This window comes from Lissotriton helveticus, chromosome 2_2 (assembly GCF_964261635.1).
Source record: "Lissotriton helveticus chromosome 2_2, aLisHel1.1, whole genome shotgun sequence".
NCBI classification, from domain to species: Eukaryota; Metazoa; Chordata; class Amphibia; order Caudata; family Salamandridae; genus Lissotriton; species Lissotriton helveticus.
In genome coordinates, this window is record NC_136060.1 from 69,389,780 (window position 1) to 69,461,868 (window position 72,089).

Genomic DNA, 72,089 nt, shown 5'->3' on the forward strand with positions numbered 1-72,089 from the left:
CTAATAGACTCTTTGGAATGGAGGTATTTATAAATAGTAGAAGCTTTAGAGGTGGTGTGTAAAAGAGAATGGAGTCGTGAGGCAGAAGTGGGGGGGGCAAGAGGGGCCTGTGTTCGTGAAAGTCGAGTATAAGTCGCCATCACCGTTTCCTTAAGTAGAAGGTATTTGTGAGCAAAGGATGCAGGTAAATCAAAGGAGGAAGAAAGAGTTGAGAAAGGTAAGAAGGTAGAGTGTGAGAACAATTGTGAGATCCAGAGTAAACTCTTTTGCCTCCAGGATTTCCAATAAAAGGGTTTGTTGTGAATTAAGAGATGCACATTATGCCAAATGATGGAGGTTAGAAAGTCAGCAATAGTAGCAGGAGGAAAAGAATTGGAGGATAGAAGGAGTTTGGTAGTAAATTTATGGATGGGAGTGGGAATGGAAGAAGGTTTACGTGAAAAGAAAATGTATTCAGAAAAAGAGAAGGGAGAAAGGAAAGAGCGCTCGACTTTGGCCCATAGAGGGCAAGGAGAGGTAGGGTCTTGCAGCCAGAAGGAGGCTTGTCGCAGTAGAAAAGCTTTTTGATAGGCCGGGAAGTCTGGGAAATTGACTCCGCCTTCTGATGCGGGTCGAATTAGTCTAGCAAGGGACATCCTAGATCGTTTGTTATTCCATAAAAAGGATGACAAAACCGAATTGATTTTCTTGAAAAATTTACAAGGGATGGGCACTGGGAGATTGGAAATTGTGTACAGAATGACAGGGGATAACATCATCTTGATGGTGTCAAGGCGACCCCACCAAGAAAGGTAGAGAGGATGCCATCTAGTTGTTAATTCTGAGATTTTTTTAATACATTTATTAAGGCAGAGGGAAACAGTGTCTGAGATAGAGGGGGTAATGTGCAAGCGTAAGTACTTGATGTGCGAGGAACTCCACGTAAAATTGGAGGCACTGAAATCAGGCTTGAAACTGAACTTCGTAAGGGTAGAATCTCACATTTATCATTATTAATTTTATATCCAGACATAAGGGAGTAGTTCTGCACTTCCTCCAGGAAGGCGGGAATTGAGTCCGCGGGATCAGAGATGAAAAGTAAAATATCATCCGCATAAATAGCGAGTTTAATATGGGAGTCCGTAGTTTGAAAGCCATGGATATTGGAGTTCTGACGAAGCTTGGATAGGAAAGGCTCCAGAGCTAAGTTGAAAAGAAAAGGGGAGAGGGGATAACCTTGGCGAACGCCTCTACCAAGATCAAAAAAGGAGGAGACCAGGCTGTTGGCACACTCCGCCGCACGTGGGTTAGAATATAATAGGGAAATCAAGGCAATAAATTTGGGACCGAAACCAAACCATTTAAGAGTGTGGAAAAGGTAGGACCATTCAACCCTATCAAATGCCTTTTCGGCATCTAAGGCAATCGCTGCAAGAGGGTGTTGTAAGCGTGGGGACTTTGATAAGATGTTAAACAAAAGTCTAGTATTATCAGTAATAAATCGGCCCTTTACAAATCCGGACTGCTCCTCACCTAAGAGGTCGGGAAGCAAAAGGTCTAGTCGTGTCGCCAGCGACTTAGCAAATATTTTGTAGTCAATATTCACTAGGGAAATAGGTCTGTAATTCTTACAGTGTTTGAGATCCTTCCCTTCTTTGGGTATCAGGTAGATGTGAGCATCTGAAAAGGAGCCTGAGGAATTGCCAAGGGCAACAAACGTGTCTATAAGAGAGTGAAGTTTTGGAATAAGTAATTTGGAGAAGTGAAGGTAAAATTCAACCGTGAAACCTTCTGGGCCAGGGGCCTTGTTTGTTTTGAGACACTGAAGTGCCGTGAACAGTTCCCTCTGGAAAATGGTCAGGTTTTCGAATGGTAGAGAAATAGTGTGTAAGAGAATGAGGGGAAGGTTGAGTTTCAGAGGAATAGAGAGTTTTATAAAAAAGGTAGAATTCAGTAAGGATATCATCATCCTTATGCTTAAGGACAGAGTTTGTGTCATATATGGACTCAATATTCAACTTGTTGTGCTTGACCTTTAAGTAGTTGGCTAGAATTTTCCCAGCTTTGTTCCTGTCACCATAAAACTTAGCACTAGATTTCAGCAAATACAATGAGGCATCCTCTGTAGATTTTTCATTAAATTTCATTTTGGCAGTGACAAGAGCAGTCAGACTCTCTTGCAAATTTGAGGTAAAGTAGGCACGTTCCAATCTATTAATGTCACGGAGAAGATCCCTGGTTAATTTTCTAGCAATCCTGCGCTTTTTTCGCCACATAGCCAAGAATAAAATCTCGTGCTGCAGCTTTAAAAGCATCCCAAATAGTATGTTTTGGAATAGATGGGGTATCATTGAGCAGAAAAAACTCATCAAAAAAAGTGGTGAAGGAGGCAGTGAACATGGGATCCAAGAGAAGGGTATTATTGAAGCGCCATCTCTTGGGTCCAACAGCTTTAGGAAGTATGTCAATGTTAATTAAGACAGGGGCGTGATCTGATAATAAATTGGACCAATTTCGGTATTGGTAAGGGTTTGAGCAATGTTGTGAGAAACAAAAATGTAATCAAGTCGTGACTGGGAACGGTGGGAGGGAGAGTAAAAAGTAAACTCCTTGGTCATCGGATTGCAAAGTCGCCAAGCGTCAATAAGCTTGTGTTGGGAGATAGTTTGGGTAAAGAGTTTGTGAGATTTATTGGGGATATAAGGGGCATCAGAATTTCTATCAATGAAAGGATCAAGGGGTTGGTTACAATCACCAGCTAGGATGAAGTTGTCATCAATGAAACTGGTAATGTGATGGGATATCTCAGTCCAAAAAAGGGGATTACCACCAGTAGGGGCATAGACATTAAGGAGAGAGATTGGAACACCTCTAAGAGAGAGTCTGACATGTGTCCATCTGCCTTCAGTAGCCGACTCTTGAGAAATTAGAGAACGGGAGAAGGATTTGCGACATAAAATCGCTACTCCGTTGCGTTTACCGTCGCCTTGTGAATAGTAAAACTCACCTACCCAACCTCTCATAAGTTTTGCAGATTCCGTATCAGAGAGGTGTGTTTCCTGTAGGAATGCCAGATCAACATTGAGTTTAGCTAAGTGAGACAAAAATCTCTGTCGTTTGATTGGAGAATTAATAAACTTAACATTCCATGAAATGACTTTTAATGACATACTATACAAAACATATTATAAGAAACAATTTGAGCAAAATCAGAGAAAAACCCATGAGAAAAATTGAATGTAAGAGAAGTAAATGTATATAGAAAGTAAAGAAGAGGAATAGAAAATAAAGCTGAATTGAAGGAGAGGAAGATTAAGCAGGTCGTCGATGAAACAAAAGAGAGAAAGCACCAGAAAGAAAAGTACAAAGACAAAAGAATGAATGAAATCTGAGCAGATAAGATCGACACCTGTAAACACATACAAAAGAGGAATTGGGAGAGGGAGAAAAAGACAGGACAAGAAGAGGACCACAAGGAGGGTACAAGAAGATAACATACTTACAAAAGGAGAAAATGAGGAGAGGTGGAGGGGGGATGGGACCACACAGGTGAGGCAACAACAGAACCAAGATCAGCTGGACGGGGAACCAGGGAGACATCATCAAACGAGGAAAGGTTCCTGTGGAGGTGAAGGAAAATAACAAAAAGATTAAAGAAGAATCGGAACTATAAACAACAATGAACGATAGTTCAGCTCCAGTAAAGTGAGAGTCTAGGTGTTAAGACTCCCTATAGGAGTGAAGGAAGCAAAATGCAGTAACATTGTAAAAACAAACAGCAATACAACTCAGCCAGGAGAAGAAGAGGAGGGACCTGAGGTGTCCATAGCAGAAGTCTTATGCGCATTAATAAAACTTTGCAGGCGCACCGGATCTTCATAGGTGGTTGTTCTATTATTGTAAGTAACTTTAAACAAGCAAGGGTGATAGAGGCCATATCTAGCTCCCATCAAGCGGAGATCATCCCTCATGCTTAGAAAGGCCTTTCGACGGTTGGCGGTAGCTTTGGCGTAGTCCTGAGCGAAGAACAGAGAGGAGCTAGACCATGTTAGTTTTGGAGAAGATTTATCAGCTGCCAAGACCTTCAGAAGATCAGTGTATTCCAGGAAGTAAAGAATGACGCCTCTTGGTCTTTCTGAAGGGGAAGCAGGAGAAGATGGGCGACCCAGTCGATGAGCACGCTGAATATTGAGATTCGTCCCATCTGGCAGGTGAAGCAGTTTTGGAAGAAACGATTTGAAGAAGGCAAGTGAGTCCGAACCCTCAAGTCCCTCTGCTAGGCCATAAATGCGTAGATTATTCCGCCTATTCCGATTTTCCAACTCCTCCACCTGTTTCTGAAAAGCAGATACTTGAGAATTCAGATGAGAAACTGCGGAGCAAGTTTCCTGAAGAGATGTAACAGAATGTTCAACAGAAGATACCCTTGTTTCAAGTTGTGACCAGTTGTCGGTGAGAACCTGAAGCTTGACGTTGGTTTCCTCCATAAAAGGGCGAAGGGCGATGATTTCCTCCAACAGTAGCTCCATAGAGACGAGTGGCGGTTGCTTAAGTGGTGAGGGAGGATCTTTCTTCTGTCTCTTGGTGTTGATTTTCCCCCCGTAGAGTCAGAGGAATCCATTACTGTGTCCGAACTCGACGAGGTGAGAGAATCTTCTAGTTTGGAAAAGGCAGAAAATACTTTAGAGTTTTTCATAAGAGCACTGTTGTTCGTGTGGGGTGAGTATGATAAAGACTTAAGTCTGCCCATGAAATGTACGTTGCAAAACTGCTGTTGCAGTATATACCTGAAAGAAAAAATAATCCTGCAGAAGGAAGAGTGACAGATGTCAAACGTTCATTAAAACTGATATGAGGCAAGAGGCAGCGTTGAAAAAGTCCAGGTAGTGGGAGTGTAGAATCTGCTAAGTGAACAAGACAGGATGAGATACTAGGTGCACTCACTCATATGAGTGTATGAAGACAGAAGGGGAGTGCAGCGACCTTGCTTAATACCATAGTGGATGGACCCGGTGCATGCTTAATGTTAGTCAGTGTGAGGGCACAAGAAGTCCAAAGGATACTTCATTCGGTAAAGAACATCAATCGAGATATACCAAAAAAGGAGGAGAAAGTCACAATAACATCAAAGATAGGTGACTGTGATCGCAAAATGACCGCTCTTCAAATGACGATAAGGCAGAGGAGCAAAGATGTGCTGAGAGACCAAGTTGTAAATCACCTGGTCAACAGCATGGTCAAGAGTCTCAAATCTTATAGGATAGATGCAGGAAAACAGCTCCTTTGCTTGAAAGATTACACGGGCCACCAAAGGGGTAGAAACAGGGAGATATGTGAAGCATCCCAAAATGGCTGTCACATTGATGAGGAGATCATTATAATGTATTGCCGCAGGTTAAGTCAGTAATGAAGAAACGGCTATTTATGGGATTTGCAACAAAGAAAAAGCAGCAGTTGTAGCAGGAAAGCACGTGGCAGGCAGGCTTCTTCATGCAGGAGAGTTCATAAGCCGCCGCGGGGGAGTAAGTGAAAGTACCCGCAAAGCGTTGCAAAATGGAGGCTGCATTGACGGCAGAGCCGCGAAAACTTACTGCGGCAAAAATACTGCAGCGGGGGAGCGAGGGAAGTGCTCCTAGTCCTCACGGAGTCATCTTGGAGCGTTCCGATGCATGAATATGCCCTCCAAACAGGAAAAGATGGACATTCGGTGGCAGGTCTCGCGGAACCGTCACGGAGCCTCAGTCAGTCGCCGCCATTACCCTTAGGCGCCAAGCCACGCCCCCCGAAAAAAATGATTCTGTTTCAAGTGGCATCAAAAGTTATGTGGAAACCCACTGTTATTGGTCGGTCCCAATCAACAATTTATATGTATGACTCTTCAATCTTCATGAGTATTTCCCTGTAACCTGTTGTTGCAATGGATCAGCAGTGCAGGGAGAGAGGGTTAATGGGAAGCCTTGTACAACATGGCATTCCATACCCCATCTTTTTCTCCAGAATGTCTATTGCATGCTTTAAATACATGTTCTGGTACACTACCTCCTTCCTTTTAAAAAAATCTTCGATGCTTGCCCTTCTGCCAGAATTGATTAAAAAAGGAAACCTGGGGGAGTGACCTTGTGGTCCAACATGGTGGACACACCTAAGGGAAGGTCCTGTGTAGCACTAAGCGTTATCTGCCACAATCCTGCCGAACTACGCAAAGTTCACCCTTCAGCTGCCTTCTGTCACACTTAACACTGGCAGAGACCCCCCCCACCTGGGCAGAGAGCACCGATGGCAAGCGAAGACACTGTGATTCACCCTGATGGCCTGTAGTAGGCTCGGCCACCTGAAGAGAAATTTAACGCTGCCAACGAGGGTGACCTGTCCGGAGGCCTGTGCCCAATTACGTAGGTGTGAGTGGGCCTTGGGAAGACCCACACAGAATTGGCAAACGGTGAAGTAACCCCAGGCCATGAGATCGCAGGTCGTCCCAAAGCCCTCCGGCGGGCGGGGTAGGGGGCTGGGGATGACTCTGAAGGCGGGCCGTGTAGGCCCTACAGCAAAGTGAGGTGGTCCTGCCCGGCTTAATGCAGATGCTACTTTTCAGTTCAGTTAATTTTTAGACCAAAGGTCCAAGGAACCTGGAGCTGCGCCATGAGCAAATGCACATGTGCACTGAAATAATGTACACTTGTACTTTAAAAACTCAACTGTCTGAATGGCATCACTGTGCGTTAATCCTTTTCACAGGACAGAAGCAAGCAGCGTGTCATGAAGCAGGCCTCCTCCGTTGCTGATTAATTTAAGCTAAGAAGGCTCTCCCGGAGTCAGGGTAAGTAATCAATGCCTTTGACCAGCGTTATATTTGTCTACAATTCAAGATTTGAAATGTACGATCATAACGTTTAATAATGTGGGGCCCATGGCTGCACCTCTTCATGTCCCGAAAAACAAATTGTCCCTTGATTCACTCAAACAGCAAGAACACCCTATCAATAGTGGATTTCTTAATTCATATACAGTGTATGTATTAAAGCCCCTCTACCTTGGACTTCATATGCAGATTTTTTGGACACAGAAATAGAAATATAGGGTTCCGGATTGAACCGTTCAAGAATATACAGCAGTTGGGAAACGGCGATTATTCAAGTTGGTTCAAGTTGGTTCAAGAAGTTAGGACAAAAAATACATAGCAGGAGAGGCACTGCAGTGTGTTTAGTTAGATTATATGGCAGACATTCTCAGGTACAGCAATAGTAATATACAAAATACTCTCTATTTGCTAGGGGTTCCAGTCATAGACCATTCTTCGAGTTTGCAAAAGAAGTACAAGAATAGGTGCAAATATCAACTCTCTTTTATTCAGGTGAGATTAAAGGGAACTCCCTTTTTTTCTAGATAGGTATCTCTCAATTGAGTTTGATGACGAAGATATGCCAACGCGATACAAAAGGGGATGATGGACGGAGCGGTTGAGCAAATCAAACACTCACCCCCAGTCAACTGATCTGGGTTTAATCCATCATAATTCTTTAGCTCACTCGGCCACCCCAGTTCAGACATGGCAATATGCAAATCAGTCTGACCCTGTGCCTCATGGGAACAGTCCAGCCCGAACTGCCATGCCATGTCTTCCCTGGACCAGAAACAAGCATCCTGGGACCGGTTTCGGATTCATAATCCTCATCAGCCAGGCTATCTTTAATCCAGTGGCCAAGTGAGCAAGGGACTCACGTCTGAGCATACCCTGCCACACTTAGGGCGAACAAAGCGATACAAAAGGGGATGATGGACGGAGCGTTTGAGCAAATCAAACACTCAACCCCAGTCAACTGATCTGGGTTAAATCCATCATCATTCTTTAGCTCACTCGGCCACCCCAGTTCAGACATGGCAATATGCAAACCAGTCTGACCCTGTGCCTCATGGGAACAGTCCAGCCCAAACTGCCATGCCATGTCTTCCCTGGACCGGAAACAAGCATCCTGGGACCGGTTTCGGATTTATAATCCTCATCAGGGTATAACAATCAAATGTACCACAAAGAAAAGTGAACGTAATGACTGTCTTGATAAAGATGGAATAATCAGATACCCATTGAAACGTGTCAACGTATTTCTGTAAATTATCCCGAGGACAAGTTGGACCTATAGATACAAAATAGAATATATGTATCCAGGCTAATCTTGCTAAAGTTGTTCCTAGGGAACTGTCGAGCTAAAAGACAAAGTAAACTGTCTATCATTGTTCTTTTCCCTATTTTTTTTAGGGTTCTCTGTGGTAAAAGTGTTATTAGATGTAATGTTATGTCCTGACTTGATGAATTTTATTGTTTTTAATTATGTTGAACTGATGCATTGTGTTTAATTATAGGTGTTTTATTATATACTGTGGGTCCGATTCACAGAACTAACTTAAGACAAAATCCTAAACTTACTACTTTCGGTATTCACAGAAGGCATTTAGTAGTAGTAAAGTTAGGATTTTTTCTTAAGTCTGTCCTAAGTCTGTCTTAAGTCTGTCTTAAGTCTGTCTTAAGTCTGCCCTAAGTCTGTCGTAAGTCTGTCCTAAATTTGTCTTAAGTTTGTCTTGAGTTTGTCTTAAGACTGTCCTAAGACCGTCTTAATCTGTCCTAAATCTGTCTTAAGTCTGTCTTAAGTCAAACCTAAGACAAATTCCTAACTTTACTATTACTAAATGCCTTCTGTGAATACCAAAAGTAGTAAGTTTAGGATTTTGTCTTAAGTTAGTTCTGTGAATTGGGCCCATTGTGTTTTAATAATATTCACATGTACTAAAGAAAAACTTGACCTTTTTGCACTATATGTTTTAGTGGGATCATTGTTTGAGTGTTTCAAGGATTTTGAGTGATTTTCTTTTTTTTTTTAAAGTTTATCTATGTACTGTATATCAATTAAGAAATTCACTATTGATAGGGTGTACTTGCTGATTGAATGAATCAAGGGACAATTTGTTTTTTGGTACTGATAGTACTGCACTCCCTTGGTTGCTGTCAAGGTGTCTCTCTCTGTTTAAACACAATGTATGCAGCTTTTAACTTTTGCAGCGAAATCTTTTTTTTTAAGTGAAAAGCCAGCAGCAGTGGCAGAAGAACTGCAGCTGTTGGCCCCACAAGATAAAAAAGGGTTTTGCATAATGAGCAATTTGAATGCTTTGCAGACAAATATAACACTGAACCCTAGAACACCGCTGATGGCAGAAAATCAAGACTATCTGAATGTGCTACTAGACGAAAAATTGCCTCGAGTTGAACGTTCAGGTAATATTGTTTTTCTGTAATCAGCTGTGTGCCATTGTTCAGTGTTCTATACAAAGCATTCAAATGAGTGGACTGGAGAAGTTAGCTCAGTTGATTAATGCAACCACTGATGCTGGCTAAGTTCAACAAGAAGATCACAGGGTTGAATTCCAACAGATGCACTCAGCCGTTTATCCTTCCTTCTGTTATTTAAGCTTCGAAACTGGACTACTCATAAGTGCGGAATCGAAAGGCGGTAATAACTAGAGCCACCTCGATATCGAGCACGAATCACTAGAAACCCAGAGTGGGTGTGGTCATGTAATACTTTATCTAAAGGAGCCTCAGATATCTAGACGCGCACCTAATATGCTTCTTGTGTCTAGGTGACGATTGGAGGAGCAAGAAGTACAAATCGCTCGACTAAGGGTAATGATTGAAAGACCCCAGTGACGAGACAGAAGTACTAATAACCCTACATCATGTTCCATTAAGCTACCGCACTTATGACTCCATCGGTATGTATTTTGTATGCAACCCTATTGAAAAAACTAGAGGGATTTAATGAGCTTCTAAGGTATAGATGGAAAATAACAACATGATGCCTTAAATTTCACAGGCACTACTTAAGCCCGTACTGAAATGAGACTCTGCGCAGATTGAAAGTCGCAGGCAAAAATTAGACACAAGGAACTCCAGTCTCCCCGTTTTTAAGTAAGTGTGATTGAAGATAATTCTTACTCTTCTAGCTGTAATTACCAAGAGGCAGTATGACTAAAGAATCTATCCTCTTCTTTATAGAAGCCGTGGTACACACATATTATGAGTGACCACGAAGAGGATTAAGAATATACTTTTCCTGAATGGTCCAGTATCCCAAGAGATAAGACCGATGGCAAAATAATCTAAGTAAGATTGTCTTTTGATATAAAATAATCTGAGCAATTAATATTAGTGACACGATCCTAAACATGCACATAACTAGATAGAATGTACTTTACTCTCAATCAGACCAATGACACTAATTGTATGTATTTGTTTATAGAATGAAGAAATATTGTTTTTAAATAAAGCTCTGTCCTGAATAAGGTGTGATAACAGAACAAAGCACCAAAACGCCTCGACAAAGGACTTTTTACTACTGTTTTATATTGATGCTATGATGCCATATTAATTTGTATTTGTGATTTATGTTGACAATTATTTACTGTGTATGTACGGCAGGAATTGTAAAAGGATTTGTTATATGAAGTGGAGAACCTGTACCAGAGCATATAATTGCTAAAAATGTTATGTAACATGTGTTCAAAAAAGTGTTTTTAAACAAAATGTTATATAAAAAATAAAACTTGAGAGACGAAAGTAATTTTAGTGTTGTGCTGAAACAATCATTGGTGTCACTATTTTACACTAAAAAAGTGATATTAGTGTGTAGGCCTATTGGTCACCAACATAAAGTCATTAACACAGAAAGGAATTCTTTTTGATATTGTCTACTCATAAAGTTTGCCATTTAAATATATAATTTGTTGTTGCTGCTGTCCTTTCGAAGTGAGCTTGTCAAGGTGAAACTTCTCCTGGCTGAGATAAAACATTGATTTATTATGGCGGCACAGGAAGAATAAATAGTGCTATTTGTGTACTGCTCATCGAAGGAGCACGCAGAAAACCAGGCTCTTTATGAGGAAGGGGTGGGTGATTCCTCTCAGCCTCCTCAGTGAGTTCAGGCCTTGAAAGCACAGTTGTTACATCGAGCCACCATGTCAGCCTTCACCAGGTCAGCCTTCAGTGGTTGCTTCCGTTCCTTGTCACAGCAAAGATGCACCTGATCACCCTGCCAGAAGACACTGTGATATTGTGTGTGACTAATCCCTGATTCCCAAGCCATTCTTATAGCACCAGCACACATTACAGATATGACAATATCTGGAAATTATGGGTTCGTTGGTGCTTGGAAAGGAACCATGATCCCTTGGAGGCCCCTATTGTTGACATAGACAACTTCCTTGATGTATATTTCGATAGAGGGCTCAGTTACAGATCTATCAATTGTTATAGATCTGCTACTTCCCCCCGGTCATGCCCACATCAACGGAAAGACTATTGGTTAAAATGTCATTATCTGTAGAGTCATGGAAAGTATTCGCTTAAGGAGACCTCCTAAAGCCAGATATGAAACACTGTGGGACGTTAAACTGATTCTCGATCTCTTCAATAATTGGCCTTCCAATTCTCTTCTCAATAGAAAAAAACCTTTCTATTAAATTAGCTACACTCTTATGCCTAATCTCTTGTAGGAGAGCTTCAGATATTAGAGCTCTGGAAATTACTAACCGTTCTTATAATATGTTTGGTGTCAAATTTGACATTCATAAGAGAACTAAAACGATGTCTAACCCTATTTTTTATCCTCGTTTTGAGCTTTTTCCCAACCTCTGTGTGGTGGACTGCATGAAAGAATACGATTGCAGAATGCTTCAGCTTTGTTTACATGGTGTTAATCAGTTACTTATTTCCTTTGTAAAACCCCACAAAGGTATAAGCTCTCCTTCTATTGCTAGATGGGTCAAATCTGCTATGAGTCTAGCTGGTATTGACTTCATCATCATCAAGCCACTTTATTCGGTTAAATTAAAACCATAAAAGTACAGCACAAACATACAAACATATAAATGCAAGAATACAAAATACAGTACCTAAAATACAATATGATGTAATGTAATCCGGCCACAACAGTCTATGTGCAAAAGGTGTAAAACAGTACTGATCAAACGCAGTGCATTTTTAGAGGAAAAGTGACAGTGCATCCAGAGAATTCAATATACACAGCATTAACATTTCGACCATAATTAAAAAGAGTTTAAAAAGGATAAAAAGCAAGTAATCTGAAGCCCTGTTAGTTGTGGACTTTTCTCACGACTATTCCTCAGTCTAACAGCTGCCACAAGAAAACTGGCTATATAAAAAATCTCATTCGGATCATTTAATAACTGTAAGTACAACAAGGCTGGCTTTACTTGAATAAAACCCTTTCTTTTTAGTATTGGGAATAGGAACCTCTTTCTGATCTCACTATAAAAGTCACAAAACATTATGAGGTGCATTGTATCCTGAACTGAGAAAATATCGCAACCACAGGGCCCTAGTTCTTTCAGACTGCACCACCCCTTAGAGCTTCCTAAAGAAAGGTAAATTAAGTTAAAACGGAAACGTGTTAAAAGCATACGGTGAAAAGGCCTAGTAACGATTTTTAAGTAGGGTTCCTGCGTGGGTGAAGTCTTTAAAAGATAATGTGCTTTTACCGTTACTTTTATCAACTCTAATTCTTCTCGTTGTACGCCCCATAAATGTAAAAGCTGTTTTTTTACCCAACTAAAATCTTTCCTTGTAATTTTCTCAGGGTTTTCAAAAAGGTCCTGTCGGCCTACTGTTGCCAAAGTTTCCTTACGTAAACAAGCCACCTAATCTTATGTACATAATCAAGAATGAGACAATCCCTAATTAGTCTATGATTAAGATCTAATTCAGGATTAAGCCATAATTTAAGCCAAAAAATGACTGGAGCCAGCCTAAGTTTATCTGTTATATAGCCCATCCCCAATTCCTGATGAACAGCATAGGTAGGCGTTGACTGGGGGACCGATAATACTCCCCGTAGAAATGTATTCTCCTCAATCTGTAAACCCTCCATGGGTCTATACCCCCAAATTGAGGAACCATATGTTGCGATTGCAATACATTTTGATTCATAAATGTTCAACATTGCCTCTACAGGTTTGGCCCCCAGCCGTTTCGAGAACCCATTTACGGCCGCAATTGTCCTAGCCATACCATTAACCTTAATTTTATGTTGAGCAACCCATGTACCGTTCTCATCAAAAAGAACCCCCAGGTACATAAAAGAGGTTACCCATGTAACTTCGGAGCCTTCACAATAAAAAGGCCTGCAAATTCTTTTACTCTGGCGACCTATACTCATCACATGTGATTTAACTATGTTTACCCTTAAATCCAATGAGTTCATGACATTTCCAAATCCCTCTAGCAGCTTCTGTAGGCCGACTGATGTGCGAGATATCAAAACCGCATCGTCGGCATACAGAAGCACTGGGCAACGCTCCTGACCAATTTTAGGGACATCTGAATTAGCTACATCTAAAAACTTGCCTAAATTATTAATATAAAGGGTAAAAATTAATGGTGCTAAAATGCAACCTTGTCGGACTCCACGGCCAGAGCTAAAGTGCTTATTGCAGTAATAAACAAGACTCTTTTCCATCCCCATCTCTAGGAGAACCTGCCAAAGCTTTGACCTGTTTACCAGGTCAAAAGCTGACGATAAATCCATAAATGCCAGCTGGAGTTTTCCCCCTTTGGCTGAGGTATATTTACCAATTAACAGGGATGAGTTAAGACACTGGTCTTGGGTCCCCCTACCGCTTCTAAAGACCACCCTCCCCAAAACCTTTACAGCAGAATCGATTAGGGAGATCGGTCTGTAACATCGGGCATCTCCTCTACTTCCTTTTTAAAAAATGGGAACTATAATAGATGTAGCCCAAGAAGGTGGGTGGTTTCCCTTTGCTGCCGTATTGAAAATTTTAGTCAGAACTTTTGCCCCAAAAACGGGATACGTTTTGTACAAATCGGCTGGAACACCATCTGGGCCCGGCACCTTATTACTGGACATAGCCTTAATGGCCAGTACTACATCCTCCTCATTAAAGCTCAAAGGCGGAGTTAAATCTCTTGAGACATCACAGGATGCAGAATCTGTAGATGAGGGAATCTCGTATATACCCTCAAAATGGGCTAACCACTGTGCTTCGGTGATCTTACATTCAGCCACGGTGTTACGACTGTCCGAAATAAAGGGCTTATTGACAATTTCCCCAAAACTGCCACTATTTTTAAGAACGTCAACCGACATCAAAGCCTCCCAAGCTTCCTTTCTGATATCATTCTCCCTGGCTCTTACAGCTAACTTGTAGTCCTTTCTAAGTATGGCCAATTTAGTCCTATTTTGTGGGATCTGTTTTATAGCACTCATTAGCTTACTATGTGCCTGTGAGCATGTGGTATCAAACCATTTCTCGGCCATTTGTTGCCCCATTTTACCTGGGGCCATTAGATTCAAGGATATTTGTTTACAGATAGCTGTAAAGGCCTCAATAACCGGTATGCCCTCAGATGTTCATATATTCAGCATATCATTTACCAACAAGAAAAGATTATCCACAAAAATCTCGGGAATAATCTTTATCCATTTCAAACTTCTGCCTTGATCAGTCGGTTTAATACTGACCTCCACCCTTGCATGACTAGTGGGTCGTCCCAAACCACATTCTTTGTTCAGTTCTAAAATGACCGGATTGTGATCACTAAAATGCAAATATTTCGCGCTATAAAAATAAACACAGGGCAACAGGAGGGGGGACAGGAAAATGTAATCAATCACAGTATTACATCCTCTGGCTGTGAAAGTTGGGATCCTATTAGTTGATTCGATTGTACTAGCTTCATAGAGATCCACTGCTGCTAGGACCTCTTCTAAGCATTCCCCCCGTCTATTATGCTCAAAATGAGGTACGGCATACATTGTAGAGTCACCACTCTTCAATCTCCCCTGACAATCCTGTCTGCACTGATGTATATTAAAATCACCCAAAATAATAATGGGATGATAAGTGGTTTGATTTTCCCTGTACTCCTCAAAAAAGGATTTTAAAATTAACAGATTTTCATTTCCAATTGAGCAGTCTGCCGAGTTGTAAAAATTTACTACCAAACGTTTAGTGGAGTTATGATCCCTCAGTTCTACTGCTAGACAATGGGTTGTCCCTACTTTGACCCTTTTATATATCCACGGCAGTTTAACAGAAAATAGCAGAAGAAGCCCCCTTTGGCTCTACCAGAGGAAGAAGATTCTGCTGGCTGTGAAAAAGATGTAAAGCCATCCAGCCACCATTCCCCCTCCGTGTCCCAGGTCTCCTGAAGTCCCACCAGATCATACGAATTAATCAGCTGTAGCCACTTAGGATCATCTTTCTTGGAATTTAAGCCAGCAATTATCCAGCTCAGGATACCAAATTTGGACATATTTTGATTGCTTAATCCACAGGGCTTAGAATTTCTCAAAGTAAATACTCTGGTCAGAGGTAACTGTATTCAGTCAATTATTTTCATCCAGGGTGGTTGGGGGTGATGATCTAATTACACTTTGATTATTTTGTCCCTCTGTACTTGACATCAAACGATTGGGACCTCCCCCCTGTACATTTACCAGACTCCTTGCCAATTGAGCACCAGATGGTAATCTCCCATTGTTTGAGTGGTTTACATATTGACTACATCTTGTAGAGGTACCCCCGAAACCTGTCGTATCCCTAGGGGTCCCAATTTTTTGAGATTTACCTTTATTTGGTGGGTAAAAAAAGGCCAGGGGGATAGGACCTAGGGAACTGCTAGAAAAGGTGGGGTGCGCAGAAACGTGTCATTTTGGGGAATATATTTTGAGTTCACGAATAGATGCAACTGTATGTAAGAAGTCTGCAATAATATTGTCGTGCGAAATGTTAACGTATATGTTGTTACACTGCTAACTAATAAGAATTGTTTTAAAAAAAAAAGGCCAGGGGGAAAACCTTAATACCCCCTGAACCCCAAGGTGAGCAGTCCTGCATATCTTCCCTGCTAGATCATCTCTATCAAAATTTACGACCACACTGTCGCCTTCGATTTCCTTAGGATTAGGTCCTACCCAAGCTATGCGTCTAGCCATGATAATATGGGGCGATACTTTGGAGCTATTTTCCCACTGGTTACAATCTAGCCAATATTTCGCTTTTCTGAACAAATCCGCAGTAGGTTCATGGGTATTACCTTCCAGCAGTGGTACACCAGTGAGAACAACCACTAATCTATTTGCTTTTGGTGGCAAAAAAAGTCGACCTACAGTAAGGGCAGATGTGTTATTACTCAATCCTGGTTTAGGGACGCCAGCTGTTTCTCCAGATTTTACATTTGAGTACCCAACAGTTTCTTTAGACACAACTTGTGGAGGCCCCTTTCTTCCTTCCGCCACATTGCTGTATAATACACCAGCCTTTCTTTGCACACAACTGTTCCCCCCGTTAATCATAGTGCTTTGAACTGCCTCCTCACACCGTACTAGCGGTATATCAGGCTTCGGTTTAGTGGCCAGACAGCAATTAGGGCATATACCACTGCCCGATATACCTTTATTAACTGTGGTAGTAAGGACTTCAATCTTAAGTTGCATGCCCTCAATTAACTTACACAATTTATTGACTACACTAGTCAAGGCAGCACTATCACCCCCAGTGTAGGCGAATCGGCGGACCCCCTCTGTTCCAAGTCACTAGTTCCTGATGCAAAATCTTGAGAACGTGGCTGGTTTATCTGCCCCATTCTCTCAGTATCAAGGCTTTCATTGTTTGCTTACGCAGAAAACCTATTTTTGCAGTGTACAATGGGCTCAATTACTGGTGGACAAATTACTCCTAATTCTATATCAGTGCTACCATTCTCATTACGTCTGAGAGTGTCATTCCATTCACCAAGAGCGCGGTTACATTGCTTTGTCGCTACTAACATATCAGGGACCACTATGCTGCACTGTTTACCAGCCCTCCTTTGCTCTTCTGCCACTCCCACCACGTTTTCAACAGCTTCCCAATTTGGCGGGTCATCTAGCATGAGTAAAGCTCCACAGTCCTCCACCAGTCCTTCAATACGGCTCATGATACAGTTTTCCGCCGCGTGCTTTGGGGCTTTCTTGGACTTCCTTGGCTTTTTTCCCTTTTGTCGACACATTTGGCCCCCCTTCCATACTTTTCCTTTTCCCCATTGTTTGTAGTAGAAAAAGTCAACAGTACCTTAACGAGTCTTAGGGGAATTTAGGGGGGGTGGCCCAGCCCGGCCCTCTCTGGCCCTGGGCGGCCACAGATGGCCCGCCCTTTGCCCGGGCTTCGCCCGGCTCGCCCCACGCCGGGGAAGGTCGCGCTGGATTCTGAGCACCTCCTGGCGCTGCTGAGAGCGTCTTGTGTGCTGCACGCAGGCTGTGTTGAGTGACTCCCGGCGGTGGAATCGGCACGGTGAGCCCCCCCCCGCAGTCTGGGTCCAAGTGTCCAAACTCCCCCTATTGACTTAATACTATGGAATACTATGAATTGTCACACTTGTAAGAGTGTGATGGTTAGTAGATGTGTTTCTACTGGCATTGGCAGATGGTAGGGGCAACGAGTGGTGAAAGCTGCAGTGGCCTCCCAACTGGAGCCCCAGCACTTATTTCTTTACACATTAAGCACTGGTGTCCAGTGTGGAAGACACTCCAGAATAACGTGGACACGCCCACCAGAACAATCTACAATTCCTGGGGTTTCCAGAAGTCTGTGAGGGTGATAATGTTGGGAAGTTCCTTGCAAATTGGATAGTGGGATGGATGCCAGCTGAGTCCATCTCACCCTGTTTCATCATTGAGCGAGCCCACCAAGCTCTTGTAAAGAAACCCCCACCTGGTGACCAGCAGCAGCTTGTTATCCATAGAGTTCTTAATTTTCACGACCGTGACAATATTCTTTGACAGGCCAGACTGCAGGAAGCTCTCTCCTTTGACTCCCAGCATATTATGATCTTCCCCAACTACACCAAGTTGGTGCAACAGAAACGCCCATCCTCCACTGAGGCTAAGGCTCGCCTCTGAGGCCTTAAAATTCCCTATGCGCTACTCTTTCAGGCCCACCTGCCGGTGATATATAAGGTCTGCATGCTCATCTTTGCCTCCCCTGGGGAGGTCTTCGCTTAGACAGACAAGGAAATACACATCAATCCCCACACCCTGCCTCGACTGAACTCTTACCCTTCTTCCAGTGATCCACTCTGTCAACAGTCCAATCCCAAAGACAAACCTGTTCACAGATCGAGGTCGTCTCGGAGATCCTGGGGCCTTGTGACGACAAGTCACAAACTCTTTAGACTCAATATACTAGTCCAATTTTTGAGTAAAAAAATGCTGATTGCATAATGGAGGCAAACCATCAAGATGTCAATGTTTACCTGTAAGGAGGTGTATTAGAAGGGCAAAACACCTGAAGAGACACCCTCCGAACTGTAGGTAAAACTATGGTTATTAGACTGGTTGTTTGGGATCCATTGGATGGTGCTGGTCTCTGGCCCCTGTTGGGGTTGCAAGGATGCGCCATCAATTACAGATAGATCAATGGTTGTGAGGTATTGGTTTGGGAGTAGGAGGGAGAAGGGGGTGTGGGAAAGAGATGGGACTGTTTGGTTGTCAGGTTTGTTTTAAATCCACTGTGCGTCTTCAGGAGGACTTCCCCAGTAGTACCCAAACACAGGACATGCCCCATTCATACTAGGCACCCATCTAGATGAAAAATGCACACACTGATCACCCACAGGGTAGGCTTCTAATCACCAGCTGGAATGTCCGTGGTTTGCTAGACAAAGTGAAACAGGGGCGGTAATCAGACAGGCAAAGACTTATCAGGACTGATGTACTGTTGCTGCAAGAAACATACCCCATAGGGACGAAAACCCCTTCCTGTCCAGTTTTGAATATGACCAAGTATTCCATTCTGGGTTCCAGGATGTAGCAATCCTGATTTACCACAAAGATCCCTTTCAGTTCTCCCACTCATGGGTGAATTCACAGGACAGGTATGTCATTGTGACAGGTTCACTTCACAGAGAACCATTGGTCCTAGAAAGTGTATATGCCCCACCTCTCACCCAAATACTAGTGGAGCAAATGGCGACTGTCTGGATAGACATTCCTGAAGGGGGAACTCCTGGAGGAGGTGAGGATAGCATGGCTGGCCTCCAGCAGCCGCATCTATCAATGGGGAGACAAATCAGGCAAATGTTTACACAAGCTGTGCCAGCACGCATTGAAGTCGATTAACCTTCTTAGTGTCTGTGGTTTCAGGAGAAATGCGCTTACCAAACCAGCGGTGATCGCCAATAGTTTTACCGAAAACTATGCAACACTATATACTAATAGCAACGTACTACCTGAGACCCAAATACAAACCTTTCTAGATGACCTGCCCCAATGGCCTTACCAGCTTGAGAAACCCCTTACGCCCTATGCATTAGCAACTGCCCTAGCAGACATGCATCCGTGCAAGCCTCCCGGCTGCAAATGCGTGCCTGTGTGAATTCTTTAAAGCATACATGCCGCAACTGAAGGCCCATTAGCTGGAGGCCTTAGAGGCTGCTCTGAAGGAGAAATGATTTTCCCCGGACTGGAGACACGCAGAAGCAGTGTTTTTTCTCAAACCGAGCCGACCCCCTCTCAACTACTCCTTGTTTTGACTGTTCACTTTATTAAATATAGAAGCCAAGCTCCTCGCTGAGTCAGTTGCCAATCAACTTATGCCGTACATGGCTAATATATTCCACCCAGACCAGGCAAGTTTTATGCTCCATCGCGCAACGCTCCTTAATATCCATAGAGCACACAACGCCATAGCCGCTGTAGATCGCCTGGGCAGCCCGGCTGCTCTGCTGCTAGCAGATATGGATATGGCATTTAATTTGGTCAGCTGGACCTAACTGTTTGCAATCTTGCGCCAACTTACCTTGGGCCCCCGATTTCTATCCCATATATCTTTGTCATACACATAGCTTATGGCCTCAGTACAAGTGGCTGGTTCGGTCACTCATCGGTTCCCCATCAGACGAGGTACCAGACATGGATGTCCCTTGTCCCCACTCCTATTTGCACTGATCATAACGCCACTGGCTGCATGGGTCAGGATGGATGCTCAGGTCCAAGGTTTTGAGTGGTCATGAGAAATCTCAGACTGCAATGCGCTGTATGCCAACGATGTCTGTGTTTTTCTCACAGACCCACAGATAACAGGCCCACAACTTCTGCAGTTGTTCAGTGAGATATCCGGTCTCTATATGAACCCACACTAATCTATCCTTTGGCCGTTACGAGGGATGCGTGACTACGGCTCATGGTCGACAGACCTGACCATAACCACAGATGGAATGCGATACTTAGTGTTTTCCTCTCTGCCACCCGATTTATCTCCTTGGAATGCACTATGGCTCCCTTGACTGAACACGTAAAGTCGGAGGTCACATCGTGGTAACATTTGGCCCATCGCTATTTGGAGGATCTGCACATTTTCAGATGATCTCCCTTCCCCGCTTCTTATTTCATTTCCACTACTATCCTTATCCGATCCCTTCGACCTGGTTCAGACAGGTGAATGCTGAACGGAGTCTATTATTATGGTGGTAAGTGCAGCCCGAGTGGCTTTAGAAACCTGCTTTCAATCCATCTCCTGTGGTAGCATCGCAGCGGCAGTCATCCAGTCCTATTAGGCAGCATCACACCTACAAGCACTGAACGACTGGTGGTATTGCACCGGGGATGACCCAGCTGATGCAGGGGAACGCAGGGTAATGGGTGTTGACTCCCTTTACATGTACCTTTCTAGCGGGTCAATGCCTAGGACCCTGCTGCCGGCAGGGTAGGTATTGATTACGGTGTTGAGACAATCATTTGGTATCGCTTTGTTCGCCCTAAGTTGACAGGGTATGCCCAGACGTGGGTCCCTTGCTCACTCTGCCACTGGATTCAAGATAGCATGTCTGATGAGGGTTATGAACCCGAACCCGGTCCCAGGATGCTTGTGTCCGGTTCAGGGAAGGCATGGCTTGGCAGTTCAGGCTGGACTGTTCCCATGAGGCACAGGGTCAGACTGATTTGCATATGGCCATGTCTGAACTCGGGTGGTGGAGTGAGCTAAATAATGATGAAGGATTAAACCCAGATCAGTTGACTGGGGGTGAATGTTTGATTTGCTCAAACGCGCCGTCCATCATCCCCTTTGGTATCGCTTTTAGACAATAATTCCAATCATGGGATGGTGGGGCCATCTCACACGGGACACCCCACTTTGGCATATTGGTTTCCTCCCACAATTTAATACCCGGTCTGGGTTCCAAGCCTGGAATAATATTGGCATACACTTACTACCAGACGTCACGCAGATCTGTGACTGGGGGTGTGAAAAGTTTCAGTGCTCCGTCCATCATCTCCTTGTGTTTGCTTTGTTCACCCTAAGTTGGCAGGGTATGCCCAGATGTGGGTCCCTTGCTCACTTTGACACTGGATTCAAGCTAGCCTGGCTGATGAAGGGTATCACCAGAAACCAGTCCCAGGATGTTTGTTTCTGGTTCAGGGAAGACCCGGCTTGGCAATTCAGGCTGGACTGTTCCCATTATTTGCACAGAGCTGGGCCTGACCTGAGGTGGCAAAGTGCGGTAAAGAATGATGATGGATTGAACCCAGATCCTTGACTGGCGGTGAGTGTCTGAAAAGTTTCAGCACTCCGTCCATCATCTCCTTGCGTTTGCAATTGATAAGCAACCTATGACACTGGGTGTATGAAAAGAGTGTTGATACAGATGCAGTTCTAACATCATCCATTTTGGGATCAAGACACCGTTCCACTGTAGGGACCTAGAGCTGGCTGCACCTGGTCGCAGGGAGTACCTCCATCTCCACTCTCAGATGCAGTTCTAGCATCGTCCACTGTGGGATCAAGACACCGTTCCATTGTTGGGATCTAAAGTTGGTTGCACCTGAACGGAGGGGGTACATCGAAACCATCACATATTAACTTCTGACATCTTCAATCATAGAATCAAGACCCCGTTTCATTGTTCGGACCGTAATGCGCTGTAGTCCAGTGACTACAATCAACAAAGCCCAATAATCCTGTACAGCAGTTAGCTACGGAAGCACAGACTGTGATGCACCTCAACAGAGGGAGTCCTATCAAAACCAAGCTGCAGATAATATCGGACATCACCCATTGTGCGATCAAGACACCGTTCCACTGTTGGGACCTAGAGTTGGTTGCACCTGGTCTAAGGGAGTACCTTCATCTCCACTCTCAGATGCAGTTCTAACATCGTCCATTGTGGGATCAAGACACTGTTCCACTGTTGGGACCTACAACTGGTTGCACCTGATTGGAGGGGGTACACACAAATCATCACAGACTTTAACTTCTGATATCCTCATTCATATAATTAAGACATTGTTTCACTGTATGGACTTGCTGTACCGATGTGTAGTCCAGCGACTGCAGTCAAACCAAGCCCAATAATCATATGCAACAGTTAATTACAGAATCACAGAGTCTGATGCACCTCAACCTAAGGTGCTCGGTGAAAAGCAAGCACCAGCTAATATCAGACATTGTCCATTCTGGGATCAAGACACCGTTCCACTGTTGGGACGTAGAGTTGGTTGCACCTGTTCGAAGGGAGTAGATGTATCTCCACTTTCAGATACAGTTCGAAAATCACCCACTATGGTATCAAAACACTGTTCCATTGTTGGTACCTGTCGGACTACTGTGTTAGTAGTATACAGAGCACTCCACCGTGCTGGGCCTCAGGCTGGGCGCTGTGTGCCTGTGTCATGGTAGCCAGCATTAATCTCAGAAGCCTTCTGAGCTCGCAGACCTTGGCCCAGGAGCTTCAACTGGCACGAGGTGGGCCCTCTTCCACATACAGCTGTGTCAAGGGTGAAGTGTGGGGCATATATGCATCGCAAAGGCCATGATGGTTTCAGGCTACCAGCTCGCTGAAAGCATCATTCACACAGCCACCTTTGCTCACAGTGTCAGCCTTATGGCGGTGTAAGCTAGGCAGACCTGGCAGCACACCCAAAGAAACGTGCCTCCTCTTCACACCCCTACGCTAGGCTTGCGTACGCCGAGCAAGCCCACTACTTTAAATATTTGGGGGTTGGAGGAACGTATGCACTACCATTCCATAATCTTCCCTACTAACTGTACTATCATGGATGCGTCGACTGTCCACTTCACTCAATAAACCATCATTGTATGTTGACACGTACATGTCTGTGCTCAGGATTCTCAACTCTGTGCGGCACATCCCCTCAAGACTTTCCATTATATACTTTAATAATCAATAATTACTTGCCACCTTAGCACATACTTTGCTCCCATCTCTCCCCGCATTCTGCATTGTGAGGCAGAGGTGCCATGCCATGTTTAGTTTGTGTACATGGCTAGCCACGTTTCCCACAGTATGAAGTGTTGTTGTGTCTGCTAGGTGTACATGTTGTTTGTCATGTTGAATGTGATTATATAAGGTAACGCGTTTCTTCACAAGCAGTGGTTTCTCCCATTTACATATCGCTGTCTTAAAGAGCATACAGAAGTTTTTCTCACAGGTGAATAGTGCAACCACAACGGCAGTCATTCATTACTATCCAAGAATGTCCAACTACACAGCGCTTCTAAGCTTATAGCCCCCAATCTTGCGTCCTTTCTTAAAAGAACTCCACCTGCCACAATCATACAAACATTCACACAGCTTTGTAACGGCAGTTATCTGCTTCTCAATAACATTCACTCCTACGGAATGTCAGCTGGCACACTGCATGACCTTACTGTTTCAAACAGAGCAACTTCCTGTGGCAATGTCTATTCCCACCCACGCAAAGTAACTCCCAAACTTCAACTTGGCCTTCAATTCCTAGTTTGAAAACAGATTTCAAGAAACAAACCAAACTAAAAGCGTTTTTGTTCATAACAGAAGTCTCCCTCACTTCTCCAAAATACCACAAACATCAAGTAAAATACACTCCCTTTTAAATACGAACCGCCAATTACACTTTGTGAATTGTTACACAATTTTCAACACATGTCACACTCGAGGTCTTGCACACTTTTTTAACACGGTCTTCTACAGCCTTCTAACACGCTTTCAAACTGTTTTTCTTTTAATACCAGAGTACATTCGTTCGATCATCTCTGGAATAACAGGAACAGTGCCCAAAATTCTCGCTCTCTTTGCGGCCATCCTACTACTAATTCTACTTCTAAAAATGGCTACGCTCTCTGTGGTAACAACTATGTCCGACAGAATACACCTCTACGCCAAGCTACATCAATACTATAAAAAAACGGGAACACTTTTGGACTACCTGCCTCTATCTATTATCGGAGCCAGCTACAACATAACATTTATCGAGACTTATGCAATATGTGTACAACCATCGTTTGATTGCAAAACTTGCCCATTTGACTGACGAATGGATCTATGCCATGCCGACATCCCAACAATCGCTCCCGATATACAGCAGGTAATGCATTATCCTGAAAACCATGAAGGTGATTGTTCTGGCAGTGGAGCAATGGCGAATGCAATGCAAACAGGAATATTAGCGGAATTGGATTACTGCGCAGCCGCGCAAAATCTCCTGCAACGTGCAAACTTTCACAACATCGCAGATTGCCTCCCTATTCAAATTGCCGCTCCAACTTTTGCGGAACATTACTGTCCCTTCGAGGATATGAATTGGATTGCTTCGCTTTTCTCAGACGATGGCAACAATAGCCTCGTGGAACATTACGCATCTCAAGCTGCTGAAGAACTACTGGACTGCAATCTCCAAGACTTGTAAGAAACCCACGTAATTCTTGAATGGATTTTTTTCCATCTTGTTTTACTTTTTCCTTTAAATTTTTTATAATACACTTCAATCCTACTACTTTGATATAATAACTTTCTAAGTATACTCAGACATTTGAACTCTGTCTTCATTATTGCCCCTTACGTCTCCACTCCAACCAGGGATCGGTGATGTATGGCCTATGCAAATACGCTATTTACTTCCTAAATTAGCCTAAACCCGACACCCATTTAGAAACCACGTCTATTCTTTGTGCACACGCCTCTCTGCCTGCCTAATATTCATGCAGCCCTTTCACACAAATGTACTCAAACTCAGCCTCTGCTCACAACCTGACGATAAAAATGAAAAAGAAGACTTTGTTTAGGAACTGGTTTGCAAAGTGTGGAAATCATAAACTATCTTTATTTTCATTGTACAATTTATTCATTCATGTCTAATAGCTATTGTGTATGTCACATAGAACTGTAACATATAATGTGCAATTCACTAATGCAGGAGCTTCGATTTGACTACAGCAGAAGCGGTTGGATTTTGTCTCAGCTCGATGCCTTAGCTCTCTACACAAGAATGTTTTTTTTAAACAGCTGAAGACAATAATGTATGGTTTGACTACCAAGGTACCGAATGTGCTTCTCAGAAGCTCAATGTTTGTATTCAAAGTTCTAATGTGGGTAGAACTAGTACCAATTCTGACACGCACCACATTGAATCTACTGTACAATAGATTGCTAACTATTCTACTGTTGATAATTTTGTGTTACAAAAAAGCACTGCCAAGGTACCTAAAATGTTTGATGATTACATTTTGCAAATTCATTTTAATTTTTTTCTTTTCTTAAAGGATACATGTGGTAATCGTATCCTACCTTTATTTTCCTTCTAGAATGTTGAGTCATTCAAGTGTACTAGCTATTGTTTTATGTCACATGCACCTGTAACATGTAATATGCAATTCACTGATGCAGGAGCTTATGTTTGATTACAGCAGAAGTGGTTCATCTTTGCATCAGCTGGATGCCCTAGATCTTGCACCAGTGGGTCCAATTATGGCACTTAAATAAAGACACTTTCTATATATTTTTCAAACTCCATCCCTTTATTAAACACAGCCACTTTCTTGGACACACCTCATTTCACCATTTGTCTTCTGTGGCATTGCAACATTCTTCACAATTATTTCTTTATTCTGGCTCCCTAAAACACTTCATTCGAGTCTTCAGAACGTTAGGGGTGAGTAGTTCGCTTCTCACTCCTTGTATAGTAAAAAACGCACACTAACACTACTTACACAGGTATGCTACAGTGGCCAGTATCCTACAGCGCCCACAACACATCACTTTACAGCAATAAACTCATGACTTACACTCACAGTATTCATCCCTGAGTCTTCAGACCGGTACCAGTGAGTGGTTTGTTTCCCACTCCCGCTATACTCTAACGCATACTAACACTACCTGCACACATATGCTACAGCAACCAGTATGCTACACCGCCCAGAGCACATCAGTGTACAGCACTCAGCTCACAGTTTAGGCGCACAGTTTCATCCCTGAGTTTACCGGTACCTCACCTCTGCACCATCTCACTCTAGACAAAAGAGCACTTTCACACCGGTAAGGGTAACTAGTTCGCTTCTGCTAGTATGCTACAGAGCACTCAACTCACATTTTAGGCACACGCTTTCATCCCCGAGTGTACTGGCACCTCACCTCACCACCATCTCACAGTGAGCAAAACAGCACTTTCACACTGGAAGGGGTAAATATTCACTTCGGTCAGTATGCTACAGGGCCCACAGCACATCAGGTTACAGCACTCAGCTCACAGTTTAAGCACACGCTTTCATCCCCGACTTTACCGGAACCTCACCTCAACACCATCTCAATCTAGGCAAAACAGCACTTTCACACCGGGAAGGGTAAATACTTTGCTTCTGCCAGTATGCTACAGAGCACTCAACTCACATTTTAGGCACACGCTTTCATCCCCGAGTGTACTGGCACCTTACCTCCGCACCATCTCATAGTGGGCAAAACAGCAGTTTCACACTGGTGGGGGTAAATACTTCGCTTCGGCCAGTATGCTACAGAGCACATCAGTTTACAGCACTCAGCTCACGGTTTGCACGCACGATTTCATCCTCTAGTGTACCAGCACCTCACCTCAGCACCATCTCACAGTAGGCAAAGCAGCACATTAACAATGGTAGGGGTGAATACTTCGCTTCACACACCCTCTATAGCATACCCTAACTACCCTACAGAGCTCACAGCGCTCCTACCCTCCTCTTCCCCACTTTTTTGCTCCCTTTTCCCCCCTTACTTTGCTTCAACGGAATCACAAAATGGCGGCCAACACTTCCTAGTTGCAACCACTCGCACCGCTCGCAGCCAATCAGCAGCAAGATCATGCTCATAACGCCTCAGACAATCAGATGGCAGAGTTCCCAAATATCGATATCCTTACATTTTGATATTTCTCAAAAACTACTGAACGGATTTACACCAAATAAACATATGTGTGCTTTCTAGACCAAGACCCTTCTCCCTGCCAAATTTGGGGTAGTTCCATTCAACCGTTCGGCCTGTAGCCTTGTCTAAAGTTGGAAGCACAAAAAATTAATTCAAAAAACGCATCCTAGAGCACATTAGGGCGACTACAAACAAAGATCGGAGCAACGCAGTCGCTAAACACATGGAGTTGGCTCATAACAGCGATTGGAAACTCCTAAAGACATATGCACTGGAATGCATCTTGCCACATGAGAGGGGTGGAGATCAGGAAAAACAATTGAGATGCAGGGAATCGAGACAAATCCAGAATTTCCGAACAATGACCCCATGGGGCTTAAATCAGAGTGAAGTCTTTTTGTTTTTGGGGGTTCTATGATTATGTGAATTGTCTTTTGAATGAGGAATGAGAGAACATTGAGAAATTTTTGAGAAGGAACGCAATTAATTTGTAGATAAATGCAAAATGTTATTATGATGTCAGGAACAACAGAGATACCTAGGTTGGTATAAAAACGGTCTCAGTTCGAAATTATGATATAACACTTATTGTGATATGCTATTTTTTGATGAATAGTGGTCTCAACAGGAAATACGCAATTACTTGATTATACGATTTATGATTGAAATATAATAATGGGACTATGATTTGGCAACTTCAGATTAATCATAAACAGCCCACCAGAGGGCATGATATGTTTCTGTTCATTGGTGCCTAATATATGACACACGACCTATGGGGTTTACATATTTAAAGGTGTCCACAGAGGTTCTGTTGGCAATCTACTAAGGGTTTTGGCCATAGCCCACCGGAGGCCAGTTTGGAAATATTTTTGAGTGTTAATTTGATATAAGGGAACACACTCCTGAACATCAATGGAGATTAATGAATGAGCCTGTCATTGGAACGGTTGTGGTTAAAAATCGCCGTTTGTTTGTTTGTTTATTATTAATTTTGAAGATCTGTAAAAACGAGTCGTACAACATAAATGTTAATGAATTGAACCACCTTTTTGCATACACGTATGAATGACGATAAGTTTTTGGCCGTAAATGAATTGTATTCAATCTATGTAAATGAATTAGAAAATTACAAACAAAAAAATTGAAAAAAAAACTACATTTCCCATCACACTTCCTGTGAGGTGCACAGGAAGTGAGATCAGCATCAGGAAGGGTGTGGCGGGTCTTTCGAAAATATAGGAGGTACCTGCACATTGTTTTAAACTTACCGTGAACAAGCGACTGGTTAGTTGCGAAACGCGTTGGTTTTTGTACTTAATTATGCTGAATCTTTGACAAATAAAAAGAAAACTGGGAAGAATCGCTTTTGTGAGTGCGGACTTTCTCCCTTAACTCAAGGGATTTGGATAATATATATATATATATATATATATATATATATATATATATATATATATATATATATATATATTTATATCTACAAGGATGTAGAAAGACTTGCTCTTGTTGTTATTGAAGTAGTGCGCAGCATAATAAAAGAGAGTAGAGAGCGCGCTATTAGAGTTCCTTCAGGTTAGAGTTAGCAAGCCGTTGAGTTTACTGGACACAAGAAAAAATTATGCTGCCTAAAACTTGAACAACTGAAGTAAGTCTCTTATGGGAAGAAATCGCTGTAGAATATTGTGATGAGTATAGAGCCTTATACACTCTCAGCTGGTAGTCCTATCAATTGTAACAACACAGTTTAAGTATAAATTCAGTAACAGGAGTGGGCCGGAGAGACTTCCAAAATACTAGGAAACACTCCCACAGCCAGCTTGGAAATAACTGGGTACGGCAACGATGAAATATTACAGACCTGCAGACTCCTGGCTATAAACAAATTTACAAACTGTAAGCAAGCAAAGAGTATTTCCTTGTTGAAAACCTTTCCTTATCTTCCAGAACTGAAGCGCTTCAAATAGCGCTGTTCTTCCTTAAAAAACAAGGGTTGAAGTGCACTGCACCGTAGGTGCAAGCGCGCGATATACTTAACGGTGCACTGACAGATCAAAACACTATAACGCTAACCTGAATTCTGAGTGCAGCCACCATCTTGGAATTCCGCCGAATTAACTCAGCAAAATCTAGTAAACCCTTTTTGACTGAAACCATCTGGCAAACAATTGGCTCTAATTAGGCTCCGATTTCCTCCATAGTGTCCTCTGCCTAAAGCTGGAACTGGTGAGAGAACAGCTCAACATTGGATTGAATCGCCCGTCCTGACATCAGGTTCCTATTTCCTACTCACTCCCTTGTAATATATACATAGGAATTTTTGATGATGATGAATTTCTTTCATAGTATTGGACTAATTTTAATGTGTCTTTAGATAATTTACCTATAAGAGGAGGCAATAGAGATTTAATATAATACATTTTTGAGAATTATTGCATAAAACAAGTATGATACTAATACTGATCAAGATTAAGCTGATGCTTTCTGCCACTAGAGTGAACCTTCTACTTGAGCTGCAGTCTCCTCAACTCGAATGGCAGATTTCGCAACGCAAGTAGTAGCGACCTGCTGCAACAAGAAATCTCCCCAGGAGGAGCTCTAGCACGTTATTTCTTCTCACAAGCACTCAAGAAAAAAACCTTGCTCTGCGTCACTTTGCGGAATTTTTCAGAACTCTGCAATTTGCACGGAGTAGGCAAAAGTCTGCGAACTCTGCCGGGGAGCGAAATTCTTCGCCCACCCCTAATCAAGATTATGCACAGATTTTGGGCAGTGAGGAGCTTAATATTAGTAAAGAATGCATTGAGAAAGGAGTATGGATTGAGAGAAACTGGGTAGAACCGAAGCTTGCTCTAGAGTGGATAAAAAAGAAGAGGAATTCAGGTTGTCAAGTTGTCATTACAGATTGGACTCAGCAGTGGAACAGGGCGCAAGCAGCAGGGCAGGCCTCCGGGTGTTCAAGGCAGGCTTCAGGCAGCAAAGCAGTCCTTCCAGTTGCAGCAAAGCAGTCTTCTGAAGTATTCAGCAGGCACCAGGAGCAGCAGGCAGTCCTTTGAGAGTCCTTCTGCAGGTCTAGAAAGTAAACTGAAGAGTGGATCTGAGGGTCTTATTACTATAACTACTGCCTTCTTTGACGTAGGAGATGTTTCTAAAGAATCCCCTATGATGTTCTTGGAGTTTTCTGCCTCCCCTGCCCTGGTTCGGAGCTGGCTGCATGAACAATGCAGTTGTGACATGTCATTTGTGTAAAGGCATAGCACAGCCTATTCAATTGTAAGTGGGGTTGTATCCATCTCCAATCGCCCATTCTGCCAGGCAATGGCCCATTGAGGCACAGCATTGTGTGGCTGACTGGAGCAATAAACAAAGTCCAACTGCCAATTACACTAATTTCTGTGACTCATGAACAGGCTCAAGGCACCAAATAGTTAAGGCGGGAAATTATTCATCTAACCCAGGGACAGGCTGAAGGCACCAAATAGTTAGGGCAGGAAATTGCCAACTTTCCGAAAATACCATTTTCAATATTGTAACTTAACATCTGACATAACTATTGATTAGGAGTTTAAATTGTGGAGAAGTGTGGCTCACTGGTTAGAGGAGGCAGACCCTGAAGCAGAGGTTAGACCTGGGACCAGGGTTCAATTCCCGACGCGGCAGGGTCTTGAGCCCAAATATCCACGGACTCGATAATTCTCGTTTCGGTGTCTACTCGAATCACGGGTTCACACTCTGCAGCTCTGGGCATTAGCCTGCTTAATCTCCACTACGGCCCCCCCGCGGCAGGATTCCTGGCTTCCACCTTGGGGATGCCCATTACGGGTATCGCACAGGGAAAAAGCCAGGACGGGTTCCCAAGGCAAGCGCCGAGATGCCTGCAGGTAATCGAGCGCTATATAAGAACGCATAATAATAATAATAATAATAATAATAAATTACAATTTCTCAGACACCAGACGTGAAATGCTTACCTGTTCCCAATTAAAAGTTAGCACTTATAAAATGTAATATGGCAACCCGATCTTATTCTATGGGAGAGATAGGCCTCATAGTACTTAAAAATAATTTAGAAGTTTTACTTTATAAGGACATGTAAAACTTAAAAGAACATGTCCAACCTTTAAATACAATTCACCAGTGCTTAATTCATGCTGGTGGTTTCTAGTGCTTAGCCCCGGTGCCTATTTCACAGGGCTTGGTCTATTGAATTTTTCTGTCCTCTTTGATGGGGCCAGTAGCTATTAAAAATAAATGTACATGTCCTGTTCTCCTTCGGTTCAGATATCTGAGGGTATGTTTCCAGAGGATAGCAAACCAAGGTACAGGCATGATGACTGCATCACGTTAGTGATGTCAGCAGTGCGCGTGTGCCTTTCCCCATGGAGCATCGTCAATCCCGTTGGATAGTTGTGGCTGAGGGGAAGCTGATGGGTGAGCTGAAGGTGAGGCAGGTTGGGAAAAACTTAATGCAACATCATGCAATAAATCAAAATGTGTAGCATACTTTTTTAACAGCTCACATGCACTGAACTGAAAGTGAAACCATCTGACATAGGTCAGACATAATTTTTTCTACCTCTTGCATGCTTGTGGCCTGGGCCCACTACAAACTGCAGTTCCTGTCAGATCTTTGTATTCTCATGCTACTCTGCACTGGCAGCACTGTAAAAAAACTGCCAGCCCTGGAACCCTAATTGGTGTGCTGCATGATCCTGGGAATAGGCATTACAGGGAGCACCTGGGCATCAGGGCATGGCAGGCCAAGCCTACCTGGCCTGTACAGTGACCTGCTGTTACCAGTGTCATCAAATCACCCCTTACTGAGCAGGTAAGATAAGCAACATATCTTGGCACGGTTGCATAGGTCGAAAGATTTATTTAATTATAGCGCAACATGACTTCTTCGTTTTGCAGTTTTTTAATGGATAACTTGGCCCAAGGGAAGTAGAGCATGTTATAAGAGACAGAGACTACTTACAAATTATTTCTAAGCACAGGGAGATTAATTGATTTGTCCAGAATGGCAGGATATTCAGCTGTGGCCAAGATTTGAACATGGATTCCCAATCCCCATGTCTGCAGGTCTGACCAGTCACAGTATCCTCCTTTATGTAGCAGAAATGCTCTTAGTGTTTCATCCTCTGAGCAAGCTCACATTTGCTGAATCTGGAACAAAGAAGCTGGGCTTCTGGACCAGCAGCAATGGGCTCATCTATGGGAGGTGATATTGAAATCTCCAAGTAATTTCTAGCAAACTAAACTTAACAACAATAACATTGAGCGCTGCAAGCTATGCCAGGCTCAGCCGTGACTGCTTCTGAAGCACTGTAGGTAGATTTTTAAAAGCACCATCTCAGATGTGTTATATATCTCACTCAGAAAAGTCAATGTACCAGGTGCTGTGTAGGAAGGTTTTCTTTGGTTTTTGTACCATCATCGGATTATGGGGTATTTAGAAGCTGTGCTGACATTTTGTCGAGTTTCAGGGGTGTAACTATCAATAGCACAGCAGGTTCAGTGGCACCTGAGCCCGGGCTGAAAGGGCAACTGATAGAGGCCCATTTGTCATCCTTGCATTCGAGACCTTCGCAGCAATGGAATGCCACTGATAGGTTCTCCACTTGTTAGCTGCTACAGTGAGGTTGGCACTACACCGTTGGCTGTTTCTATATATTTAAGCCGTATTTCTTGAGGAAAAGAAATCTCAACCCCTCTTCTATTTTGTTTGTCTTGTGAGAGGTATCTCATTTTTATTCAGATGATATCTCTCTTGCTATAAGTTACCTCCTCCAGATTTCATACAATGCTCAATCCTTCATGCAGTTGCCCAAAGCTTTTAGTCATATTCCACAGATTTAGTTATGAATTCAGGTAAGAGTAATCTAAATACTTCTTTTTCACTTAGTTTAGCTTCTGTTTCAAGAAATACTTTGCAGGATTTGGTTGATCAGTATGCTACAATATCCACTCTATGAATCTGTGTTTGATCTTAGGGTCACAGATTTAAACCTTGGTGTGGCCACATGGTATTTCGTCGACAAAATTAGTGTCATTTAGTTGGACAGCAACATTTTCAATTCAGTGTCAACTCCCCCTCCATTGACTATATGCTTTACAAACATATATGGTTAAGGACACCAAAGTGTATTTTAATATTTTGTTTTTCAATTTCTTTGCAATATTACACTGTCATTAATCACTCTGTCGTTCCTTGACCCAGTGTCTTTCATACTTGTATCCATTCCCCTGAACTTTCTTCCTTTGCCCCTTCTTTTTTCTTTCCCCTTTTCTCTTCCTCAGCTCTTCCAGCCATGCCCTAATTTGTTCCATTCCTGCTTCCTTACATCCTGATTCATTCCCTATAATTCCGTTCTTGCTGTCTTTCTTCATTCCTCCTCCATTCTTTCCTTACTTTATTTTTCCGGCTCCTCTCTTCATCCCTTCTATAATTTCTTCCTTTCCTATCCTCAGCCATACCTTCTACATTTCTTCCTCATTTTCCTACTTCTTTCTATTCATCAATCAAACATTGTTCACTTCCTTTCTCCCTCTATCTCTTCATGTCACATTTTTTCTTATTTTCTCCTTTTTTCAGCCATTACTTATTTCTTTTCTTTCCTCTCCCCAGTACTCCCCTTCCTGCCTGCACTTGTTGCTGGCTTCTTTAATGTGCTCCTTCCTTCATCCCTTCCTTTCTTTTAAACAACATAGTACAAGCACATTATCTTCAGTTTGCAGAGCTTCCTCAACTTCTCAAATGACCTTTCTAAAGCTGCATTTTGACAGGCACACCCATTCTCTGATTTGAGTTTATATTTGAGTTGTTGTCATATGCTGTCCATATGTTATGTTATATTGATTTGTTTAGCTCACTATATCACCCTCAGAGGGTATCCAGCTTCTTGGGCAGGTATGAGGCTTTGAGATCCCCAGGGTGCTTATACCAAGAGACAGGTCTGCAGCTCCTTGCGGAACTCAAGAAGCGAGGATGTGGCTCTGATGTGTTGAGGGAGATTGTTCCATGTTGTGGGTGTGATGTAGGGCAAAGAACAACCTCCAGTTTTGCTTTTGCAGGGGCAGGGAATGTGTGCAAGGGAGAGTGAGACAGATTGTGTTTGGTGGGTTGGTGAAAGTGCATGCGGCTGTTCAGGTATTCTGGTCCTGTGTTGTGCAGGGCCTTGTATATGCATGAGAGGGTTGAATTGACCGTGTTTGTAAAGTCAGTGAAGCTTTCTGAGGTGCGGATGGCTTGAAAATGTTGAGTATGAGGCCATAGGGTGACAGGAGTCCAAGTTCAGGATATCAGGGTAGGAGAAGATTTAATACAGTGTCTCTACATTTTCTTCTTGTATTTACAGTTAAACTTGTCCAAAGATTTTACTTCAAGGTTTATTAAAAGTGCATCATTTCAGTTCATGTGAAGACAACGGTTGAGAAAGGGCAGGTATGATAGTCTTTGCTGTCCTGGTAATTAGAAAGTGTAGTCAAAGATTTCATAAATTGTAAACAAAATGTAAAATAGACAGCCATTTCTCATCACTCACACATACTTCAGAAAATGAATACATAAGGTATGTCCAGCTGTGGATGGTTTTTGTGCACAGGATGGGTGATTGCATGTGTAGGCAGAATGAGACAGGGGGTCTCTGAAGGTTCAGATGTTAATTTTCATTCTGGTGTTTGTAGTTAGTACAAAAAATAAGAAAGCAATTTGCTAACACGCAAAACTATTTGAGGGTAAAACATGTAGAATTACACTCCATAGTGGCCTAGTGGTTGTTGTAGGTGATTCCCACTGTTTCCATTAAGTGATGAGGGCTCTGACTCCAGTGGGTGCCAGGAAGTCTCTTCTATCTATGACTGGCATGTGTCATTTAGTACATTAAGACAGATATTGCTTCTAAAAGTACCTTTCAGGATCAGTGGGTCCTCAATCTCTTTTCTACTTCTAGTAAGAAGGTAGGTCTTATGCTTAAATAGACAGCTGTTAAAGGATATTAACCTTGGGAAAAGATAGTGGTGGGAGAGGGCCTTTGCCTGATGAGATCAGGCCCCCATTCTGAAAATTCTGCAGCACACAGAACACTGCTCAGCTTTCTCTAACAGCTCTCCATCATGCGATGCGAGTCACAGTTGGAAAGATCTGTCCCTTTAAAATGTAATCCATGATGATCATGCTAGAAAAGGAAAGTAGATTTTGACATTACATATAGAACATGAGAATTATGGTTTTAGTGAAGCATTTTCCAGACTGTTGAATCACAAAAAAGCAAGTAATTTGTTAGATTTATCCCTTTTTGTGAGCATTATGCTTTTTCTTCTCATGATAAATTGTAACTACAGATGCCACACATACGGGCATCGATATGTCACACATATGCACACCAAAACCATGTAAATGTCATACATATAAAATTGAATACTTGGCAGCTATGAGTAAGGGGAGGTGTATGTCTCCTTGCTGAATCTGGGTGTGTATGCATGTGTATCTGTAATTTGCTGATTCTGGTCAGTGTGTGCATTTTTCTAATTCTGGTGTTGGGGGGCTGTTTGCATTCCTTGCGATGGAGGTAGGAGATGGCGCAGAAAGCTTGGGTGTCTCCATGCCATGAAGGAAAGAAAGTCACGCCTGCCCTTGCAACCATTGAAATAGATAAAAATAAAAAAAAGAGTGAATCTCTCATTAAACTGGCTTGAATATTTTTTGTTTTAAAAGAGTGTACTTAAGGCTTTGTCTTCTCTGAGGTTGTTTGAGGTTGTCGGATTGTGCATAAAGGTGATTTTCTGCCTGACAGGACTAGGAGACATTGGGCCAAATTCACGGAACTAATTTAAGACAAATTCCTAAATTTACTACCATTTACTCATTTTGGTATTCACAGAAGGCACTTACTCATTTTGGTATTCACAGAAGGCACTTACTCATCAATGAGTAAGTGCCTTCTGTGAATACCAAAATGAGTAAGTGCCTTCTGTGAATACCAAAATGGTATTAAGTTTAGTTCTGTGAATCTGGCCCATTGTTTCTACAGGGCAATGTCTACCTGTGTGGACTTGCAAATAGTATTTACAGGAGGAGCTCTGTCTGTCACTACATGTGCAGGCATGTTGGTAGGAGAATCTGTGAACGTGAGTGCTAGAACTGAGTGTTTTTACAGGCGGACCTCAGCCTATCAGTACCAGGAGATGGCGCCTCTGTGCGACTATCTGTGCCTATGGGTACAAGGACCCCAGCATCTCTCACACCAGAACAGGTGTCGCTCTGTGCACCATGCAGGTCCCAATACTCGATTTTTTGTCAGTTTGTTAATGGAGGTGTGCATAGGGTCTTCTCACATTCACAGAAGGTGCATGCACGGCATTAATCCCAGGACTACAGATCTTATTCCTCCAGTTGGTGGTGAAGAACAGGTAAGAAGCTTGTTTGTGGAAACAGAGAGTGTCCTCTCTTTTGGTAATCACCTCTCTAGAGTGTGTACAAGTGTACAGAAACTTCTAACTTCGCCTTTGTAGTACTTTCTTGCAGCAGAGTCCGAAACGTGTAAAGTAAGCTGTTTGCAGGCGTGTGGCTGTGCTGTTTGGGAAGGAGCCTGTGACCTGCCTGGGAAGGAGGAGGAAGAGAGCTCTCTACTTGGGCAGACCTTACAAGCTTGCACTAGTGCATATGTGGAGTGTATCTTGTGGGTCGCAGTAGGGACAGAGCCGTTGAGGTGCTGATGAAAGTGCAGTAGGATACCAACGAAGAAGCTTGTGAGCTGGAAAAAGAGCATATGAGTTGCAAGAAAATATCCTGTGCAGTGGCCGTCAGTGTAGATAAGAGCGGTGGGTGGTGGGGTGGGGCAGATGTCGACAGAAGACAGAATAGGGAGAATTAAATAAATCCTATTATGTCATCTGTCAACATCACCCGCCCCACCACGCTTACCTGCACTGACCTCTGCTGCTAAGTGCTCGCAATAGATCTTGCGAGTTGCATGGAAAAAAGCCTGTAACTTACAGGAAAAGAGCATGTCAGCGGTGGAAACATTCTTTGAGGAGCATGTAAAAGAGCCTAGGGTCTACTGAGGTTCAAAAGGAAAAACCTGTGCGGAGCTGGTGAAAAAGCCTGTGAGGTGGAGAAACATCATTTAAGGTGTATGAAAAGTAGAATGTTATAGGCAATGGAATGAGCCTACCTGCAGCTGCTGCAGAAGGAAGCTTGTAGAGATTACGGTAGGCAGGTTGTGGGAATAGTGGTTATTTAATCAGCAAGAGTACATCTTCCTTCGAAAGAGACCCTGGAGCAACTGACTCATAGAATCACAGAGCCCCAGTGACCTCACAGGATTCAATGTTCAACCTTCCAACTTACATATTACCACAAAACTCCCTTTTTATAAAACCAAGAATAACCCAACATAAAGTGGAAAAGAACAAAGAACTCTTTTCACCAAATACATAATGTTTTACCATCACCCCCACCCTCTCAAAAGAGGTTGAAAGTAAAGAATCGAAAGAAAAACAGAAAAAAATCCTGAATATTAAAAAAAATAGGATGGTGTACAAAATGGCAAGCACTTGTAAAATATCAAAACACTAAAAAACGACTTAATATATGACAACATCGTACCATTACTTTGGCACCACTTTAGTGCGAACACTTTTCCTTGTTGTTTTGACCATCTTGACACTTTTTGTGCTCTTCTTTGTTTTTACATACATTAGACAAATATGGGGAATTAAAGCTACATGAGTAACACTCCACCAATTCCAATCAGATAGTTTCACAGAGTTCTTTCTTGTTCACACACCTGAACAGGGTCTTTAAATTTCGATAAACCTTTCCGTACCAGGACTGGATTTTTGACACGTACTCAGTCTCCCATTTTCAATTTACACTCTGTCTTTAAGCAAGCACTCACTTTACCTGTTCTTTTAAAATTGATGAAATTGGATTTGGTTTCAGTAGATTTCCACCAAATTTCAACACTCCCTTGCTATGGTGTTACTTTGGTGACCCAGTAGGGACACAATTCTGTGGTAGCTTCCCTTCCCCTCATCAATTCAGAAGGACACTTCCCAGTCACTGAATGGGGTGTAGTTCAGTGAGACCATACTAGTTCTTGTACTGATTTAGCAACATTCACGCTACTTCTAATGGTGGTTTGTATATACTCCACTAACCCTTTGTTTACGCGTTATACCTTGCCGTTGCTTTGGGGATGATATAAGGATGTTCTTAAATGTCTTATGGCACAAATATTTAGATATTAAGACATTTCTAGGGAAGTGAACTGAACTCCATTGTCAGTGATAATCTCTTCTGGTAACCCTTCTCTTGCAAATTCTTTTTCAAAGTTTTGATCACCTTCTTGATGCTAGGTTCAGAAAGTGGTTCAACCCACCTTAAGAGATGATCCACCATTACTATGAAATGTCTCATACAATTGAGTACAATTTGATATTGCCCCAAAAAGTCTACTACAATACACTGGCAAGTTCTTCAAGGGCAAATAGTTACTGACTCTACCTGTTGTTCTGTTGCTAGAACTTTATCACTCAATTTACACTTTGCACAAATTGACACAAACTCTTCAATTTCAATATCCATTTGTGGCCACCAGAACCTTTCCCTGACTTTTCTTTTTGTTAAAGTGTTACCCAGGTGACCACAATGTGCGAGTTCTATTATTTGTTGCCAAAAACAAGAAGGTGCAACAAGCTTGTCTCCACTAAAATATTATTTTCTATGGACAATTCTTCTAAGACCTTCCAGAACATTTGTAACTCATATGACAACTGCCTCTCTTTTGGCCAACCATATTTCACTAAGGCAATCAATTCACATCAAATACAATCATTCTCAATGGCTATGATCTAATCTTAACTTTTCTCACAAATGCTGACATCTCCTACATAAGAAATGAAAAATTCCTCGATTTCTGATTTCCATTCTAAATCTTCACATTCCTCAATGTGAAGTCTAGATAAGCAGTCTGCTCGAGAGTTTTTCCCACCTGGTATGTACTCAATTGAAAAGGTATATTCCAATATTTTGCTGCCAATCTGGATTTCTGTCCGTAGTATGTTTAACCTGTTTACCAGAAAGTATATTCACTAGCGGACAGTGATCAGTTTTTAGTACAAAAGGTCTGCCCCACATGTGTGCTTTAAATTTTTCCACACTCCATACACATGCGAAAAGTTACTTTTCAATCACTGAGTATTTGCATTCTGCTGGTCTTAAAGTTCTTGAGGCAAAACCTACATTAAACTCATGACCATTTTCCCTGTGCCAAGACCATATTCACATGCATCAACCATCACCACTGTTGTTCTGCCATCAAGGAATGGTTGTAAAGCTGGAGCATTCACAATTTCATTCTTGATCATTTTAAATGTATGTTCACACGTGTCTGACCACACAAACTCAGCATGTTTTTTAAGAGTGTCCTAAAACACTCTGGCAAATTTGCAAAATTCTTTAAAAACATAGCATAAAATTCACATAGAACTAAAAATGAAAGCAGTTGTTCCTTGTTTTTGGGAGCAGGTGCATTCAGTATGCTTTTTACAAGACTTGTTTTTGGTTTCACTCCTTGATCAGAAAAAAACATGACCTAAATATTCAAGTTCCCTGGTCTTGAAAATACATTTATCTTTCCGCAAAGTTGCATCTCTGGACTCAAGCATGTTCAGGACTTTAGTCAACATAATTTCGTGTTCAGATTCACTTTTTGTACACACTAGAATTTTGCCTTGAAATATTGCTACTTGTGTAAAACCATGAAACATTTCAGACATCAATCTCTGAAAAACTATGCCAAATGGCATCCTGCAAAATTGATAAGTACCCTCTGGATTAAAAAAAGCAGTTAAATGATGGGAACCATTGTCTAATTCGCCCTGGTGATAGGCACACCTAAGATCTAACTTTATAAACCACCTAGAATATCTAATCTTTGTGATCATGTCTTCTATTCTGGGTAGGGGAACAATTGTCCACCCAAATGGCCTCATTGACACTTCTCAAGTCCGCACACATGCTGAGTTTACCGGACTTCTTCTTAGCCAATACTATAGGAGATAACCACCAAGTGCCTTCCACTTTTTCTATGATACCTTGTTCTTTAGCATATCTGATAGTTATTTTTCAACACTTAAGGGGATACTGCATAATTTGTGTTTTACAGGTCAAACATCTTGCTTGACTTTTACAGAATAAACAAAAGTCAGTTATTTTCCCTAACTTTTCTTGAAAGACTTTTTGAAATTTTCTCTCCCAGTTATTTTCAAGATTAGTGACACACTTATATTATGCTTTTCAAGGGTGACTGGATTACAGGAACCAGGTCTGATTGTCAGGTTAAACACTGCTTTGTGAATTAAACCTAAGACATTTGTACCTTTGCGTGCAACATACAACTTCCCATTGATCAAGGAATGTTATAGTTTGATGGTTGACCAAAAATAGCCAATCATATCTACGTTGCTGGCTTCAAAAGCTACTTTCATTAGGTCTGGAGGTGAGAGAGGCGGCTTGCTGCACAACTGAGTGTATTTACAATGATCTACAATGGTGATGTGGGCTCCTGTGTCTACTAAAAGGTTAACTGGAACCCTATAAACCCATAGCTCAATTTCTGGATCAGCTACCAGAGAAGCTTTGTCTTACTTCTCACATCTTACTTCTAAAAGTAATTTTTTGTGTGCCTCATTGTTTGTCATTGCCATCAATTTCAGTAACTACACACTAAACAGAGTTGTTGTTTTTTCCTCCTCTGCAAAGCTTTAAGAAGTAACCCATTTTACCAGATTTCTTGCTCTGTTGCCCATGTGCAGAACAATATTTTAATGTTGAAACATGGTTGAGTGACCCACATCTGAAGCAACTATCTCACTGTGATTGGAAATTTTGGAGATTAGGTTTAGTTACACTCTTGCTCTTCTTATTTTCTAAAGTAGTTGCTGGTTTGTTTATGTTTATGACTGCACCTGAAATAAATCTTTTACTAAGAGATTCTTCCAAAAATTTCACATCTTCACAGGAACCCTCTATACTTTTGAGCTAATCAATAGCTTTGTCTAAAGAAGGATTTTTTCATGTAAGCAGGCATTCCTGAATTTTCCTTGAGCTGCATCTTACAACTAATTGATCTCTGATTAGTTGTGATGTAAAATCCTCGAATTCACAAGTTGCAGTTAATACTTTCAAGGCAGTAACATATGTGTCCATACTAGTTGAAGGCTTTTGCACTCTAGTAAAAAATTAAATCTATGGGCTACTACTTGGAAACAAATGTATCAAGCTGAGCAATGACAGTATCAAATTAATCAAGTTCTGTCTCATCCAGATCTTGATAAACTGGTAAAAGGTCAAATATGTTTTGACCCTCAATTCCCAAGTGATGGTACATCAAGCCTTTTTTTTCTTGCTGATTTGAATTTTGTTGCATTAATTGCTACTTAATAAGCCTTGAAGGAACAATCCCAAATTTCCATTCCAGAGGTTGTTCACCAGGTTCTTGCAAGAATGGTGCAGGTGGAGAAATGCTTTGCATAACTTCTTATTTTCTAGGAAATTGCAAAGGTACAGAGATACAAACTTGGAAAAGATGTGCAAATTACTGAAATATGTGTTTGCACCAAGTGTGCAAATCTCTGAAGTGTGGACTTGCACCAAGCATGCAAATCATTGAAATATATACTTGTACCAAGCATGCAAATCACAGAAATGTGGACTTGCACCAAGCGTGCAAAACACTGAAGTGTAAGCTTGAACAAACAAAGTTTAAAGCTGGCTTTGTGTGAAATGATCCGAGTGATCCAAGTGCTTCCATACTGTAGGAATCCGCTGGAGGCAGTGTTGTAGAGTAACGCTCTATGGTGGCTCTTGGGAAACAGTGGAACATCACTGTGCAGGACAAAGAAGCGGAGCTGGAGGAGAACAGTGGCTCTGAAATCCCTTACCAAAGAAACACATAGAGCTGGCAGTATGCTCATGGTAAGTGGTAAATGTTGTTGCGCACATATATGGGTAAGCAAAGTTCTATAAAATTATGATTTCGTTTAGGATTTGCTCACTACTAACAAGCACTCAATGCTTGACACTTTTGATGTGGCTCGCGCTCAAGTTAAAAGTCGGTTTGGCCTTCCATAATGTGCTTTGGGAGCTTGGGCTCGTGTGGAGCTTATGAAGTGGCACCGCATGGAATGTTGTCTTTCAAAGAGAAAAGCAGATTGAAAAGAAGTGAAGGCTTGAACAGATGCTAGGCAACACTAAAGTTATAAATGTGACAGAAGGAAAGCTTCTCCATACTTGCATTGGGTCTACTCCGGGTTTCTTCCACAGTGAAGAGAAAGAGAGAAATAAATCTCACCTTGCGCATTCACTTACGAGTGAATTAAATCATCAGTCTGTGCTTCTTAACCCCTTCCAGGCTGATGACGAGCTCAGCTCGTCATGAGCGTAACCTGCCGTGCGCTCATGACGAGCTGAACTCGTCATGTAACGCGGTAATTTTAAAATTGCCGTCGCATTGATGTGGTTAAAACAATGAGTTGCTCCCTGGCCCCTGAGTAGGTTATAGTTTGAAGAAGGAAAGATGATTCCAGATCGTCGCCAGTTATGTGGAGATGACGCTAGGCAAGTTGTGTGAATAGTGGGTATCTAATCAGCAAGAGTACATCTTCCTACAAAAGGGGCGCTGCAGCAACTGTCACATTGAATCACAGAGCCCCAGTGACGTCACAGCATTCCATGTTAAACCTCACAACGTACACATTACCATAAAGCTGTAAGGTGTTGATTAACGATCCTGTGAAATGAAAAAGTAACATCTGAGATGCATGAGAAGGAGCCTGTGATGTGTTGCAGGGTAGACCTGTGAGCTGTGGGGAAGGAGACGAGGAAGGATCTTGGGAACTGCCAAAGGAGGTTGTGACTTCTGGGATTGAGCCTGTGAGGTGCAGGTGAAAGAAGCCTATAAGTTGCTGGAAGTGGACTCATTGTGCAAGGAGCCTATTGAGGCACCAGCTAAGGGACCTAAAAGGTACCTGTGCAGAAGCATTTGAGTTGCTATGGAAGGAGCCTGCAGGGGCCAAGTGAAAGTTCCCCTGAGGTGTCCAAGAAGGACCTTAAGAACTGGTGAAGAGGCCTTTCTGCTCAAACCTTTAAGTACATTTAGTGGTGTAGAGCATTTCCATTCTCTAAGCAGTCATACATATACTTTGAAGTAATTTGGGAAAACAAACATGAACTACTGCCTATCCAAACATTGTAGGAAAGTTCAGATTTATCGTTAAGGAAATCTGGAGTTTAATTTCTTTTGACATTTCTGTGACAATTTATTTGGAAAGAAGTGTTTCATGAGAAAAACTGTCTCACATTATGTGACACTGTTCAATGTGCTGAACCACTATATTACATTAACCTTCAATTTAAGGATTCATACAATGTTTGAATACGTGTTCATTGTTGTAGTGTTTTCTTTTCTTTGCAACGGGTATCAGTTTGCATTAGCTGTGGATCCCAGAGGTGAAACAAGATCATTGCAAGAGTTCAATATGTCCACATTTATTAGAAGAAATAGCAGAAAGAAATAGCAGCTATTTGAATTATAAGGGTTGTTCTTATAAACAAGTTGCCTTTGACTTCCCCAAAGTTAAAATATGGACTGATGGAGTGATGAGAACCATGATCTCAGAAAACCTATAAAAATGGTACCCTGCCATCATCCAAAATCAAATGGAAGTGCTTCTTGATTTTAATGTTATTGTCAATGGGCTGAAAAATGCTAGCTAAAGGCATGAAAGTATTTCACATATTTGCTCCATTGTCTCTGCAGATTCGAACCAAAAATAAATGCAATTTCCACTAAACCTTTTATCGCGGAAATGGGGTCTGAGGTATGTTTTCTGCTTAAATTGTCCGTGGGTGAGTTTTTATTTATTTCAAGCTCAAGCCACAAGTCCAAAAAAACAAGCTGAGCTTCAACGCGAGGCAATCACAAGGCACCCTGTGAATCTGAAAAATCTCCCTTTGCCTGGAAAACCAGGTATAAGGTAGTCTATATATGTTGTAAAGTGCTTGTCTGTCTTGGCATGGGTTTGCACCATGTAAAACGTCCAAAAATAAAGTGCCGATTCTGCCTGTCACCCCTGCTCTAATCTTATCCGATATGAATTACGGAAAAAGTATTAACATTTGATGTCAGCCTAAGACACAGATCTAGTCATTTTGGCTGGATTGCACCGTGTGAAACTGGAGAACCGGAGCTCAATCCCAGCTTGCCTGCTTGCCCGAACAATATGATCATTGACAAATGCTTTATTTCACCAAGCTTTTTTTTTTTCATTATCACATAGGTGAGGACCTTCAAATACATAAGCTCAGGATGTATCCTGCACAAAAATCTCTCTTGTCTTTAAATTAATAGCCTGTAAATGTGAAAAATCTATAATATGAATGTAGGCCAAATTGTGTGTTATCGGCACAGGAATTTTTCTCACTTCATGTTGAAAAACACTCATTTTATATAAGTGCTTTTCAAATAAGATGGTGTACTAAGATGAAGCAAAAAAGAAAAAATATTCCGTTTTTTTAATTTTCAACATACCTATCCTATTTTAACACAATGTTTGCTGCACAATTTACATACCAAATATTTTCAAGTCTTCACTTTTGTAGGGACAATTAGAGCCAGAGCTGACACGTGTCTCGGGTCTGAAATGGCTTCCCTGTTAATCTGTTGGCTTGCTCACATCTACCTTGCAAGGACTCAGTACATGAGCCTCCTTCAGGCCCAAACATCTTGGAACCTCCTGCAGGCAAGTGAAGCATCAGCACAGTTTCAGTTGTGTGATGAACATCTTCGTACTTGAGACAGTCAGAGCCTGACTAAGGTCTAACTAAGTACTCACCCAACTATTCTATCCAGAAAGCTCAAAGTCAGTACATGTTTTCTCATTGGAGGTCAAATAAACAGGAATGTCTTTGATTGTTTCAGATGACATGGTAGTGGACCACTTGCCAGTGATGAACAGAGTTCTTAACAAAGCCCGGCCACTACCTGGTTTTTTTGGCCTAGGTTCTAGGACTCTTTTTGGGAGAGGACATTATTCTGTTTTTTATGTTAAGATACAAATCTTTAATGAAAAGTAATAATTTGAACATATGCCTCTTGTGTGATCTCTGGTTTGTCTGTGTGAAACAGAACTACGGGCCTGATTTAGATCTCGGAGGATGGGTTACTCCGTCACAACGGTGACAGATATACTGTACGCTAAAATATGAATCCTATTATGCCCAATGGGATTTATATTTCGGAGTAACCTGTCCACCAAGATGTAAATCAGGCCCTACATTTGGATACATCAGTTAAGTTCTAGTTTTTTTTCTATTCCAAATTTCTAATAAATGCAGATGTATTGCTCCGGGGAAGTGAGTAAAAGTATCAAGACCGATTGGTAACACTCTTTTTTTAGTGTTTCTCTAAAATGAATCACTTTTAGGGAATACTCAACTAAGTATGAACTAAACCCCTTTGCCCACTGGAAGTGACAAATGGCTTATTCAACTGCATTATAATATTTAAAATTGCATTCAGTCTCCAGGCCCACTAGTAGCATTTTATTCACAGGCCCTGGGTATATGGTATACCACTCTATTAGGGACGTATGAGTAAATTAAATATGTCAATCGGATGTACGCGGAGTTTTTCATATTTTAGTGAGTGCGCACAAGCGCTTTAGCACCGGTTAGCAATGGTAAAGTGCAAAGAGTCCGAAGGCTAAAACAAATAACTCAGCAAAAACAGCAGGGTGAAGGCTAACGGTTTGGGAGAAGAGCACCTTAAGGCTGACATGTTTAACACGTGTGTCCTACAGGTGAAAGTGGGAAGACCTACCCAACCTCCTGGAAGCTCTCATCACCTAGTCGGAAGAACCTGGACAGACCATCAGCATTGAAGTGGTCTGACCTGGTATGGTGTTCCACAGTGAAGTCCATTAACTGAAGGGAGATGGACCACCTCAATAGCTTTAAATGCTCATCCGTCTGAGACACCTAATGGGACTGTAATCTATCTGAACCCGGAAGTGAGTCCCAAAGAAGTATGGTCTCAGTTTCTTCAGTGCCCAGACCACAGCAAAGTCTTCTCTTTCAATAGTTCTCCACCTCTGTTCCTTGGGAATTAGTCTTCTAGAGATGAAAGTTACAGGTTTATATAGGCCTTACACATTTAACTGTAATACGCCTGCCCCTATGCCATGCTCTGAGGCATCAGGTTACACAATGCATTTCTGAGAAAAGTAAGATTGCTTGACTACAGGTGCTGTACACATTTCCTGTTTGAGGGTTTCAAAGGCTTTCTGCCAGCCCTCTTTCGAGATCACCTTTTTAGTCTGCCTAGTTTATGTTACTTAAGAGGACCAAAAGGGTGCCATATACCTTAATACCCATATACCTTAATATACCCCTTGTAGTAACCAGTGAGGTCCAGAACGCCCTCACTATTGTGTGGGTATTCGGGGCTCCTAGGCCTGAATAGCTTTTATTTCTTACTTGCGTTGAAAGTCAGGCCTGCCTGTTATAAGGTCTGAAACACTTCTTGCAGGTGTAACAGATGACGCTATCAGCAGCTACTAAAAATAGCTATGTCATCCAGATAAGCAGCAATGCAGGCCCCCATCCCAGCTAAGACCTGACAGGAGCACACTTCAATACAAAGGGCATCCCTCTAAACTGAAAATGGCCCTTTGTGGTAGAGAATGCTGACAGCTCTTTGACCCCTCAGTTTGGGCAACCTGCCAGTATCCCGAAGTAAGGTCAAACCTACAGATGAACTTGGTAGCCCATTCGTTATTTATATGGAATTTTAGTTTTACACTAATCACTGTATGGCACTGCACACACACATGTACTGGACACACCACTGAACGACATGGTGAGAAATTGGGTTGTTGGTTGAGTGGGGTATGAGCCCTGCTCATGTAACAGCCACAATCCCTGTCAGGGTGAACCACAAAAGTCATTAACCTCTCATTAACCCTCTGGTAGCTTGGCACAAAATCAGTCATACTTAAAGGCAATGTGTAAAATATGTATGCCAAAAATGGTTATAGCTCATGCACAGCAGGTTGCAGAAATATTTAAAAGGTTACACTTTTCAAATCAATATGTGTGGTGCACCCGGGGTATTACTCTCTGGACTGGAGTGGAAGGAATATCAATATATAGCATCCCCCCAAAGGGGAATGTCAACGTAGGCACCAAGTTATCATTGTAGTTCTTTATTGTTATTTCTTGCGTATACCAGATCATATTAGTTTTGACTCTTTGAACTGGAGTACAGTCCATCAATTATTATTCATGACAAAGTCTCATCATAGAGAGGGTCTTGAATAATTTACCACAAAATGTTAATCGATTTGCCTTGATGTTCGAATTTAATATATTATTCTTTATTTTTTCCTTGTCGGAACCCTACACAACTGTTATTTTTAGTTATCCAACATTCACAAATAGGTCAGAATATTCTATGCATCCTTTTTGCGTTCAATTGTACAGATAGTTCTATCTTCCTACTCGACCAACATGGCCGCCACTGTCTCATCAATATTGAACTTGATATCACAGCAATCCGTTTTTCACGCATTTGCTAACCATGTTTTTTAAGACATTCACAGATACTCTGTTGATTTTATTGAAGGAGATTCTAGACACAGGTATGAAGACTATTGAGTTAGTGTACAATTTTCACCATTAGACTGTTGGTAACGGGTTCCACCTTTGAGCACACATTATATTAAACACACTGCATTTTATAACAAGGCCGAGAGGCCAATATTATGCATTATCCTTTATTGCTCCCCAAACAGCAGCAACAAATACTAGCATTTAGAACACATCTAACTTCTAGAATGTTGAGCATGCATATACTATCAGAACTGGCAGCCATCTTTCTCTTTTGTTGCTGCTCAGACAAAAGATAAGTCATAATTTAATTTGCTTAATACTTTTGGGAAAAGTTTGTTTTTAAAAGTATTTAGTATTTATGATTACATGGGAAATGTAAATAATAGATTTTAAGAGGATTTAATGATAGTCATAGTCATTTTTTAAGGTATGGAGATAAATTAAGTTAGAAATTCATTAATGTATTATTTATAAGGAGAGCGACCCTTTCAGTTATTGTGGATATTGCGTAATTGTTATACTTTAAGGGTCAAAATTGTTTTTCAGTTGTGGCATAATTAATCAGGAATGATTACCGATTAGATGTGGCAGTTAAACTGGGCGCGCGTGGCAAGTAGCTCGAGGCAAAGGCAATAGCTCTAGCATTTTCAGCATAATGAATCCGGAACTATTACCGTTAAGATGTGGCGTAGCGCAAGGCACAGGCATGGCTCCAGCTTCTTTGACGCAGGGGCGTAACACAGGCCCCGCAGCTCCCGCATTCCGGGGGGCCCCGTGCTCCAGGGGCCCCCTCAGCATGGAGCCAGTAAGCACTACACAGACATCCGTGACTGTCTCGGAATTTTTAATAGGAAATTCATTACTACGTAGGTTACATAACTTATGTTAAAATACGCTGACACTCGCTCTAGCAGACTTCATAAATTAAACAGGGGTCGGGCAGGCTCCAGGGGCCCCCTCAGAGGAAATGGTGATGGTGCATAGCGCGCAGCGTTGCCCACCTCCGTGTCTGCGCAGTCTTTCTCTTCACCCTTAGGGTGGGACTGATGCCCAATTGTCATGAGCTTGCGGCTTGCATAATTAAAAGTGTGCGTGCCGTGACTTGTGAGGCAAGGAGGCATCCCAGAGGTCAGCGTAGACTGAGAGGTACCGTGCGACATCCGGCCATATTTTATATTATTTCTAGCCCCTGGCTAATGGCTATCCTTGCCCTTTCTTCTCTTCTGCCACCCGCAGGGGAGTCTGTCTGTTCTAGAATGGAATGCATGCATGCATCATCATGGGCAGAGGGCAACCCGGGCGGGTGGCCGGGCCGAGATTAAAAGCAAAAAGTAATATGGTCCGGGCCTGGTTTTGCTCAGTGGAGTTTTCAGACTATGAAGGTACATATCTCCAGTTTGTAAATGAGAGCGGAGCGAGGTGGCTGGTGGCTGCGGCTTGAGCACTGTCACAGGCCATGACCAGCTGCAATAAATCAAAATTTGTAATCATGATGATGGCCACTGTGACTGTGACAATCATCATGATTTGAATGTTTGATTTATTGCAGCCAGTGGGCGCACAGCACAACTGCATGCATCCTGGGGCGGGCAGGCAGCCGGCTGCTGGGCCGCGATTTAGGAGTATAATACAGGCCCGAGCCTGGTTCTGCCAGGCGCTACGTAGTCAGTGGAGACCGTGACGAGGATTGCCAGCATCAGCCCCCGTTTTAGTTTGTGAGTGAGAGCGAGGTAGATGGTGGTTGTGGTCTGCCCCGTTGACAGTGCATCTCTGTTACTTCTGCTCACCAGTGGTTGGTGACAAGTGATCTTTGAAAGTGGTGAGGCTGAAGCGGAATACTTGCCTGAGTTCCAGAAGCGAAAGGAAGGAAGGGAGACAGGTTTATTTAAGGAGAGTTTTGGAGTTCTTCACACCACCCCCACAGAAAATTGTGAGAAAAGCAGGTCAAAATGCTGCTTTTAAGACACATTATTCAAATGAATGTGCTAATGTGAGCCCCACGCTTTGAAAGGGTGCTCTCGAAACATTCCCAGTACTTCCACTGTGCGCCAAGGAGGCCTGACATGTTCCACGCACCTGCCCCCTTTGTAAGTTTAGCCTAGAGCCGGCTTTATTTCTCTACCAGCCGCATATTTTCCAAAACATTCATTAATTCCTTCATGCATGTGCTACCTCTATCAGTCAGCTGTCTTCATCCAGTGATTGAAGGGCCCATCACCTTCGGCCATCACTCCCACAGCATACAGCATGGCTAGGGGTCAGCCTAAGCAAGCTGCTGGGTCACTTCACAGTGAGGGACAGAAAAATCCCTTTTGCGCAAGTGTATACATCCGCCTAAAAAAGGTAGCTCAACGGGGCTGGTGGACCTAAAAAGCCAGTACTGGCTTAATGTGCCGCACAAGACAATCCATCACTTGGCAACGAGATAAAAGATTAACAAATTAGGTTTCGGATTGTGATGCTCGTCCTTTATTGTCGGTAGAAATCAAAAGTTACTCCATGAAGGGCTGAAATGGCAGGCAGTGCATTTCACGTGCAGATGTCACCATCCTAGTGGTAATGATGAAGCATTCACACTCCTCCAAAACAATGGAGCCTACTTAAAACATCATAGCTCACCATAATATGAGCCTATGTGGGGTGTGGGCTGTGCCTCATAAGACCGACTGACACTCCCATCGTATGGTCACACTGTGTAGCAGCATCAACTGCACCTGAACGCATCGGTGATGATGATATGAAATCATCACTGCTGGCATCCCAGCTTCCATGTAGAGCCGGGCTTTGGGGCGCTTTCACAAGCCCCTCAAGTGGTGCTCGAGCTCCAGTACCCCACACCGAAGCTGCTTCCTGTACATTAAGCCTTCGCTAAAGTAAACTCTTGTTTTCACTGAGATTAACTATTTATTGCTCTGAGCTTTATATTTGTGTTTTTTAAACTATGCTGGAAAACAGTAAAGGTGGAGGGTGGCAGCCTCTACCTTGTGTTTGTGGACCTGCGGGCGGCATTTGATCTGGTTCCCCGCACCAAATTGTGGAAGGTGTTGGCAGACCTAGGATTTCCTCCATACCTACTAGATGTACTAGCCAGGCTACATATATATAATGTTGCACAAGTCAGGTGCGGTAGGCACGGCGAACTCACAGACCAGTTTTTAGTCCAAAAAGGAGTTTGCCAAGGGTGCGTGCTGGCACCCACACTTTTTAGCCTTTCTATCAATGGCCTTGTGGAACATTTAAATGGTGTGGTTAACAACGATGCCCCCAAACTGGTCACGGGTAGAGTGCTCGCTCTGATGTTCACAGACGACACATTGTTGTTATCTAGAACATCATCGGGCATTCAAAAAACTCTTGATAGATTTGTTGAGTTCTGTGAGCTTTGGGGATTAGAAATCAATCTGGGAAAAACTAAGTTTATGATTTTTAATCCCCCTAAGCGGGTACGTCCAAATCCAGTGTTACACGGTACCCCCCTTGAAAGAGTAAAAACATTTGTTTACTTGAGTGTTACTCTAATTGAGAACGTTGATTGGAACACCCAGATTGCCAAATCCACACTTAAGCTATCCCAGCTTGCTGGGGGTATAAGTAAAGTTCTTAGGGAGTCAACATTTAGGCCAGTGTCCCCAGCTCTAGAAATATATTGCCGCCAGGCGAGAATGGCTGCAATTTACAGGGCTGAACTTTGGGGGCACAAGCAGGTATTGAACCTCAAAAAGGCAGAACAGTTTTTTTAAGAAACTTAGTTGGGTTATTGCCCAGTACGCCTTTGATTCTTCTTAGGCTCGATCTGGGCATGGTCCCAATAGAAGAGATTATTAGTGCAAGACCAATCATGTATTGGAAGAGGCTGTGGTCAGTTCCTGCACTGGCCGCATATAGAGCTGAGTTCTCTGAGATTGTGTCCCTTCTTATACACAAAAAGATCCCTTGGCTTCAGCACATCCGTGCAGTTAGTACCGGGCTAGGTCTATCGGATCTGTGGGAAAACCCAGAGACTTATTGCCCAAGGATATCCAAGAAGGAACTTTTATTCCATATAAGCAAGCAGAGTGCTCAGATGCTAGCGAGCTCTACATCATTGGGTAGGTTAACTTCTGAATTCCTCCAAGTGAAACTTGAATCCAAACGTGAGGAATTCTTGGACACAATTGAACCCCCGTTTGCTCAAAAATTATATCTTCAGCTAAGGCATGGTACTCTACCTATTGGATCTTTTACATCTAAGTGGGCAAAAACTAACATCGAAGTTTGCCCTGCATGTAATTACAAAAAAGAGAATGTAACCCATGTATTGCTGTTCTGCCCTGCCTATTCTGCCATTAGGAAATGTTGTCTAACCACTATTTGTAAGAACTTGGGATTTTTGCACTTTCCACAGGCTTGCAGGATATTAACCTATGACACCCATCCCCCGTTTGTGTTTGCGGTCTCACGCTATCTTTTAGGCATGTGGCGTAGGAGACAAACTTTTTTACACTAAATCAATTGTTATATTTACTGCTCCTATCCTTGTACCCTGATAACTTACAGTGTAATGCTGTTTTAACTTTTTATGATTATTTATTGTTTTATTGACTGTGCTAATGTATTTTATGTGCACTTTTATGGTATATTGGCAGAAATAAAGTTATCAATGAATGAATTAAACTATGCAATTCCTTATTTACAGTTCATTCAATATCCCCCGTATACCTCTTTCCATATCCTGCACATATTTCTTTTCCCCAAAATTCCTACACTGTCAACAACCACATTGGCACCCGTTGGCACTTTTCTTTTGTACCATCTGTGACTGGTTTGTCATCCATTTTTTGTTCCTCACTCTCTTTCTGTCCTACACACAATTATCCTCTAAATCCACTTGCTCCATAGAGGTGGGCGAGCCACTGAAAGCTCGAGCCAGGCTCGAGGCTGAAGCGTGGCTCTGGCTCAGCTCGAGGTCCTGTTGAAATCTGGAGCCCATATCAAGCCGAGCTTATGTGTGGTTTCTGTGTGCTGCCCTCCTGCATCCTGGGTGTGGCGTTAGACCAGAATTGTCGTCTTTGGACCTGAGGAAGCAGGTTCCAGTCTCGGCGCCGGCTTAACATCCTGTGACTCCGGGCAAATCGCTTCATCCACACTCCTCCCAGTAAACAATGGGCGGTGTCCCTGTGTAATGTAAGGGGGTTCTATGTAAAGTGCTCCAATGCCTTCGAAAGGTGCACATTAGAGATAAAGGGAAAGCCTTGACATAAGGAATATTGCTTTTCAATAATCTGGGTCATGCACAGGGTTTGTCATGTCTTGCCTCTTAGTACTCTTAAGCTTCATGTTTAAAAATGATCACTTTATTAAAGTACTATAACGTGAGGCATTAATTTGAAAGCTTCCATGTGCTAAAGAAATAAACTTTTGAATTTGAAGAGACTTTATCGTTTATTACATGATGTTTGGTTTATGATTTACATAGTAAACATGTTCAGGGCTCTGCTAATCCACTGGCTCTAAGATCCGAGGCAGACTCTCGGCTCCCCATGCTTATTTGTTGGCTCGACGACTACCTCTACAGCTCCATCCCTCTCTGCCTTCTAGCATTCTTTAATCCACTTTATGTACCCTCCTACTTTTGATCCACCATTCTATTGGCTCCCAGACTCCAGAATAAGCTCCACATTACAGTCCTTAAAGAGGACCAATTCACAGCTTGTTGTCAATTTCGATTGTGATTTCTAATATTAATCCCCCATGAGCTTATCATGTGCTGTAAAGGCTTCTATCAGTTTACTGTATGTGTACAGAGCCTTGGAGAAAGGCGTGCAAATAAATTCAATATATAAATACAAATATACAAAATGCCTGCCCAACACAGCTGAAGGCCCTAACCAAGTTCTCTAGGCACGGGTGCAGGGTGTGAGTGAGAGGCCCTGTTCTGTACCAGATGGTTGTATCAATATAGTCTGCTGTGGCGGAGACAGATTCCACTCTTTAATCATCTAGTAAAAGTGACAAGCAGTAAAACAGTAGTAAGGCAGAAGGCTGGTCTAGATAGCACTTCCTCAGGTTACACTGATTTAGGCCACTCTGTGTTTTTTTTTACTTTTATTTATTTTAATTAGGTTTCAATTATACAGCCCCCTTGCCCTAATAAAAAATTTAGTTTGAATAATTTGTGCCGTGACTCATTTCTTCCTTATTGAAGTGAGCAACTCAAGATGAATAAATTCGTACTGAATATTCTTAGACTGAAAAGGAAAGAGCATATTTAGAGTTAGCAATCAATGTTACTACAGCTTAAATACTCGTATCACACGTGAAAGCACATTAACTACCCTGAGCCATAAGATAGATGGAATAAGTTGCTCCCACCCTGAGCCAACCAAATGCCCAAGTAACGTCAGTCCTCTAATGAGCTTCAAGCTAATATTACCTTTAAGCCACAGCGAGACTAGACTTAGTGACTTCATGCTTCCCTGAGCATGGGTGCAGCAATCTCAGGCTTTGAGAAGAGGCCACACATTGCCGAATACAAATGGAAAGCCATAAACAATTCCCCAAATGAGTTCAAGTCTGTAGTATATATATATATTTTTTAAAACAATGATTTTGACTATCTCCTTCCTAAAAAGATCATACTGCAGACAATGTTTGTGTGTCTGGAAGGCAGTTTTCATGTTCATGTCCTTCATGAAATACTGTAGCTGTTTTGGTTAAGTCAGCAAGACAAAACCGTTAATGACACTGGATCATATCGACTACTGGTACCAACATTAAAGAATGTATATTGTCGGTCGAGTTTTTATGGAATTGCAGGTTTGGGTTTGTCTTTCAAAGTTTCAAGGTATTGTCCATTTATGTCAATTCTAATTCAGACCCTTCATAGTTGTTGTTCAGCCATAGGGAGGTCCTGAGACAATAGGATCCCTCCTTGGCATTGTTCTGATTGCTGCCTCAGTTAAATGATCTGCTTTTGACTTTATTGTTACAAATGGCGTAGCTTATATGTTAAGAGAGTTTCCCACTCACTCATTAAAACTTTGAGAAAGACAATATAGAGGCATTTACTTTAAATGTTGGAGGGGCCCTCAATGTGCATTGCATGGGACCCCCTCAAGTTTTGTTACGCCAGTGCTTTGATGAGGGAAAGAGTGGAGCACATTCAGAGCTAGCAAACTGATTAAAGGATTAATATTTTACCGCAGTTCACTGGATTGTGCAACTTTGTAATTTATTCTTTTTAAACGACAGCTAACATATTCACTGTCTTAGCTGTTCTAAGATTCACCCACGCACATGGATTTCTTCACCTTTGTAAATACATTTCTGTGTTTGGACTCTGAATAACCAGCTTTCGGTTTTGTTCCATTTTTGAGCATGCATCATCTTAAATACACGGTATTTGAACGTGTTTACAGGACTGCAATACTTTGTTATTTATTCTTTCTTTAAGTGATCGCTAAAATGTGCACTTCATTAGCCACTTTAACTTTCACCCACCCATTGGGGTTTCTTTACCCTCGAAACAATGCATTTGTTTTTTGGACACCTTATAACTCGCTCTTGGTTTTGTATTAACTGAGCATGCATTAACTCACCGACGTATCATAATTAATCCTTTGCATTTTATCATTTTTTCTTCATGACAATCGTATCAGAAAACGCACTGATTTTGAGTTGAATATAGGTTTAACCCACACTGTTTGCAATACTAATATGGATTCCATCACTCAGATGTTCGGGTTTAGCCACATTACTCTCATCAACATTCATTAACAGCACTCATAATTATTGACATTGGCGTTGGTTTCCACATGGCCATGAGTTTTTTACCTTACGTTTGTAGCTCCTATCCCCTGATGAAGGGTGGAATGCCCGAAATCCATTGGGAAAAAGATGTGAAATTGAAAATCTATGTGATTGACTATAACAACTACTGCAATGCATTCTGGACATTGTATGCTTCACAAATGAAGTAAATTTGTGAAAACTGCACGAACAAAACATTCAATCAATGAATGATAAACTTGGATTACTGTTGTTATTTCCAAAAACGATCCAACAGGAATTGAAGTCCTTGATCTAGGACCAACTTGGTGCCTAGGGGGACATTCCCCTTCGGGGGGATGCTATATATTAAAATATTTATGCAGCACACAAATAGTAGTAAAGTAAAAACAGAAAACAAGAGAAATCGCATGCCAATGTAAAGAAGAATAGTGTACATTTTAATGAATTGTTTGACACCGAATTGACAAAAATCTAATTTGTAGAACTGGAATTATGATTTCTTAAAGTTTTTTTATTGAAAACTAACACATAAAATATCAAAGTACCAGCAACGGACATCTAGTCACACAAGACCATGTTAAAGTAAAAATATTATGGATGGCCATGATGGAGCGTGAGTCGAATACAAAACGTCGGTTGCTCCAATCAGCACTAACTATTGGACTCAGAAGAAATGTCAGTAAAAAGTAGCCTGAGAAGGTAATGTTTAGTTGCACAAAGCTGCAGGTGCTGTTCAAGGAGGAAGCGTCACTGTTAGGGAGCCGCTGGACAAAGTCATGGTGAAGGTTTCCATGTTTGGAGTTCGAAAATATCCAGTAGGATGAGGTTGGATGCTGTTGGTGGTGCAAGGTCTACTTAGCCAGATAGCCCTATGGGAAGGACTGAAGAGGATTTGTTGCTGCGGAGAATAGCATAGTGGGAGCTGCTGTGGAATTAGGCTGACCTGTGATGCACCATGGGCGGATAGAGAAGCATTTTGGTCCCAGACTCATCTCGGTTCTCAGAAAGGTTTTAGCCCAAAAATAATGATGTCCAAATTTTAGGAGTTTAGCTATCTGTCTCATTTAGCACCACCACCAAGAGTCTCAGTTTAGAGGGGCACAACTTGGGGGTTAGGACTCACTTGTCTTTTTTGTCCCTGCTGCTATGATCAGGAGGCCAGCCAACTAGCATTTGAAGTCGCTATGGTATTCCTGGGTTCAGCAATGGAAGAGGGCTCACAAAGCAGGGCAGGCCTCTGAGGATTCAAGGCAGGCTTCATGCAGCAGAGCAGCCGTTCCAGGTACAGCAAAACAGTATACAACATTCAACAGTAGCAGGCAGTCGTCAGAGAGTCCTTCCACAGGTCCTGAAAACGAACAGAAGAGTGGTCCTGAGGGTTCTATTATTACCCATGTTGCCTTCTTTGAAGTAGGGAAAGTTTCTAAAGAACAATAAAGTGGTGATGAGTCATTTGTGTGAAGGCAGGACTTCGCCTATTCTGTTGCAAGTGGGGTTGTGCTCAGCTCCGTCCCCCCATTCCTGCCAGGTGATGCCCAATCCAGGCACACCTAATCCCTATATTGTGTGGATGTCTGGAAGGAATAAACAAAGTACTGCTGCCAACTAGACCCAGTCTTGTCACCCAGGAACAGACTTCAGGCACCAAATAGCTAGGGCAGGGAAATGCTAACTTCTAAAAGTGTAATTTTCAAAATTCTTACTTAAAATCTGACGTTACCATTAAAAAGGGGTTTGAAGTACAATTTCTCAGGCACCAAAAACCTGTTCCCAATCAAAGGTAGGCACTTATTAAATGTAATAAGGCACCCCAATGTTATCCTATAGGAGAGGTGTTTCTACCTACCTTTTTGATTACCAGGACATGTAAAACTTAAAAATACATATCAAACCTTTTAATTACAATGCTGCATTACCTATGGGCTACCTAGGGCCTACCTTAGGTGTGACGTATGAAATAAAAGTGGATTTCAAGACTTGGCAGGGGGTTATATTACCTCGTCCAATTGGCAGTTTAAAGCAAGCTGCAATGGCAGACCTGGGACATGTTTTAAGGGACTATCTAAGTGGGTAGCACAATATGTGCTGCAGGCCTACCTGTTTTGTATTAGAAAATAGGAGTATAACCCGTAAACCACGTTGAGATTTGGGTAGGTACGTGAAGAAAACAACAATATCTCAACTGGTATCATTAGGCAGGACAGTTAGACACGTATGTACAATACATTACATGAAAGAAAAGGAGACTGTAAGATTTTAAATGTGCACATGGCATCATATATTTGGGCACAAATTAGGATAAGAAAAAGTACAGTTGTAACAGCACTGTAGGCAAGAAATTGCGTGAACAACCAGATTTGTACTTGGTGCTCAATTGTGTATGTGACACAAGGGGTGGCGACGCAAGTGACAATGTGTTACCAGCGAAAAACGGTGCAAGGAGCAAACGTGAACAAATATGTACAGTGAATAAGGTGGTTCAAATCAATGATTTACAGAGTATTTTGAAAAATTGATAAGATTTTCTGTTGAACCATGAGAGGAGTGTGCCATCAGTTGCGCTGATAGGTCGACGATGTTTCAATCCAATTACTTGGAATCATCTTCAGGACCGGGTTGACATTTTTAAGAAGGTGCTGGAAGGATACGGTCCCATGTCCGCTGTAGCGGTGCTCTGCTGGTAGGAGAATGTGCCGGTCTTGCAAGATACAAAGGAACCTGGGTGTAGAAACAATTGCTGATTTGTAAGCCGTGTGCCTGCGGACATCGGCGATAAGGGAGGCTTCTTGTTGTCCCACAGTCAAGGTTGTGGGCGCGGCATCTTGAGAGTTGGAGTGAATCCAGAGCTGGGTGGTGTAGAGAGTCAACCGCGTACGGCTACGATCTACTATTAGCATTTAAATCACAGGTCCTTAGTATAAGGTATACCACTTTGCTTGACCTGACTTATAAGTAAATTACATCTACCGATCAAATGTAAGCAAATGTTGCCATGTTTTAGGGAATAAGTACAATCATTTTCGTACTGATTAGCACTGGTCCTAAGGCCAACAAAAATTAATTCAGCAAAAATAGGAGGCTGAAGGCAAAGCATTAAGGGGGAGACCCCCTAAGGCTGTCAGGTTTAACAGAGGGGAAGTTATTGTGTGTGGGAAGACTGATTATTTTTAATTTGACAAAAAATGTGGGTTGTTTCACATTATTTAGCTTTAGTATTTCCTAGAGTTTATTATATGACTGAATTGGATAGTAAACATAGTTGGAGAAGAATGAGACAATGTTTTATATAAGCAGTTTTTCATATATTAAGTGACATAATTCCTTCTGTAGATGTGCCAATGAATAACGTGAAAGTTAGATGTGTGTCTGAGGTTATAGATAGACTTGCAGTAGATACAGCAGGATCACACAAGCAAGCAAATGTAGAAATGATAGCTAATAAAGCTATGGTTGTACAAAATCGTTTGGCATTAGATATTCTCTGGGCAAAAGAGGGTGGAGTCTGTAGCTAAGAGATGTTGCTCTTACATATCTGATAATAGTAGAGTTAAGGATTGTTTTATTACTAATCTGACTAATCTATCATATGAGATTACATTTTTTGAAGAATCTGCCTTATGGGAAACTGTAGGTGAATGGTTTGGTGAGTTAGAGAAGGGGGTTGGTAAGGTTAGGGAAATTAGTAGCGTATTTAGGTGACAATACTAACCCTATAACAACCATAATGATTCGTGCAATCATTTTTTTTGTTTTGCTTAAATTTGAAGTTTATTAGATACAAAGGTTTAGGTAAAAATAGGTTAGGGAACAGGAAAATATCAATGGAGATAAAATTGGAGATTCTCAAGGCTAATGTCTACAACCAGGTGAAAATGGCAGAGGAAAATTCTCGTAGCCAACTGAAGAGGATGACAATATCTACTAAATTATGGCTGATTTAATAATGTATTTTTAGTGATTATAAGAATAATCAGAGGTGAAGGTTGTCAACCTTTTTTGCAATACACAATCTTGGGTGACAAATTATTGCAATTACTAATGAATTCAGTGAAATATTATAGTTATAAATTCTTACATAATAATTTTGCATTTAAAATAATTTTAATATGTCATTTATAATTGTGTTTATTCAATGTGATTTAGTTGTGACACAATTTCATAAAGACACAATTTTTATTATTATCGAAACTGTTTTGATGTTCTGTTCATCTTGCTTCTGCTCATTCCTCCTTCCAATCAATGTCCCTCTCTGTGCCATCTCTTCCCACATTCTTCTCTGGGCACAGATACCGTGACATAATTGGTAATGTCATTACAGTGCATGGATTGTCAATTAAACTGTTTTGTGTATTAAATGTTATAACCCGAAGGACATTTTCACCGCAGTTCTGCTGTTGGCCTGGTAGAATATACTAGTTTATGGGTTAGTGTTTGAAAAATGTTTCATTTTGTGTTGTGTATCTTCGGACAGCAACAGCACAGAAACTGCTGGAACCTTTCTTAAAAGCAGGTTAGTGTTATGTGCATTATTGTGACACTCTAACTTCTGATTTGTTCAATGTGTGTTATCACCAATCATGCCATGCTCAATTTCCAGTAATTTCTTGTTACCTATTTATAAAATGTGTATAAAAACTCCTTTGTTCTGGGTGTGAGCTATATTTTTATATGTTATGCCACATTTGTGTCCTTCTAAGTTATGTAATAGCATCTGTAAATAGCAGTGTTTAAAAGGCCAAAGTAGAACATAAAGCACTATCTAAAATGTACACCTATATTCCATCAGGCCACTCTATCAGTACTGGATCCTAACACCACTTTCCCACTCTAGGTATTGTAAATAATTGGTGTCTTGTAAGTTTGTATGCAGTTTACTTAACAAATACACCCTGTCAGCATGAAAGGTAGACGTGGCCTTACTGAAGTGAAAGCCTCCACCACAAAGCCCCACAAACAGCAAGCTAAGCTCACCTGCTAGGACATTTCACAGCCCAAAACATCTAACACTTGCCAAACGTCACTGGTAATGGTCCCTCCCAGGGATCCTACAACAATATTTACTTAATTTTGAATTGACGCTTTAATGAACAGAAATGTACTAAATTAAATTACATTTATTTTCCTTAAGAGTATGTAAAAAAAATTAATTATCTAACCTAAGGAAAAAATAATAATATGCATTAATAATTATTAAAAACGGATGCATAGGTATGACAAATATTTAGTATATTTAGTATATAATACAAAATATTGTTACAGTGATAAAAAAGGGTTAGCAATATTTTAGATTAGTTAACAAATATTTACTTTATTAATATATTTGTTGACATTTAATTGTATTTATTTATGTGTTTAACGCTTTTAAATAATTAAATTTAACATAACATTATTTCCCATGGGGTTTTATTTTAATTCCCTACCTCGATTATATTCTAGTGGTATTTCTAGTACCAGTGGTTGGTCATGTGTGGTGCTGGACTTCCTACTGTTTTTTTTTTGTTGTAACTTATGCTTTACTTTGTGAATATGCAAAAAGAGTAAACTCACTCAAAAGTGTAAATGACTCAAAATCACACAACTATCATAAATATCCTGGACCGAAAATGGGGATAAAAAATGTTACTCTTAATTGATTTTCATACTATCTGCAAAATGCTTGCAATGTAGAAAATGATCTCTCTTCTCCATCCCTTCTTTACCAATAAGTCCCTCAGGCTCCAGTTTCTCACCCACTTTCTTCAAAATGTATGTGGAATATCTGGTCACTAGACTCAAACACTCCAATATCTCCTACCATTTACACACAAATAATGCACAGCTATAATTGAAAATTACATCCAGCCTTAATTTTGGATGAGATGCAATGTTGGACCTGATCTCGCACACTAACTGTTCCAGTCCCGTACAAGCCTGACTCAACACAATTAATTTATCAAATTGTTAACCCTCGAAATGGAATGCACAAAGGGGCATATTAACAAGGGCTTTATTTCCGCTTCCTTGGCTTTAAAAGCCAAAGAAGTGGAGATAAAAATATCGCCCAATCAACAACAGGGTGCTAACATGCAAAATCGCATTTTAGCACCCTTTTTCACTACGCTTCCCTTTGCATCTCTAATGAGATGCAAAGTGGGCGTTCCGGTGCAAAATAATAGGAGAAATGTCGCTAAGCGAAAGCGACATTTCTCCTATATCAAGCTTTACGCTAACCCCTTTAGAGACAAAAAAAGCAGCGCTAACCACGGTTAACGCTGTTTTTTTTACATCTGCTAATTGTCAGACTTAGCCATGAAATCCAATGGGAGGTGGATTACATTGCTAAGTCCACCATGGGCTATCAACAAGGATATCCCTATCCTTGTAGTTTTATCCCTGTATTACCATCGATAACCTCCCAAAATGCCGCTATCTCTGGATTTTTTATCGCCTAGGCGGTTAGCGTTGTTAATAACGCGATAACCAGGCGATATTATCCAGCGACAGCGGGCGTTAAATAAATTAACGCTCAGCGCTCTTAGCGTTAATGTTCCCTGTTCCTTGTTAATATGCCCCTAAATCTCGTAGTCTATACATGGAGAAGGGCAAGAGGGCTTTTTGTCCGGAGCCCCCACCTCCTAAGGGACTCTGGGAAAGTGATCTTTCTCTCTATTGTACATCTTTTTTCTTGATATCAACATTTATCATTCAATATTATATGGAATCATGGGTCTTGAATTAGCAGAAACGGGGTGATAAAATTCAAACGTTTTCCAGGAAAGGGCTCCCTAAAGTATGTCTTGCCCTGACCCTCTAAAATTCTTCAGCTGCCACTACAAGATAAGGCTGTACAGATATGAGATCAAATGTGTTTTCACTGGTAAAGTACAAATACACATTTATGCTGGTAATTCGTGGTGCCCAACAAAAAAACATTTTAAACAATTGACATTTGAGCATAAACACGTTTGCTTTTAAACGCTTGTAAGAACACCCTGTCTACATTTCAAAGTAGCGAGGAGTGTGTATTCTTCAATCTTTGAATAATTTCCTAAAAACGAATTTCCTTTTTTCCTGTCCTCCCCTTTCCAACATATTAAAAAACAGAATTCATTATGGGCCTGGGCACATCTGTTAACCAGATCGCAACTAAATAGACAATCAGTTGAAGCATCACTAATAGGTTCATAAACAGATTCATCAGTTTGTGAGGCGAGATAACATCAGCTAAAAATACTGATGAATCATTTACCTATGTGACAAGAGTGCGACTCTAGCACCTGCTATGACATGCATTGCAACAGTTTTGGCTTGTAATATTTATTGTTCCCATATGAATGTTTAATTTTGACATTGGCCTAGCACAAAAAAGGTCATGTTAGCTTGATGCTTCGGCTTCTGCAATGTTTTTGAATGATAAATCTATTCTTCGGTGTAAAAAATCATCACAACCTGATTTAATCATAGGGTTCCGTGCCTGCCGGCGTGTATTTCGACCAGCCACTAACAACCTGTAGTGTATAAAGAAGAATTAGAGGTGAATTAAAAAAATTGAAGTCGCCCAATTATGGCCCTTGATGGAAAATATGTGTGTGGGTTTTATACTTTTCTTGATGAGAAGTTAAAAAAGCTAAATAAAAATGAGTACTACTAAGCACATGCAAATTCTCACCTGCAAACGTTTTTGCACCACATGAAATGCAGTTCTCCCTTCAACCCCTGGCGAGCACCAGTTAAAACAGTGCTCTAGTCTGCACTGCAGGTGTATTGGTTTTACACCTTCATCTCCCTGGGGGCCCCAAAAGTAAGGTGGAGCCTAAATAGTCCTGCATGATGAGTGGCAAGTATTCCAAGAATTAATGAGTATACCGCTGGAGTCTGGAAGAATTCTCGAAGCATCTCTGAAGGAGTTCAGCCTGTCACGCCTAAGCAACGAACGTTTAAGTCAACCTTTCACCCTTTTAGAGTTGTTCACATTTGTGCCATAGACTTGGCTGACGATAACAGTTGTTGGCACCCTATATGGAATATCTAGAGCAGGCCAGCCAAACAGAACACTCCTTTTGAGGGCTAAATATAAAGCTAACCGCAGGCAAGTGGAGCATTCTGTGTTGCCAACTCCGTGTCCTGCGACGTGCCTTGGGCCACCTCTATCCCCAACATAAGGGCACTTGCTGAGGAAAGTAGGGAGTACTGCGGAAGTTACATTTACTCACCCTCCCCTCCCTTTATTTACAACACTACCCAAGTCAGGAAAAGCAATTCGGCCCACCTTGTCTACCCATCCCATCCTCAGGGCCCCATACTGTAACAGAAAACAGGACCAGCCGCCAGAGGTGTGGCGGTCCCGCTAGGCCAATTAGGATGCGAACGCCACCCTGGCGGTCGCATCCCGCAAATTCAACATTGTGGTGGGCAGTGCTGTAAGCAGCACAGGCCGCAATGTTGAATTTGCATGCTGTGCATTGACAGGCACAACGTGACAGGCACCGTGTGGTGCCTGACACCGTGTGCGTGGCAATGAAGGGGGGTACCATCCCCCCCTTGGGGGCCCGCAATGGGACCCCAAAGTCATTTATCATATGCCTTTCCATGGCGGAGTCTCTGCCATGAAAGGCATACTCACCGCATGCATACTATTATGGATGGCGGTGCCTGCAAGGCACCACCACTATATTGTGGGCCTTTTCCGCCTGGCCGGCAATCCGACTAGCAGAAAAGTGTCAGACAGACTTTCTGTCCGCCGCGGTACTCCCCGCTATAATAATATGGCGGGGGTAAATTGTGTAGTGTTGGCATGCGGATCGCCACTGCCCGCCACCGCAAACCAGGCGGTGGCGATCCGCACGACATCCTAATGACCCCCTAGTGTTAACAAACCCTACTACCCTGGAACTCCATTTTAGGTGGAGCCTAAGCCAGTGTGCAAACGCTGCTCTGCCAATCTGTTGTAGTAGAGACGGGAGAAAAGCCCCGCCCATATCTTTCATTGGCTTGTGTCTTTGTCCTTCACAGATGCTGGCTTCCTATTCTGTAATTAGCTTGTTAGTCCTTCCTTATTATGGCCATGCCTTCATTTATAACCTCCCATGGCTTCTGGCCCCTTTACTTGGTTGTTACACGGCACGTGTACTGTTTTCTTTATTGAGTTTCTCCTACAATGGGCTCAACGATCTGCTTTGCTTACGTTCAGCGCGCCGTGCGCGCTTTTACTTTTAAACCAGCCGGGACAATGGTGGCCACTTCGAATGCAATGCCATAGGTCTCGCATTTAAATGTGAGACCTATTGCATTCCAAATATTTTTTTTACAGCAATCAGGTGAAATTATTATTTTCGTGTTAGCACGGTACAGTGCAAGCACGTTTACGGTTCTCCATGACCTACATGAAATAATTTAAAAGTCGACTCTGTCCCTGTGCACTTAAAGTTTACCCTCTCCATGTGCTTTAGAAGATTTCTAAGCTCTAGATCGCATCTGTAAAAACACTAACCATATTAGGTGTGGGAAAAGGGAACAGTGTCCTCATTGTCTGCGCGCAAGGTGGGCACAGATAAATTAAATTGCGATGGTCTAGTGTTCAGAATGGCTCCTTGACAGAGAATTTTGCAACATCAAATCGTCATCTTCTTGCTCCGCCCACACGTTGTGAAGTCTGCTGGTGGGTCAGATGGGAGCCTCATGATCGCCAGTAACTTGAGGCCTTCCAGTAACATCGCTACCTAGTTTCCTCCCTTGAGAAGCTGTGGCTGTGAACACCAAGCAGGGGAGTAGAAACGCTTGGACAGTGCAGGACCTTCTTAAAAAAAAACAACAAAGCGCAGAGACGACTGCCAATTGATAACTCCTACTTCCCGTACTGTCCTAGACATTAGGCACTTTATAGTCTGACCTTTTTGTAATTGAGTTTTAATAATTGCTATGTATTTTACCTAATTGTAGTGGATTTAAACAATATTTTTTGGGGGCATATTACAAGTATGTTTGTGCTAGATTGCCCTGTCAATACTTACTGTCTCTCACATATCTTTACTTTGGTTTATCTATAATAGATTTTAAACAGTTAAAATGTTTATAAAGCGAACCAAATCTGATCGCACACCGTGAGATTTGTTCTTAGGTTCTAATGTGTCAGTTACGTTAGAGGACACCGCAAGGATCTACTCACTTTTTTGCTCTTTGTATAACATGTCTGTAGTATTCTCTTTATATCTATCTTAGGTTGGTTCCATGGAACCTAGAATGCTTAGGTGATGAGTATTCTTATGTATTCAGTTACTGCCTGGTAGCTGATGGTGAGGGTGTTAAGAATAAACCTTACTTGCTTCAACTTCATATTTCCATGTGTATTTACAACTTTTCATTGGCGACGAGGACGGGATGCATTGAAAGGAAAGAGGAAGAACACCCTAACATCAAGCTAAGTAATTGGATTTGCTTATTGAGCTAAAAAAAAAAAAAAAATGTATTCTGGAAGTTGGAGTGAAAATTGACTTTTATAAATATACATAAAGGGTTTGAGTATCACGAAGTACTTATTTGACATTCGTACTCAATTTGAGCTTCCCCAGCGGCGGTAAATTTGAATGAGGGAAAAAGGGTTTCCCCACCGGCAGTTGGTTAATTCAGAGGAAGCGTTCTGAAAGATATACGAAGGATTATTTAAAATATGTAGTGGAAAATAATTATATTCCTTGTCCAGCGGCTGTATGGTGCATAAGAGAAGTTTTGTAATTTAATTTTCTTTCATATTTTTAAGTTTCACACTTAAACTGAATTACGACTTCTCCAGCGGCAGTTTGTAAGATCTGGTTGAGAAGGAATGGAAGCGTATCTGTGTAATTACAGCGTTATACTAAAGAAAGAAATTCTGTTGAGTTGAAAGCACAAGAGACTTTGTTTTCTGTTACCGTTTTCTCCCTGGGCTGGACGGCAATTCTGCGGGACGAGATCCTTCTTCGTCGGCGTTCTTTTCAGTGTGGTGACGTCGTAGAATGAGGAATGGAAGTTGGCGAAGTGCACGCATAAATCGTCGAGAGAACTCGAGCGGCTGTGAGTTCTTAAGCCCGAGTTCAAAGGGCATGCATCTCTCGCTATTATAGCTAGAGTGGCAGTTTTTCTTTGTGCTGGAAAAGAAACGTCATCTTTGAGCTGCCTGAACTCTTTTAAAAAATAAGGGCCTGATTACGATTGCGGTTTTCCCGCATCCTCCGGGCCGGCGGAAGCCACCGCCGGCCCGGAGGATGCGGGAAAACCGCTGCGGACTGAAAAAGACCCCCCGCCAGATTAGGATGGCTGGGGGATAGTTTTTCAGTCCGCAGCTTTTCCGCCGCGGACGCCTTCCGTCCGCGGCGGAAAAGCTTCAACATGGCTGGCGGTGTCTATCAGACACCGCCAGCCATATTAGGATTTCTGCAGAAAGATGCCTTTACACGGCGGCATTTCCGCCGTGTAAAGGCATACGGATTTGTGTTTGGGGGCCCGTTGGGGCCACCAGGGGTGAAGGGGGGGTGGGGGGCGCACATGGGAGGTACCTATGGTACCCCCCTGCATTTGCCTGCACAAAGCTGCAGGCACCGCGAGGTGCCTGCTGCTTTGTGCTTGCAAATGCACAACATACATTTTTATCATTGCGGCGGGTGCTGCTTCAAGCGCACCCGCCGCAATGATAAATATACAGGATGTGACCTCCAGGGTGGTGGTCACATCCTAATTAGCACGGAGGGACCGCCGCTGTCCCTGCGGACGGTCCCTCCTTCTCTATGGTGGCGGACGGACTCAGGTCCGTCCGCCATCATAATCGGCCTCTAAATGTGTGTGCGCTTTCATTTGTGTGGCGGTTTTACCACATAAAGAAACTAAGTCAAATGATTTGATGAACAAGGGAGGAATTTATTGTGGTAATTTCGTGAAAAGGATAAGACTATGGGGTCGATTAGGATGGCGGACGGAAACGTGTACCGTCCGCCGCGGAAGGTGGCAAGATACTCCGGACCTGTCCGCGGAAAATCCGCAACAGCAATTAGGATAAAACATGCAAAAAACGCCGACCGCGGCGTACGGAGCACTCCAATCCCCGTCCGCGGCGGTCGGAGTACACCTGAGTCCGCGGCAGGCGGACGGAACAGTAAAAACACCGACCGCCGCGTACGCACATGACCGCGAATACATCCACCACCCCCGCGATACCTGCGCAATGTCCGTGTCAGCAATTAGGATAACTCCGCAAGTACCCCGGTAGTCACCGCCATCCACGTCCGCAGCGGTACAAATGCACCGAGAATCCGTGCACCACAGCGGAACGACAACACAAACAACATCCCTACTGTCAAACCAATGCCATACATTGGCACGGAAGTTTATCACCAAACACACGAAAAAAAACGCCCACCCACCGAAAACATCCAAACCAATCACAACACACAATGATCCACCGCCAAGCACCACACAATCCACACCTGCCAACACTCCCACCTAGCACCTGACTGCCAATAACCATTCAGACACGGTCTAGACACACACCATAAAAGAACTCCCACCCACTCCACAACTCCTCTGCATCACAGCATAGCTGCTAGCAGGACACACCACTGAACTGAGACCAAAGAGAAATAGCATTCACACAACCCACACCCAAACACACCCACCACACAAACACCCACCACACCATTCTTACACACCACACACCTGCACCACCCCATCCACGCAAACCCACACCCCGAGCACCACACACCATGGCACCAAAAAAAAAACCAAAATTCACTGACACCGAGTTGAAGGTTATGGTAGATGAGATTATCCGTGTGGAACCCCACTTATTCGGGGCCCTAGTGCAGCAGACCAGCATAGCCAGGAGAAACAGCATGTGGGACCGGATAGTCACCAGGGTGAATGCCTCCGGGAGCGTCCCGAGGACGAAGCAGGACATCCAGAGGCGGTGGCACGATCTAAAGACCCGTGTCAAAGCCATACGAGCCAAGAACTATCTCCGGGCTAATCACACAGGCGGTGGAACCCCTCCGGAGCCCTTACCCTACACCGAGTGGGAGGACAAGGTGATGACCATCATCCACCCTGAGACCCTTGATGGACTTCCTGAGGGAGAAGAGGCTGGTAAGTACAAACCAAGCACCATGAGCACTACTACATGGTGTGCCTCACACAACTGTGAAGACACATCTCCCAGACCCCAACCCATGCATGCAGTCCACATACTCACCAACGTCGAAATCACTCCAACAGGCCCCCATGTCCATAGGGATGGCGGTGGTGGTGGGTGTGAGGGGATGGAACCACAACTCCCAACAGGCCCCCATGTCCATAGGGATGGCGGTGGTGGTGGGTGTGAGGGGATGGAACCACAACTCCCAACAGGCCCCCATGTCCATAGGGATGGCGGTGGTGGTGGGTGTGAGGGGATGGAACTACAACTCCCAACAGGCCCCCATGTCCATAGGGATGGCGGTGGTGGTGGGTGTGAGGGGATGTAACTACAACTCCCAACAGGCCCCCATGTCCATAGGGATGGCGGTGGTGGTGGGTGTGAGGGGATGGAACTACAACTCCCAACAGGCCCCCATGTCCATAGGGATGGCGGTGGTGGTGGGTGTGAGGGGATGTAACTACAACTCCCAACAGGCCCCCATGTCCATAGGGATGGCGGTGGTGGTGGGTGTGAGGGGATGGAACCACAACTCCCAACAGGCCCCCATGTCCATAGGGATGGCGGTGGTGGTGGTGGGTGGTGGTGGGTGTGAGGGGATGTAACTACAACTCCCAACAGGCCCCCATGTCCATAGGGATGGCGGTGGTGGTGGGTGTGAGGGGATGCAACTACAACTCCCAACAGGCCCCCATGTCCATAGGGATGGCGGTGGTGGTGGTGGGTGGGGTGAGTACCAGTGCAGACAGAATCGGCCAAAAAAGTGAAAACAACCTTTCAAGTCCACATTACTCATCCTCACATTTTGGTTTTGCAGGTCATCCTAATCTGACAGCTGGAAGCAACACCCGCCCTCCAGACTCGCCAATCACAGACGTCTCAGGGGACGATTGGCCAGCCACCTCCGGGGCAGAGGATGATCCCGGCACAAGCAGCCAGCCAGGGCCATCTGGCTCCCAGGTCACCCCTGCACCAACAACTACGGCCTCTGCCATTGTGACAACACCGGCCACTGTGACCTGCACAGCCACCACCAGCACCACCTCCACCACCACCACTACTACCACCACTCCTGCCCCTGCCACCCTGCCCAACCCAACGGCCAACGCCGTGCCAGCGCCATCCCAGCCACGCAGGGAGAGTGTGAGGCAAGGCAGAGATGCAAGGCCAGATCCGGCAGGCAGGAGCATACGCCAAAGAAGACGGGAGGATACCAACACACCCAATCCAGTGCAACAGTCATTGGAGGCACTGGGCAGGGTGGAGGTGAGCTACCAACGTGGTCAGGCACAGGCAGACCGGGCCCACCAGGACTTTGTAGATAACACTGCAATGTTGGGGGCCATTGAGAGGCGGCTTGGCCAACTAGTGGACATCTTCACCAGGACAATCAGGCCACAAACAACGCCACCGCCACCGCCACCGCCACCTGCGGCAGATGTGGTACCCGATGCCCCAGCGCAACCAGCTGACACCCTACCGGCACTAAGACGGAGGGGCCGACCGAGGCTGGAAGTGGGCGACAGCAGTGTGGAAGCAGCTGCCACTCGCTCCAAGAGGAACAGAAAATGACTGTACCAGTACCTGCGCATGCCATTCACCCTGCCAACTATCCGGTCCCACCTGCCACAGGCCTGCTGTACTAGGCAGACACCACCCTATGTGGTGTCTGCACGGACATTTCATCTGCCATAACCTTCTACTCTCACTCCCCCACCCCTTCACTCATTTGTAAATATGCACCTACACCCATGCACAATTTGTAAATAAAAGCCACTTACTCACTCAATCATGTGTTGCCTCCATGTTTATTCACATGAATGCATCAGAAACAGATGTTACTAGGTACAGGTATCCAACTGGTACAGAATCATGGCGCTGCGGGAGTGACCTAGGGAAAATAGAAACCGCAAAGACACGTCAGGAAACATGATCACACTCATCAGAACACACTGCAGTGCAACATTTAACAACCCACACGCATCACAACAGTAATGGATGAGACGACACACATCATGGAGACGTGCATTGGCCACAATTTAGCACACACACACACATGCATGCATCACATAGCAGAACACAGAGATGAAGCACACCACTATGCCACAACACCAGCACACATTCACAGGGCATACCCAAGCAGCACAAGAGGAGCACACTCACAATCAAGGGAAGTAGCGATCAATGATCTGGCGCCTCTGGTCCACACCTTCCTCCTCACCACTATCCTCATCAGTTGACATGGCTGGGTCGGGAGGGCGAGGAACTTGCAGTTCATCAGGGTCCAAGAGCAGTTCAATGTTATACCGCACAGCCAGGTTGTGAAGCATGCAGCACGCTATCACGATCTTGCATACTTTGCCTGGTGAGTAAGGCAGGGCCCCTCCAGTCTTATCCAGGCACCGAAACCTAGACTTGAGCAGGCCAAATGTCCGTTCTACCACTCGACGTGTCCTACCATGGGCATCATTGTATCTCATTTCTCCAGGTGTAGTGGGATTGCGTAAGGGACTGAGCAGCCAAGGCCTGTTTGGGTAAGCCGAGTCGCCTGTGTTGGTGGAAGAGAGAGATAGAGAAACATCACAACCTGCATTGTGGGGCACACCATGCCACACAGATATCACTCCTGTCACCACAGCATACTCACCAACAAGCCACGCTTGTGCTGGACGCAGATTAGCCATCAGTTGGGGGACCATGCTGCTCCGCATGATGTGGGCGTCATGTGCAGAGCCAGGGAATCTTGCACACACATGTGAGATGATGTTGTCGGCCTGGCACACCACCTGCACGTTCAGGGAATGGAAGTGTTTCCGATTCCTATACACCTGCTTACGTGCCCGTGGTGCAATGATAGCGATATGCGTGCCATCAATGGAACCCACAACGTGTGGTATATGACCCAGGGCATAGAAGTCAGCTTTGACCGCTGCCAAGTCCGCCGCCTGAGGGAAATGTATATAGTCATGCTTGTACAGCATCATGGCTGTCAGTACATCCCGGAGTACCGTGCTGAACATGGCCTGTGACATTCCCCCGGCATCTCCAACTGTGTACTGGAATGTGCCTGTTGCAAAGAAATGGAGTGCCGCCATCACCTTTTGCGTGGGTGTCATGGAACCTGGATAGGTTCTTCGCGGCTGCAGGTGAGGAGACAATAGGGTCACAAGTTCCAACAATCGACGGCGATCCAGCCTGAATTTCCGGATCACCTCCTCGTCCACCATATCCTCCAGCACAGTGTATGGGCGATGGACATTTGGAGCCCTCCTGTGTGGGAGTAGATGGAA